A 72,089-nucleotide genomic window follows, 5' to 3' on the forward strand; every position below is an offset into this window, starting at 1 on the left:
CTTATTTTTCAAACTGTGTGTGGTGGTGAACTCTTTTAATACAGAACTCCAGACTCCAGACACAGAGGCAGGAAGATAACTGGAGTTTTAAAGCATGTGCTACATAGACAACATCAACACACACATACACCATCCACACAATGTTAAAAAAATTGAATAATAAAGAGCACAGGAGGTTTGGGACAACATCTCTTAAAGTCATTTCAGCTGCCAGCCCTTGTTCCCTGGGAAATCATTCTCAGAAATTAACATATCGGAGCATAGTAGCAGAGCCAGGCAATCTCCATGAATTCATGCCTGCTTAGCCTACAGAGTGAGTATGAAAGTAAGACATGTCTAAATAACACACAGTAACACACACACACACAAACAGACACATATATTAGTATAATTTGCTTTGTTGTTTGAGACAGGATCTTTTTATAAAGCATTAACACAAGAAGTCCAAACAACACAATTTACAAACAAACGAGTTAAAATGTTTCTAAAACAGAAAGAGTTCAAGAAAAGATTGTTATTGATTTCATACAATGATCAGATGAAGGAAAATAACCTATAGGCATGTAAACAGTGTAAAATTTTCCCCATTTCCAGTTCTCTTCAAATATAAGTAAATATGAAGTAAAAATTGCTTGGAAACTCCCTCTTGTATAGAAAACTGTCATGCTTTGAGTAATGAGCAAACACTACAGAATGAAATATTTACCAGAATTTGTTTTATAAGATTCAATGTATATACTGTTCATTAAACTATACATAAGGAGTTCCAGGTCAGCTGGAGCTTTCTAATGAGATCCTCTCTGAAACAACAAAGCAAAATTATATTCAAATATATATATGTGTGAGTGTGTGTGTGTGTGTGTGTGTGTGTGTTATTGTATGTTATTTAGACATGTGTTAATTTCATACTCACTATGTAGGCTAAGCAGCTTGAATTCATGGAGATTGCCTGGAAATTAAGAGATATCCCAAACCTCCTGTGCTCTTTATTATTCAATTTTTTTTAACATTGTGTGGATGGTGTATGTGTGTGTTGATGTTGTCTATGTAGCACATGCTTTAAAACTCCAGTTATCTTCCTGCCTCTGTGTCTGGAGTCTGGAGTTCTGTATTAAAAGAGTTCACCACCACACACAGTTTGAAAAATAAGTTTTATGGTGCAAGTCATCTCTTCTTATGGTTTTTGTTGGTGTGGCTTTTTTAAAAAACAAATCTAATTTCAGTCATTATTTTATGTGTATGGCTTTTTTCCCTGTGTGCATGTCTTTGTACCCCATTCATTCCTGATGACTAGGGAGGCCAGAAGATGATGTCAGGACCCCTGGAACTGGAGTTACAGATAGTAGTGAGCTTCCATATGTACTGAGAATGGAAGCTGAGTGCTCTGGAAGATTCTTCGGTACTCTTAACTACTCAAGTATTTTCCAATCCAAATTTTCTGTTCTTGATTATGTTTCCTGTACAAGGCAGCCTAGTCAGGGTCAGACACCTGATGCTGATTAAAAAGTGAATTCTCCTTCAGGTGAGAGAATTACCCTCAGGCAGGGATGAGCTCCTTAAGTCCAATTATGATCAGACTTAAACCAAAAACATACAAATAACAAAAATGGACTCAGCAGGTGTACTCATATATTTCAGTGTACTTACTCATACATACTTAACAAGGAGGAAGTTGGAAGGGAAGTATGTGGAAAGAAATGGAGGGAAAAGAAAAAGGGGAAATTGATGTAATATGTTTTAAGAAAAAATTTAATAAAAAAAAGAGGGGCTAGAGAGATGGCTCAGCAGTTAAGAGCACTGGGTGTTGTTACAGAGGATCCAGGTTCCGTTCCCAGAACCTACATGGTAGTTAACTGTGAAGGCCTAGACTTAACTTTACAGGCTCAGGAATGTTGCCATGACAACTTGAATGGATACACAGCAGTATTCTTCTGCAGACATCCTGTCTGCAGTTTATGGCCCTTGGAGATATTTAGATAACCCTGCTGAGCAATCCAGTAATCCTGTTCAGTGGGTTGTAGTTCCCCACCAAAAGTCTAACCCACTGATTTCAAATGTGGTTTGGCACCCAAAATCTAGACCAATAGTTTCAAAAAATCACCTTGCCCCATATCCCTCCTACCCAGTCCTAGATTGCCAATGCCCAGCTTGTGGTTTTTCCCTGTAAAAACTCTCTACCTGGGCCACCACCACATTTCCTTCCCTCTGCTGTACAGTGGCCAGGGTAAACATGAATAAAAGGACCCTTATGTGCTTGTATCAGAAACCGGCTCCTTGGTGGTCTTTGGGGGTTTTGGGAAACGGGTACAACAGCAGAAGTAGTCAACTTTTCTAAGTTTGAGGCCAGGCTGGTCCACAGAATGAGTTTCAAGGCTACCCAGATAAACCCTCTTTCAAAAACTGCAAAAAGCTTTCAAACCAAGAATAAGATCCACCTTTAATCTGGATCACACCTTCTGGTTGCAGACTACATATAAAAGGATATTGAAGAAGGAAGCTCTCTCTTTGTCTGCTTGCCCTATCCCTGGCTACCAAGTTCATTCCTTTATCGGCATTAGAGCCTACACTATGGAATTTTGGTGTATACTGAAGACCAGCCGAGACATCCAGCCTCATGGGCTGAACAACTACTGGAGTCTTCAACGTTCCATTGGTAGACAGCCATTGTTGGACTGGCTGGACCACGGCTTGGGAGACATCCTAATAAATCCACTTTCTACACACATGGAGAGATTGAGTTTTACCGGTTCTGCTCATGAAGACAACCTGAAATAATGCAACCTTTTTTTTTTCCACTTGACCACTGAAGAAGAAGTGCTGGCTAACAATAGTTCTCATAAAGACATTCTTCCTAGCTCCATTATTCTCTAACTATTCAACTTACCCTGAAGACTACTCTTTTTATTATTATTCATTTGTCAAGACTTTGCCCTGAATTCTGGAAGAAAACTTGGACAGCGATGGAGCCACCATTCAGCCTTCTGGTGGGAGACAAATCTATCATCATGTGTTTTTATCTGGTCCCTGCATATCTCTCCTTGTTCTCTGAAGTGCCTGTGACTAACAGGTAAAGGACCTTCAGTTCACCTCACCTCAGCGTGAAGCCACCGAACAAACATCTCCTTTTGTGTCCTTAAATCTCTCTTTAAAATTGTGAATATTCTGGGCACCCTTCACCTGTGGGATGGGGAATCACTCCACTCCACATTGAGCAAATGGCTGTGCAAATTAGTCACGTTGTGTCCGGGAGGAAGAAAGGGAAGTGCCTATGGAGTGCTGGAAGATAGCAGGTCAGCTGTAGGAGCCAGAGCAAGTGCTATTGAAATGCTTATCTCTGCAGATCTGCAAAAGGTCTGGGTCTGGGGTGGAAGGCCAGGTCAGAAACCATTGTGCTGTGTCTTTAAGCACACTGTAACCCAAAGGGAGGTGATCTTGTCACTCAGGTGTCCCTAGCCAATCAGAGCCCCCAGGCCAAACGACCAGTCAGAGTGGTGCGGGGCCTTTCCTGGAGCCAGGGTTGTGGGCTTGGCTTAGCAGAGGAGCTGGCGCCAGTGTCTTCAGGTGCTGTGCTGTGAGTGCTGCTGCTGGGAGCTGTGAGGGGCCATGGACAAGCGAGGAACCTATGCCATGGTAAGCAAGGGGTTGCTGTCCCCAGATGGGGAAGAGCAGATAGGAAGGTTCAAGAGCCAGTGTGGTGGGTCCTCCCCAGGGCTGAGTTGAAATCTGCAGCCAGATTGCCTGTTCTGTAAGTTTCCATGGGGTCCCTGCAATTCCCTGAACCCTGGCACAGGCCTTGGAATAACTTTGCTCTGTGGGCTGCATCTTTTCAGAACATTGGGAACAGGGAGCTGTGTGTAGAAACATAGTTGTAGTCAACAACACCATGCTTTTGGTGCCTCCATGGCAGGCAGGTTTCCAAACTTAGAGAGGCCTACTTTCTCCAGTATCTTCTAGACCTTCAGGACTTTGCACTTTAACCTTTACCGGTTAGATCATTTACAGTTAGTTTTGTGGAGGTAGTAAAAGGCATCTCTTGTGTTGGGTAGCACTCCTCTACTTAGCTGTGATGTAGAAGAGTAGAATTGGTGATATTAAGCAAATCCTTTTCCTGTAACTGCAATAGACACATCACTACATGACTCTACATGACTCAAATGGAGAACTTTAAAACTCTGAGGTGGTAGACATTTAATTTAAGAATTTTGGAGGTGTAATATAGGACAACAAGATCATTGCCCTGGAGTGCAACAGTCTGAAATCAAGTGGAGACTTACTTGGCATGAGACATAGCTTGTGCAAGACCTCCCCACCCCAGCTTTTATCTTTTCAATTGGTGATTGCTTAGTAGGTGGTAAGTCTGAAAAAGTAGAATTTAGCTAAGGGAGGATTGCCTCTAAAACTTAGATAAGTCTATACTAACAAGGCCTGGTAGAGATAGAATGCTATGATACATATTTTTTCACCAGGATTGTCCAGACATTTGGCTCCCAACAGTCACAAAGGAGAGTCCCCTGACTGACAACCAGCCACTAGATCCAACCAGCCACTGTATCAAAGAACAGGCCTCTAACAAGCTGCTCAAGGCGGCATTACAGGGTCACAACCTCCCTTAAGGCCTGGTGGGCCTTCAAGTTCCACTTTTCTCGAGAAAAGCATAGCTCTGAGAGATGAGCAGTATGACACCAGGTGACAACTATTGGAAAAGTAAAACCCTGGTGTGTTAAGGACTGGCCTGGTCAAGCAAGGCTTTCATTTAGGCCCTCAGACAGGGAGGAAGAACATTCTTGGGAGAGGGATTAACAGCCTGGGGCCTAGTCCATGGGAGCTTGGCCTAAGGCCTTGATATATTGAGAACAAAACAGAGCTTCTTCTCTAAAACCAGGAATACAGAGCTGGTAGTGGTCTGGGGCCAGGGCCTTTGAGGAGGGGTTCCTTCAGATCCTGAGAACCCAACTCTTCCCACCACATGGAGCTGTGGTTGTCAGTCCCAGGGCCACTGTAGGCTGAGTCAGTAATGTCTTTAAGATACTGTGTCCCCTTGTGCAGTATTATTTGATTAGACTCCTCCTGAATTTGTCCCCTTGTATGACAGTTTCTGCTGACTTCATAGAAGTTCCCCATTTCCTTCCATTTCCCCCTGGAAGTGTATACATGATGCTGTTGTTCTCATGAAGCTTACTTGGCATGAGACATAGCTTGTGCAAGACCTCCCCACCCCAGCTCTTATCTTTTCTACCTTCTACTTTTCCTGTTTTTCTCATTCCCTGGCACTTTCACCTCAGGACCCTGTCACTGAAGAATGACCTGCTGTATCAGGTTACTGGTGTACTTCAGAAGTAATTCTGATAATATCTTTGCTGTGTAAGTCTCCCATCTGCGTAAGTGTTCAGACTTGCAGTCTCCTGTCCCTATACAAGTTGTTCAAAGTGTAGCCTGATCCTAAAAGATCAGGGGCATGATCCTAAAAGAGCCTTAAGGATGACAGCATAAGTGGAATGCAGAGTCTGTCCAGGCTGGCTCCTCTGTGAGCATTAGACAGAGATAGAAGCATGCTATCATTAAAGAAACTTTTCTTTATTAATTTACTAAATGTGTGGAGTGATTTCTCCCTGGGAAGACATAGTATTTTCAGAGCAGCTTCATTTCCTGCCTTTAACAAAATGTTTCTGAGACAAGCTCCCTTCTATTGACTCAGGTAGACTTGATTTCAGACTGTTGCACTCCAGGGCAATGATCTTGTTGTCCTATATTACACCTCCAAAATTCTTAAATTAAATGTCTACCACCTCAGAGTTTTAAAGTTATCCATTTGAGTCATGTAGAGTCATGTAGTGATGTGTCTATTGCAGTTACAGGAAAAGGATTTGCATGTGGTTCATGGCTTCTGCCTTCAGACCAGATTAGGAGGAATAGTTTATTGTGTACACTGCAGGGGGAAACAGGGTAGGCAGTCAGCTGTTGGAGTCACCATTATGAAAAAAGTCCTGATTGTGGCAGGAGGAATTAATTCATAATTTCCCAGCAGCATGTATTAATTCATGTGAAGTGAATGAAGACAGACCAGATTGGTGGGTGTACAATTTGAGAAAGTTACCTTGAGGTAGTGAATATTGAATCTGCATTAGGAGACTCTCCTGTGCAGATATGTTCAGTCCTGATTCACACAAATAAGTCAGCTTAGAGACTTGAGAAATAGACCATTGTCTGTAACTCTGTGTGTCAGGTTACAGATCTCAGCAGCCAACATGTACTTACAGGGAAGATCAATCAGTCTCTTATTAATGGTCTTCCCTCTATTAAGAAAGAGCCTATTCTTTTTCAAAGTCAATACAGGTAAAATTTTTAATCTTGAAAATATATTATTTTTATCATTTTAAAATGCCATTTATTGGTATTTTTTTTTAACATTTTCTTAATTATGTGAATTATTGCTCTTATCTCTATTTGTTTCTGTTCTCCAATGTTTGTTGATCATTAAGAATGTCATTCCTTTTTTCTCAAGTGCTATTGATTTATTTACTTCTGTTTAGAGCAATATGTCCTGTAGCCCAGGCTTGCCTGGAGCTGAGTTGAGAATTACTCTGAATACCTAATCCTGCCTCTGCTGCCCCATGCTGGGATGGCAGTCCTGCAACTTCTTCCAGGCTGGGCCTTGACTGGTCAGTGAGAAGGATAAGAGACCAGGGAATGAGTGTCCTCCAATGTCTCTGACTTACTGGGGAGTTACAAATGAAGAAGGACCTGTGCAAGAGTTGAGTTCCCTGACCAACTCTGAGGCTGATGTAGTCACAGCACAGAGAAGGAATTCAGGAAGGAGGGTGAGAGCTTTCCTGCTTTGGCAGTAGTTGATTTAGCGAGATGGAGTCAGGTAATCAAACAGGCCATTTCTTGAGGTTCACAGAGTCCAGTCAAGAATCTGGGCAAAGGACTGACCTTATCAGGTAATCAAATTCCTGCAGTTACACTAGTTGAACCAAAATAGAGGATCTTTGTAAAACGTTGTGGCCCTGCCTAACAGGACAATTATTTTCCAGGTTTAAGATGTACAGCTGAGAAAAAAGGTGTGAGTGATCCCTGGAGTGCTCTCATACAAATCCCTAGTCTCTGCAGCATATGGCCCTAGAGCCTGTTTCAATTTTTCAAATAATTATTTGAGATAAAAACTACATCACATCCAGAGTCTCTTTGTTGCCTCCACGCCCTACCATGACCCATCATTGTTTTCTAATTTATGACCCCTTTTTTGTTTTAACAACAGTCACTGTTTGAATGTGACCTATGTTTGGATGCAAGACATCCTAGCTAAGAAGCAAGAGTTGGTCTCCAGGAGAGTGGAGGAATGTCTACTAAAACACAAACTTTCCAGACTAGGGTTCTGTTTACTGGGCTGGAAGTGTAGAGCTCGGAACACTTGTGCTGCCTGAGTATTTGATCTCTGCTCACCTACTAGGGGAGCTGCTAATATTCTGAGGCCCAGCTGGGTGGCCATAGCTAATGAGGGACTCTGATAAGGCTTCGCAATAGCAGTACTAGCTTGCAGGTCCTTTCCAGGATTCTTCTCTGCTTCTGCTGTAGGGAGTTGTAAGGAAGATCACAAGCAATGTCATGGTGAGTATGGGGTGTTCAGAGCAGGTCTGCTGTGCTGTCATTTCTGCTGGGACTTGAATGGACCATGAGTCAGTCTGTGGTTCTGTTGGTCCATGTGATGACCTGGGCAGTAGCCCTTGTCTTCTGAGCCTCCCTGTGTGGGATTTCCTGGGGATGGAGTGGCTGTTTAACTTTGGCATTGGAGGATGTGATGCTTGTGATATCACTATCCAGTGTGCACACACAAGCATTGCTTGTGTTGTTTGGTAGGAAAAGAAATTGGAAAAAGTGAAGGTCTGGTTCCTAGAAGTTCTGAATATTGCATTCCACATTCAGATTTGTCTTCTAAATGTTACAAATAGTTTAGAAAGTGGTTGAAAGAGGTGATGTGGATCATCCTTCAGCAATACATGATTAGAATGCTTTTAATGTTCTGCTACCACCAGCCACCATGGTGTGATTCAGTGAAGTTCAGTTCCAGGGGACAAAGGGAGTTTCTGATCTGCAGAGATTTCTCAGGTGTCCATGGTGTTGGGCAGGTGGATAGGGCAGATTCCACATCTTGTGCCATGATCCATGTGTCAGGAAGCAGATTTTAAATTATTTTTCTGTGTTGTTTTGGGATTGGTCATCAGTGGGGCTGTGTTTACTTGAAACCACAAGGAGCCATAAGGGGCTGCAGAGATCACATCCATTTACAGAAAGCATTAGAGCATGGGGCTTCTGTCTTTGGAAGAAATACCAGTAGCTTGAGGGTCAGAAACATAACAGTTTAAGGGTCACATTGAGTTAATTTTTTGGAAGTTGTGAAATCTGTGTTTATTTAATTTCTATACAGATAGAATCATAGGTAGCTGGGTAACATTAGTCAAGATCACACTTTTCCTGGCACAGTTTGTCTCCCATCCAGTAGTCTCCCCATTCTCTCTACCTCCATTTCTCCTTGCAGCCTGCTCTCTCCTGTCCCCATCCCCACCCACTCCTAGTCTATCCAGAAAATCTATTCTGTTTCCTCTTTCCAGGAAGATCCATGTGTCTCCTCATGGAGGCCTCCTTGTTAATTAGCCTTTCTGGGTCTGTGGATTGTAGCATGAATATCCTTTACTTTACAGCTAATATTCACTTAGAAGTGAGTTAATAGTATGTTTGTCTTTTTGGGTCTCGGTTAACTCACTGAGAATCAATTTTTTTTCTAGTTCCATCCATTTGTCTCCAAGTTTTATGATGTCCTTGTTTTAATAACTGAGTAACACTCCATTGTATCAATATACCACATTTTCTTTATCCATTCTTTGGATGAGGGACATCTATGCTGTTTCCAGTTTCTGGGTATTAGGAATAAAGCTGCAATGAACATAGTTGAGCTTGTGTCCCTGGGGTAGGATGAAGCATCCTTTAGCTATATGCCCAAGAGTGGTATATTGTCATCTTGAGGTAGATCTGCTCCCAATTTTATGAGGAACTGCCATTTTGATTTCCATAGTTGCAGTACAGGTTTGTAAATATTATTTCCCATACAGGAACCAGAGTGCTGGAGTTAAAATGTTGTTCAACTCATGCCATTCTGAGGTTGAAGAGTTTTTCAGTGACTTGAAATTCTTAGGCCTTGTCTTACTATCCTGAATAGAATTTTAATTTTGTTGTTTTGTTATCTAGCCCAGGCTGGTCACCAATTCATGGCAGTTTTCCTCCCAACTTCTGAGTGCTGTGGATATATGCCATATAGTCCTCTGGGTAGTTGAATGTTAGTGACATATCTGAAGGACTATGTTCACCTCTTCTTGTAGAATTAGAAAGCAAAGTGTTTCAGCCAATGAGAGCTTTATAACCAAGGCTGCAGAGACTGAGAGCATTTGTTCACATCCATTGTGCCAACACACATTTGTGGGTGTTGATGTGGAGGATTTAAAAACATCTCAACAAGTGTGGAGTAATGGTATCCAAATTTGGCTGCTTATCAGGATTGTAGTAAGAAGAGCTCACTACAGCTACTCAACACCATCTGAGTTACTCTGAGGCATTGCAGTTAGGAGAGGGAGCTGAGAAAATGGGATTTTAAGTAAAACTAGTTAAATGCAGCTCTAGAGAGTTTCACTGAAGGAGGAACTCTCAACTTGATATGTGGAATATTCACACTAGAGGGATTATTTGCTCCTATATGTATTCTGTATTTTTTAAAGTTTAAGGACTTCTCTGTCATCAGCCTATACCAATGGATGGTATTATAATTTGTATGCGTCTTAAATTGACAACTTTGTCCTGTGGCAAAGACATCTACCTAATGTTTTGCACTTAAGACGTTTCAAACTTGATGGACGGTGGTGGTGCATGCCTTTAATCCCAGCACTCGGGTGACAGGCAGAGGCAGGTGGATCTCTGTGAGTACGGAGACCAGCCTGGTCTATAAAGTGAGTTCCAGGACAGACTCCAAAGCTACACAGGTAAACCCTGTCTTAAAAAAATGAAAAAAAAAATAAAAAAAGAAGTTTCAAACTGGTGTTAGTAACTACATAGTCAAGCGATATAGTGAATATGATACTTGTAGCCACTGTTGCTTTTGATAAAACTATTTTAAGCACTAAAATCTCCCAACTCATGAGGTTAACCTAGGATGGTTCAGTAGTAAACTTGATTTTATTCTTGTATGTTTGAAAAACAATTACTGAAGACAGTTTATTTTCACTGATTTTAGGTGTCAGCAATTATTTTATAAAGTTTATTTATATGTATTTGTGAGATCTTGAGATGACTCATCAGATCCAAGCATGTTGCTGTACAAGCACAATAAGCTTGTTCCTGGGAACCCATGGTAGGAAGAACCAAGTCCTGAAAGTTTTCCATTGGTCAGTATACATGAGTTATAGCATGTACCTGCACTTACACATCAAACAGATACACTCACCTCTCTCTCACAACCAACACACACATTCACAAATAGACACATAACATACACACAAATGCACGCACACATCACACACATAAACACATATACCACACACACAAATGTGCACACACACACTCAAACACAAACATACACAAACACAAATACAAACAAATATAAAGACACACACACAAACATAAATATACACACTGCACACATACCCAGACACACACACACCACACACACAAATTTACACACAAACATACACCCACATACACCTACAAAGAAACTTTTAAAAACAATACTAGTAGTTAACAAACATTTAGGATGTGTGGTGAATAAATTTATACAGGATTGAATTTTTTGTTCAATTTGTTATTCTTTATTTGTATGCCATAGCAGCATGTTCTGAAAAGCTCTGACCTCATAGAACTAGTCTGTTCTGGTAGTCATAATAGTTACATCTGCACAGTATGTTATCTGGAATACTTTGGCTACTATGAAGAGAGAATGCATGAAATACTTTTGCATTTAATATTAGTGGTTTAGAAAAATCATTTTGTGTCTTCATCAATAACATAAAAGGCTGTGCCTGTTGGAGACACTCAAATTATAAAGACTCTTGTGGGTTAACTACTCAACAACTTTAATATTTAGATGTAATGATATAAGACATTGGTTTGACTTTGACATATTCTTTTTATGTAGCCCTGGCTGTCCTGGAACTTGCTATGTAGACCAGGCTCTCCTTGACCTCACAGGCAGATCCTCCTGTCTCTGATTCCCAAGTGCTAGAACGAAGGCTTACACCAGCATGCCTGACCTTGGTTCTAGGTTCTTTGAAACAGTCTCAATATGTATCCTTGGTGGGCCTGGAGTTGCTGAGTAGAGCAGGCTGGCTACAAGCTCAGAGATCTGCTTGCCTTTGACTCTGGAGCCCTGGGAATAAAGTATGTGCCACCACATATGGCTAAGATCTTTCTTATATGACCATTAAATGCCAGTGTTGGTTTTGCTTTGCAGAAGTTGAATAACATATGTGGCCAAAAATTTCAGGCCAGACTTAACTTGTTTTGCAAAGTGGTCTTTAGTAGTCCAGGGTGGCCTTGAATTCTATAGTCACCTGAGGATGGCCTTGTCTTGATGCTCTTACCCCCACACAATCCACTGTCCAGCCTATGATTAAACAAGTAAAATGTGAAAATGTTGCTTCTTTGTTCATCCTGCAGGGTTTGATTCAGAGTGGAGGAATAATCTTGTTTGTCATGCAGACCTATGTGATTTCTGTTTACTTTTTGCCAGTTTTTGGCCCAAGTCTATACAAATTAGTTCTAAATCATGATTATCACTCAGCTTTCCTTCTGAAAAGTTTATTTGCTTTTACAATTATGAATTTTTTTTTGCATAGTTTTCATGTTTTGTGTGAAACTCAGGCAGGCATCATGCCAGGCAGAAATTCTACCCACTGAGCTGCTTCCTTCCTTAGAAATACTTGTCTGAGATTTGAAAATATTTTTTCTTTGGTGTGATTTCAGTAAATAGATCAATCCCATTGCTTAACTTTTTTTTTTATATTAATTTTTACTTCTGTGGGTTTTCTTGAAGTAGGATAATTGTGCTGTTAGATGACTTTATTTCTTCATTTTTAAGGCTTTTTTGTTTTATGTATCCTATCTTTGAATAAAGACTTAGGCTTTTCTTGTGGACAGTATTGAGACTGAGTGTAAGGAAGTGTCTTTTTTTTTTGTCACAAAGTCTAAAAAATATTTGAGCTAAATTACCTTTACCCTGTTTTTAAAATTTTAATTATTGAATTAATTGATATATTTGAGCTAATTTGCTGGACAGCTTTTCTGGAATTCATCTATGTAAACCAGGCTGGTCTGACGCTTGGGATAATCCTGCTACATTCCAAGAGCTGGGATTACAGGTGTGTGCCCAGTAAAATATAATTTGTCTTGCAGTTATTTTCTCTCCTAATATATGTCTACATTAATGATTGTGTATTGCAGCAAATGTGAAATCTGCTAACAGATGTAGCTCTTGCTTGCAAGTAGACAATTATTGTGATGGACATTTACCCTTCTTCAGTTGAAAGTATGGATTTTTTGTGTTTTTGAATATGGATTACTTAAACGCAGGATACATCTTCAGTCCTATGGAAGTATGGAGACATGTGGGTTTATGTTAAGGGAAGCTATTATTACTTTTCTGTAGCAGTAACAACGTACCAGGAAGATCCAGACAAATCCAAAAAAGTAATAAAGTTTCCTGCAGTCCCAATCTGTGTTCTTTTAGGCCCCTGAGAACAGGTTGTGCTCCTTGTAAGGAAAGCTGTTTAAGAAGCATTCATTTACTTTATGGGTGCTATGGGTGTTGCAGTTGCTTTTCTTCTACCTAGGCTCATCACTGACCACAATCATGTTGAGAAATTCAGTGTTATTGACTCAGAATATTTGTGTTTTGGTTTGTTAGCCCTACATTGGCCATCCTTCATTATTTGAGGATTTGGTACATGAATAGAATGTAGCTTGATGAAATCCACCCCTTCTTTCCTCCACTTCTGTCCCCCTGCCTCCTTTTGTTTCCTCTTCTCTACTTCCTGGGTTCATTTTAGACTCACTGAGTTCACTCAGTGCTTGGGGAGGAGAGGGTTTATTTGGCATCCAGGTCCAGTTCACATCCATCATGCAGGCAACCAGGCAGGAACTGAAGGTAGAGGCCGAGAGGAGGGACCTGAAATAGAGACCTGGCCGAACGCTGCTTACTGGCTTGTTCTTCCTGGCTTCTTCAGTTTTCTTTCTTTCCTTTTTCCTTTCCTTTCCTTTCCTTTTGTAATTGAAAATAGAGTTCCATGCAATATATTTTAATTATGATTACCCTTCCCCAACCCCTGCCTGATCTTCCTCTCTCATCCAAATCCACACCCCTTCTTTCTCCCTCTCATTAGAAAACAAACAGGCATCCAAATATTCTGTTTGCTTTCTCAAGTATTTCATTACCACCTGCCCAGGAATAGTACAGCTCCACAGTGTGCTGGCCCCTCCCTCACAAATCTTAATAAGAAACCTCCCTAGTGTTGAAGTTCCTCTTCCCAAATATCCCTAGCTTATGTCATGTTGAGGAAAATCCAACCAGGACAAGGACCATGAGTTTAGAGCCAGCATGGCCTGTGTAGTGAGACCTTGCCTGAAAATAAAATCAAACACCTTAATAAAATACACACACAAAAAAAGAAATAAATACTGAATTCTAATAATTAGTCTATCTTTTAGCATTACTCTTTTCAAATAATTTGATTCTCTTCCAAGTCTTTGGAAGATTTGGTTACAAAAGCACCTTGTATTTTTGTCTTTTCTTAAGTTTGGCTTTTAAGCAATTTGATAATTTTGTTCAAATATATAAAACAGGGAAATTTTGGGTGTGGGTAGGACCTGCTCTAGGGACAAGCTTCCCAAGTGCTGGGAGCAAAGCCATTAGACTCCTATTGCTATTAAAGGTATTAAAGTTGGGAGCCTCCCAAGTGCTGGGATTAAAGGTGTGAGCCTCCCAAGTGCTGGGATTAAAAGTCTAAGGCACCACTGCCTGGCCTCTATGGTTAACTCGTGGCTAGCTCCATCCTCTGATCTTCCGGCAAGTTTTATTTGACAGAACACACACAAAAAAATATCACACAACAGGTGTGACCTGCTCCAGGTATCAAACGCTATGATCTTTATTCTCCAGCAAATCTCAGGATGACACTTGAGGAAGGACACCCAAAGCTGTCCTCTGGTCCCCTCATGAACATAGTACCCCATACACACATGTGCACCTTCATATGAATACACATGCAAAATAAAAAGAAAAATTAAAGATCAGGAACAGTGAGAGGGGAAAATGTCTAGGAGTGTAGATGTAACCAACCTTCTAATTAAATAAGAAACACAGAACCAATGCAAAGAAGAAAGCCAAGAGGTCAGAGCTAAGAGCTAAAACCTTACCCTTCCTCCTGCAGTGGTCCTACCTCTCCGAACTCACTACCCCTGCGTTAATGTCTTTATATAGTATTCCTGTTCTGCCTTCTCATTGGTTGTAAACCCAACCACATGACCGCCTCGTCACGGCCTGTCTGTATAGGCCTCCAGGTTTTCCTTGCTTGGTATTGAGATTAAAGGCATGTGTGTCCAATAATGGCTGTATCCCTGAACACACAGAGACTTACCCAGCTCTGCATACCAAGTGCTGGGATTACAAGTGTACGCCACCACTGCCCTGCTTTTCTATGGCTTGCTAATAGCTCTGACCCCCGGGCAACTTTATTTATTAACATACAAATAACATTTTAATACAAATGAAATATCACCATATAGGAGTTTATTTAGTATGAGAGAATTTTGTTGCTACAAGGCCAAGTTGAATTTTGGAACTTAAGTGGGAACTGATTGAAGTCTTAGAGAGGCATAGTATTCAGAAGAGCCATTTAAGTTAAGAGCATTAATAGGAATGATTAAGTGTAAATTAGTGGAGCAGAAGTCAGTTAGCAGCAATGTCTTTAGGGTACCCCAAAGTGTCCTATCATTAGGGGAATGAAAGAACAAAATCACACCACTTGTGCCATTGATGCAAACACATATGTTGAATGTTCTACTGTTCACATACACACAGATTCCACAGTGCTTTTGTGGAGGCCAGAGGACAAGTATAGAGAATTTGTTTCCTTCTGACATTTGAGTCTTGTGGATCAGACTAGTCTTTAGCCTTGGTTGCAATTGCCTTTATTGTCTGAGGCAGCTCCTTAGCTCTCCTATGGTTTTATTACTTTTATTTATTTGTGAGGATAATTTGCATATGTGCTAAGGATCTGACTCAGATGGTCTTGCCTGTCTATTTTTAATGCATTAAGCATACATAGGTTTGCACTGCCATCCTAGGACTTAATGCAGCCCAGCATAACTTTTATTCAGTTCCACAGTATATAACCATGTAGATTGCCTCTAGGTTTTATTATTTGTGTACTCATATACAGGTGATCATGTGTCCATACAGATATCCTAAATGTTTTCAGATTCAAGCTGTTTTAAAATCATTATTGATGACATAATTTTTCTGTTTTTGTCCTCTCTAATCACATTGTGCTGTGGGTCATTGTGTAAATACTTAAACATTTTTCAAGAGAATGATTTCAATTTCTGCATGTTAATTGAAGCAGCAATGTTTGTTTCTGGTATGGAGTAACATTAAGTAACATTTGCTTCTCACTTTGCTCATCAAATCTAAGATCTCATTTTACATGCATTTTAATGATTGGTCATTAAATACTTAGACAATTTTGCTGTACATGTACATAAAATATATAATATGTAATTTATAAAATATATAAATAGCAATTTTTTATTTTTACCTTATAAGACTCTTGAGCTACTATTTTTAGATATGTTTTGTTGCTGCTTTCAAATTTTATGATGAAATGCAAGAAAATTATAAAACAGTAATAATGCAGTGATATTAATATCAAAGTATATACCTTTATACTTATATTTATATATTTTAGCAGAGTATATACCTAGATCATCAGGGTGAAAACTGACTATCATAACTAAGAATAAAATACAATTCTGGATTTTAGTCTGCCTTTGAGGCTATTTAGAGGAACGGTGGTAGAATATTTTGATAGATAATAAAATGTCTACACCAGCATGCTTCATAGGTCCATTTGCTTGGAATATTTTTTCCCTCAGGTAAAGTCTGTCCTTTTTGTTGTGGTGTGTTTCTTGTATGTGGTAGAAGCATCAACCCTGTTTTCACATCCCTTTTTATTCTGTGTCTTCTCATTGGGTAATTGAGACCATTGTAGTGGTCTTTGCTCTGCCCAAGACCTTGGGCTGTATGGCTCAAAGGAGACAGTGCTCCCTGCACTTATACGTGACCTCTTATAAGGAGTTGGAGAAGGGTCACATGCTCCTTCTTCCTGCTCCTGCCTGTGAGGTGGGTTTGCTCCCAGTCAGATCATAGGATGACTTCTTCTGTCTATTCTGTTTCTGTAATTGTGAGAGCATTTTCTCAATTTATTACTCAGTAAATTCTGTTACCCATTTAATAGACTTGTGGATTGATTGTAATAGACCATTTATATTGAAAGGTACCAATTACCAATGATTGTTGATTCCTGTTATGTTGTTGTTTGTTTGTGTGTGTGTGTGTGTGTGTGTGTGAGAGAGAGAGAGAGAGAGAGAGAGAAAGTTTCCCTTTGACTTTGCTGGTGTGAGATTCTTTCTTTCCTTTGTTTCCCTGGGTGTAGTTACCCTCTGTGGGTTGGAGTTTTCCTTCTGAGAAGCACCTTCTGTAGGGCTGAATTTGTAGTTAGATATTGTTTAAATTTGATTTATTGTGGAATGTCTTAGCTTCTCCATCTTCTATGTCTTGGCTGGCATCTGTGGTCTCTTAGAGACTGCAGCACATGTGTCCAGGCCCTTCTGGCTTTTAGAATCTCCACTGAGAAATCAAGTGTAATTCTAGTGGGTCTGCCTTTATGAGTCTCTTGGTGTTTTTCTCTAAAAGCTTTTATTTTCTTTCTTTGTTCTGTATGTTTAGTATTTATTTTATCATGCGGTGAGGGGACTTTTTGTCTGGTTTAATCTCTTTGGTATTCTGTATGCTTCTTTTACTTTGATAGGCCTCTCCTTCTTTAGGTTAGGGGCATTTTCTTCTATAATTTTTTTGAGAATATTCTCTGTGCCTTTGACCTGAGTTTCTTCTTTTTCCTCTGTTCTTTCTTATTCTTATTTTTGTTCTTTTGTAACATTCTAGATTTCCTGGGTGTTTTGTGTCAGGAGTTTCTTCAGATTTAACCTTTTCTTTGACCGATGTTCCCATTTCTTCTGTCTTGTCTTCAGAGCCTGAGATCCTCTCTTCCATCTCTTGCATTCTGTTGGTGAAGCTTGCCTCTGTAGTTTCTGTTTGAGTCCTAAACTTTTAATTGCCAGAGTTCCTCAGTTTGTGTTTTCTTTCATGCTTCTCTTTCCATTTTCAGGTCTTGAACTGTTTTATTCATTTCCTTCAAGTGTTTGTTTCCTTTCTCTTGGCTTTATTTGAAGGATTTATTTATTTCCCCTATGGTTGGTTTGTGTTTTCCTGGCTTTCTTTAGGGGATTTATTCATTTCCTCTTTAAGGACCTCTATCATCTTCATATAGCTGGGCTCTAATGGATGCATAAAGCCTTGGCTGTTATTGATTATGTTCCTGTGTTGGGTTCTAGGCATCTGGGTTCAGGATGATTATAGGTCTGGGTTTGTCCTTATTGGGTATGTGTATGTTCCTTGGTTTCTGTTTCATCTCTGGATCTTGAGATAGTGTGATGACTGTGTGTCACCTGATTTATTGGCCTGCTCTGCTGGTTTGCTCACAGGGAATGCCTGCTGGTGTTGGTGGCTGGGATGCAGCAATGAGTGTGGGGAGAGAGATTTAAAGAGGATGGTCTGTGGGATCCACAGGATATGTGGACAGGGAGTGGGAAGGGAGACTTCAGCTGGTGATCTGTTCCAGCACTAGAGACAAGTCTCTGGGGATTGGGTCTGGGAGAAGAGAGCACACCTCTGCCTTTTATGTTCTTCCTACCACATCTTCCACAATGACCCCTGAGACTTAGGAGGGGGTTGAGCTATATCTGTTGCTTTAAGACTGAGCATTCCCCAGTTGTTTATTCTCTGCACCTTGACCAGATATGTATCACCATGTCAACCATAGTCTACTTTAATTAGAAGCACTTAAGTTGAGGGATGTGAGGGCCATTCAGCTGTGAATATAACGGCAAGTTATTTTAAGTGAGTTTAATTCTATGTCCACTTAGTAGCATAATAGTAATACATTCTTCCCTAAGGCTTGTGACTTGTCTATTTTTAGGTTCTTAGTCTGATAATGGTGCCAGGTATGTGTTTCATGCTGTGGAGAGGGACTCAGATACAGTCAGGAGGTCATTGCTTTCTCCCATGATATTCGTGTTACTGTTGCACCAGTGGGCAGGTCTTGCCAGGTCAGTCATTACTGTAGCTTGAAGTGTTTGTAGTTTGGCATGGTGATTATTACTTGTCTCTTCCAGTAACTTGTATAACACCTTCCAGCACTATGAAAGCAAATCAGTAGGGATAAAGCTTCTGTTTCTTTACCCCTTTGATTTTGCGTTCTCTATGACTCAAACATATGGTGTCTTTAGTAATAAAAGTCTTACCATCAAGTTCTGTAGGATAATCAAGAGCAATTTGATGTAATGTTGGAGGAGTCTTTGGGACCTAATTGCCAAGAACTCCAAAAGAAGTAACTCATACTTGGCACAGAGTTTTTATTTGTCACCCTCTGGGGTCTAGTAGGGGCATGGTTGCTGTGTTTCAGAGCAACTCCATTTTAATTCTCCCTCTCTTTCCTCGCTCTTAACGTCCCTTTCTGTGTGTTTGTTTGTGTGTCTCTGCATGTTTTTCCTTTATAAGAGTTGCCACAGTCATGGTGTCTCTTCACAGCAATAGAAACCCAAACTAAGGCATGCTACAGGCTGCAGAAATATATTATAAGAACTCAGTTGGTTATGGCAAAGCTACTACCTGAAGGGATCAAGGAATTCCTTAAGAGGAAGACAAATTCCAGTGAGTATTTGGTGTTATTTGGTTGTTATATATCAGCTGTCTTCTGTTATGAAAATCATGTGTGCCATCATAGCTTTCGCAACTGATTTTTTTTCCTAAGAATTGCTTACAGTGTGAACTGATCACTATTTGGACATATACGTTCGAGGTATTTGGAGAAGAACCTCAGGAAAGACTTCCTTCCCTCAGGCCCATTTGTTCCTTTCCTTTTAGTGCTGGAATCAGATATTTCCCTTTGCCACATTCAAGGACTAACAGGAATAACAGTCCAAACCACCACATAATAAGTCTCCTGAATTAAGGTAAATTCCACATGGAGACACAGCCTAGTTCAGGTGAATCTTAAGTAATAGCTCTACACAATTTAGCGTGGACCCTCCTTTTCTTACAGCCTTATTAACTTTATAGACCTCTAACTCCTTACCTCACCACTTCTAGGAATATTTAGATAATCTTCTGAGCTGACAGCTATGCACAGCCAGAAGCCCAGTTCAAGCCTCCCTGAAATTATTGTCATTAGCAGCATCCAGCCAGGTCCATCCCCAGACGGAGGAAAGTACCCTATCAGAGATACTTCTGTACTCTATAAGAACAGACTTAAGTGTCCAGACTGTTTGAGAAGGCCTGGCAGATGTGCTAATTAAGCTTAACTTTCTCCTTTCTAAAGTCTTATCTCTAGTTTTAGATCCACCCTTAACAATTAACTCAGAACTAAAGGGTTCCAACTTACAGGTACATCTAGCTGTGATGGAAGTTGCCTAGCCAAGTCGCCTAGAGACCTATCACACTTGCCAGAAATGGCAGGAGCAGAGATAGCTTGGAGAGATAAGGATTGAAGGGATAAAAGGGCAATTTTATTTTCAGAGAAGGGCTAGACAGAGAAGAGAAAACAGAATGGAAGAACTAGATGGGTAAGAACTGGAGAGGAACGTACTGAGATGGGAAAGAACTAGATTGAAGGGTTAGAAGAGAGTACTAGAGGAACGAGATGGAAGATGAGGAAGAGCCAGATGGGGAAGAACAAGATGAGAAAGAAGGAGATGAGAAAGGAGCTAAGATGGGAAAGAACTAGATGGATGAGAACCTAGATGGGGCGGAACTAAGATGAAGGAATTAAGATAGAACTTAGAGGGGACAGCAGAGAGAAATCAGGCAAGAAAGAAGCTAGGCATGAGAGCAGAATAGAAGCTGTGTAGAGAGAGAACTGACTCAGAAAAATAAAGTGTATGGAATAACGAGTTTCGTGTCTATAGACTCATTTCTTTAAATCAAAGATTAAATTATCAGTTGGTTGTAGATTCTTCCCAGACCCTGGGAGGGGATTATTGAGGGGCTGAACCCTAATAGTCCACACTAAAGGCAGTACATGATTCATTACCCATTAGAATGAGAAACACTGCTAGCTTTACTTTTGATACAATCATATTATGCTTAGGCTTGCGGAACTGCCCACCATGTGGTATTCATAGAAAACCTAGTAATCCAGTATAGTCATCCTTTATTTCATGTAACATACAATGACAGCTATTTAACGCAGTGTGTTGATAGCACAATAAATAATACTATACTTGTGAACCAACAGCCTCATTTTGTTTATTGATCTCATTATCATAAAAAAAAGTGTAGCCTTCCAAAAATTCCATTACAATAATTGGAAATTTTCCAACTATTGAGTTACTGGTAGCTGGAATATTTACTTTAATAAGCACTGTTTCAGCTTGGAGTCTTAGCATTAAAACAAAGTGTGCAAACATCTCAATTTACAAAAAAACAAGTTAAAATGTTTTTAAATTTAGCAAAAGTCCAAGAAAAAAATTGATATTGATTTCATAGAATGATGGGATGGAGAAAAACAACCTAGGAACATAAAGATTATGAAATTTCTCCCACTTCCAGTTCTCTTGAATTATAAGTAAATATAAAGAAAATTGCTTGGAAGCTCCCTCTTGTATAGAAAACTGCCATGCTTTGAATAATGTGCCAATGGTATAGAATGAAATGTTTAATGAAATTTGATTTAAAATATTCAATATATAATTATCCATTAATATATACATTATGAGTTGTAGATCACCTGGAGATGTCTAATGAGATCTTTCTTCAAACAACAACGCAAAATTATATTCAACTATATTTATGAGTGTGTGTGTGTGTGTGTCTTTATAGCACAAGCTTTCCTCAAACTGATAGTAGACTTCCTGCCTGTCTTAGTGTCTCTATTATAGACTTGACACCCATTTCTGAGTCCAGTGGGCTCTTCTGAATTATTTAGTGAGACTTAAGATGGTCAGACAAAAATAGCAGTTCTGTGGAAAGGTGAAAGAGTCAGAGACACAGCTTCATGCTGTGTTGTAGGTAACTTGTTGTTTATAGTGTTGTTAAGCTGGGATTCTTCAATGCACTTTGGAAAAGGATTTCAGGAAGAGTCAATATGTCAAAATCAGAATTTTATTTTGAGACAGGGTCTCTCTGTGTATATCTGGCTGTCCTTTGACTCAGAATGTAGATGAGGTTGGCCCTAAATACCCAGAATTCTGCCTGTCTCTACCTCCCAATTATTGGAATAAAAGGTGTGTGCCACATTATCCAACTTGCAATTTTATTACTTACTTACTTGAGGCTGTTTGTATATATGTGTTCATTTATGTGTGGAAAGGTGTGCATGCGTATCATGGTGTGGGTGTAGAAGTCAGAGTGCAGCTTTAGGTGTTGGTCCTTTCCCTTCATCGTGTTTAAGACAGGGTCTTCAGTTTGCTATTACATGTCCATAGGCTTTCAGGATTTCTCCTGTCTGCCTTTTATCTTGCCTTAAAAGCATTGGATTATAGGCATTCACTGTCGCAACTGGCTTTATAATGAAGAAGTAAAGGGATAGTTGCAAGGTGAGTATATTATCTGTTAAACCATTTTCTAAGTCCTAAAGTTTATTAAGTAGAGATTTTTGGAGTGAGTTTGTTTTGAGACAGACTCTCTTTATAACTCTGTTTGGCCTTGAACTCATTATGTAGTAGATAGGCTAGACCTGGAACTTGCAGAGATCCATCTGCCTTTGGCTTACTTCGCCACACCTGACTAAAAAGAGATGTTTATCATAGACTTAGCACAGATATTAGTAGAAAAAAAGGACTTTGGGGATATGTGGTCTTGTGAGGGAGAGCCACAATTAAGAATTGATGCAAAGCCATGTTATAGTTTTGGTGACTTTGTAAGTTCCATTTCAATGGATTCTTAGGAAGTCTCTCTCTCTCTCTCTCTCTCTCTCTCTCTCTCTCTCTCTCTCTCTCTCTCTCTTTCTCTCTCTGTTTCTCTTTCTCCTCTTTGGTGTCAGTTAGCCACAGAGGCCAGGCAGTGGTGGCACACATGTTTAATCCCAGCACTTGGGATCTCATGCCTTTGCTCTGAGTACTTGGGAGGCACACACACCTCTAACCCCGTTACTAGGGAGGTTGTGATAGGAAGTGATATGACTTAGTGGAGTAAGGAATGTAAGGCAGGAGTAGTCCTTTCAGCTGAGGAGTTGGAGAGGTTAGAGGTGGCTGTGGTTTGTTCCTTTGTCTGTCTAATCTTTCGGCATTTACCCCAATTTGTGACTCTGGGTTTTTCTTAAGACCAACTAGGATTTGTGTAACATTTGGCGTCCAACTTTTGGGGCACAAATTTATGTAAAAGCCACTTGCCTGTGGCTTTTCAGCTACCAGCTCAGGCTGGAACTACTGGCTGCTGTAGTCACTACCATGCCAGCTAGATTTTCCTTTTCTTCCCCAAGCCCTCTGAGGGAGTCTGGAATTTTCTCTGTTTTAGCTTTTCTGTAGCAGACTCCACAGCGTTTTGGCCTCCAAAAATCACAGGATTTAGCCGCTTTCTTTCATGCCCATGTGCAGATGGCTGGCTCTGGGTTTTTCTGTCCCAGTACATGGTGGGCTTTACCTAGACCCTATCCTTGGACTGCTACCACACCATCATCTGAATCATCATTGTCAGCAGATTTAGTGAGACAATTGGAAATCCTTAAATGGAGGAATTAGTTAAGAGAGAATTTTTTCCCATTAAAAAATGGGAAACATTATTACAATGGAAAGAGTTAGGTATCTGTTTGATAATATTCTGGATGGTTTGAAAATGTGGCCATTAAATGACAGGATATTTAATTTAGATGGGATTTATGTAATGTCAATTATTAATATTATTTGCTGGATCACTTTTGTTTTACCATTAAAAAAGTTGGTTAATACGAGTGCCAAGATAAAAGTTTTAGGTAACCTTGATAAAACAGATCATAGAGATATTCATACCCAGACACAGGAATTTAAAGGAGAACCAATCTCAGCACTGCATTATAAAGTTAGAGAGAAACAGCCTAAAGTTTTCGAACAGTCAACCTTAATTTATGCAGGAACTGCCAAATGATGCATATTCTCCAGACTGTGTAAGAGCTGAATGAACTTCTATACAAATGTTAGATTTGAGGAGATTCAAGGAAGTGATAGTCTCATATGACATGCCTTCACCTTTCTGCAGAAGATATTAAACTCGTGGTCAACTTGTAATAGAATTATCCCTCAAGACTAGAGACATTTGGTTATATTATTTTTGAAGCTGGTCCTCCATTATAATCGAGGACCTGGTGGAACAACAAAGTAGGAATAGAATTATGAAAATCTCCCAAGATCAACCTTTTGGAGAGGAAGATTATGCTAATGTAGAAAGGCAATCTCTATATGATAACCAAACCTGGCTTTATGCTGTGCAGCATCCGTGGATGCTTGGGACAGAATTGAAGAAGTAGGAAAGAAAACTGATTCATTTACTAAAGTCATACAGGGCCCAAAAGAAACCTTTATTGATTTCTTACAAAGATTGACTTTAGCAGTAAATAGAATGATACCAAATTCAGAAAAGCTAGACAAATGATAATCGAATCTCTGGCTTTTGAAAATGCTAATTCACAATGAAAAAGGGCAATTGTAACATTAAAGGCAAGGTCAGCACCCTTAGAGGAATGGATCCGAGATACAATCAATATTGAATCTCATAGTCATGCTTGGATAGGAGAGGTGATTTCCAGAAGCCTGAATAAAAGTCAAAATGTCAAATGTTTCAATTGTGGTAAATAAGGTCACCTAAAAATGCCTTGTAAACAGAGTGTTCCTAGAAACAATGTTTTTTTCTGAGAATAATCCCAAAAGAATGTCCCTCCCTTTTGGAGTATGCAGACCATGAGGCAAAGGCATGCATTGGACTAATGAATGTAGATCAACAAATTGTAGCCAGAAGTTTCTCTGGTCCCACTCAGCCCCACAGTCCTGCATCCACTTATAAAATAGTCACTTAGAGGCTTATATTAAACTGATAAGAACAGATACTACACTTGATCTTAGCCAAAAGGCCGAGAAGCGATAGAGGCTTATATTAATTGTAAACTTTATGGCTTAAGTTTCTTGCTAGCTAGCTCTATCATCTTAAATTAACCCATTATTATTAATCTATGTTTTGCCACATGGGTGCAGTGTTACCAGTCTGCTGGCATGTTGCCCTTGAGCAGCGGGTTGGCATTTCTCCAGCCTCTGCCTTCCTTCTTCCAGTCTCTTTCTTGGATTACCTGCTTAGCTATAACCTGACTCCCCATAGGCCAGAGCAGCTTCTTTATTAATCAGTCATAGCAACACATATTCACAGCAAACAGAAAGACCATCCCAAGGCATTTTTCCTTTTCTGTCTAATCAAAAAGGAAAGTATTTACTTTAACATTGTAAAATTACATATAATAGAGCAGTTACCAAGCAAAAATTACAGTTACAATATCTAGTACATTTGTATTTGGCAAAATTAAAGAAAATACTCTATCATCTATCTTATTTATGAGTCTAACATTTCATATCTAATTTATCTTTTATCATAACAAAGGAAAATTATAATTATATGTGGTGGTATTTTACTTGTACTGAAATGTGATTTTAATTGTATGTTAATAAATAAAGTTGCCTGGGGGTCAGAGCTATTAGAGCCATAGCAAGTGCATGGCGGTGGTGGCGCACGCCTTTAAGGACCTGGAGGGCGGTACATACAGGCAGTGACAAGGCAGTCACGTGTTTAGGTTTACAACCAATGAGAAGGCAGAACAGCTAGACTATAAAAGGACATACACACAGGAAGTAGGCCCCTTTTCGGAGAGCTCTCTTGGCTGAAGCAGGATAGCTGAAGCAGGAAGGGTAAGGCTCTTAGTTCTGACCTCTAGGCTTTCTTCTCTGAATCGGCTCTGTGTTTCTTATTTAATAAGACGGTTGGTTACATCTACAATTATATTTAGTCTTCAATTACATCAAGGACTCCAGAAGGATATAATATTACTTAAGTAAACAGGAAATATGTTGCAAGCAACCTCCAAAATTCTGGAAATGACAGAGACAGCTGGCTGCCTAAACAGTCTCCCAAAGTTCCTCTGCAATTCTGGGGCATCCATCATCAGCCTATAGGTCTAGAATCTCTCAGTCACTTCTCCCACTGTGTCGTGTAGAATGCCTGTCAGTCTCTGTGAAGCAGGAACCTGAAGGACCATCTCATCTTGTTTTGTCGAAATGTACTGGTCATTTTTACATGGATCTTGCATGTCCAGTCAATACAACATTTTGTCACGCCATCCAGGCAAGAACAGTTTCTTGCCCAAATGGCTAACTTTTGCCATAAGGAAAGCAAACTCCATATGGAGTTTCTTCAATGCCCATCATCATCTTTAAAGTAAATCAGTGCTGACAGGGCTAGACGTGTCTCACTATCCAGGAAAGCCTAAATTTTTAAAACACTTTGAATGCTATATTCTGTAGGTCTTTAAAGTATTTGAAGATTACCTACCTAATTGAAATTTATATATGTATTCCTAGGAAACTTAAATAACATTATTTTAAGTGTGATTATCATAGATGACTAATTGTTAAACTGTATTCCTTAATTATACATTACAATTTTAAATGAGTTGCATAAACATAATACCTTAAACAAGAGTAGAAATATATATACTATAACAAAATTAACTTTAAATTTGTATCAATAAACTAAAATCCATAGCAATCTAAAACATTTTAAACAAGTTGTTGCTCTTTAAAAGTAGATTCAATAATCTACTCTTTTATTCTATCATATCTCTGTCATATTCCCTTTTTTTTCTTTTAGAAAGAGATTGACTGTGACCAATAACAATTTGTAACCAACCCATAAATAATGACAAACATCCATAATCCATTTTTTTTGGAGTGTGGGGGTAGTTATCTAGGCTACTTCCTGCTTATTTAGGGCACTGGTAGTCTTATGGAGACACAAGGAAAATTTTAGGATTATGGTCAAGTCCTGACTAGAGTAGTCTGTGAGGCAGTATTCTCTGAGTCAGTTGCCTTGAAACTGTTCAGGATATTAGATCATCTGCAGACCTCTCAGGGGGTCTTCCTTGATGGAACCATATTAATCTGGAAGGAATCCACAAGTTCTCATCTTCTGTGGAAGCAAAAGCAGAACCTCTTTTCCAAAGCAACATATCCTGAGTCATGATTTTTGAAGTCAAGCTACCTTTAAAATATACGTATTGGTTGAACTGTGTAGCCTTTATGATCAAATGTTTTTCTGAAGTTTAAAAATCCTAAAGACAACATAATCCAGAGTCTCTGTGTGATTTCCATCTTTATGGCTTATTTTTATATTACTTTTACTGTCTCTTTAAAGACTTTATTCTTTAAAATTATCTATTTCTTTATATAAATGTCTATCCTCCTTTTCCTCTCTCTTCCAAGCCTATGTACATTTTTACATATAATATAAACCATTTAGAGGTTTTATTTCATCCTAATCTGTCTTTGGTGTATCTATAATCCTTTTCTGATCATTGCAGACTGCTGCATGGCTAAGATTAAAGTAGAAGCCCTGGCTGCTGACTCAGCCCACTTCAGTTTTTCAACATGGCGGAGTTACTCAGGCGACTCATACTTACCTTGCTAACTCTGGGGTCTATGCTGCCTTTAGGTAGCATGCACATGACCCATGAACCCCTTTTGTCTATATGGGTTAAAGGCTAAATCCATCATGTATTGTGCTACGCCATTTGAAGACACCTCTGTGTACCAAATGGGGAAATCTGCCATGCTGCACTCAAGCCCAAGTGCTGTGGCATCTTGCGGCCTGCATGAGACATAAAGTAGGAAGCTGGTTTTGGCTCCGTTTTAGAATCTCTTATTATGTTCTCTTAGGTTTTAGGTGGAAACTTGAGCCGACACGTTGGGTAGCAAAATGTATCTGGAAGTTTCTCTAGTCCCACCAGGCCTGTGCACCCACAGCTGTATACAAAATAATCACTCAGAGGCTTATATTAATTATAAACTGTATGGCCAATGGCTTAAGTTTCTTGCTAGCTAGATCTAGCATCTTAAATTAACCCATTTCTAGTAATCTGTTTTGCCTCATGGCTATGGTGTTACCAGTCTGCTGGCATGGTGCTCCTTGGAGACGAGCTGGTGTCTCTCCTGTCTCTGCCTTTCTTCTTCCTCTCTCTGTCTTGGAGTTCCTTTCTAGTAATAATGTGACTTGCCATTGGCCAGAGCAGCTTCTTTATTAACCAATCATAGCAAAACATTTTCACAGCATATGGGAAGATCATCTCAAGAAACAGACAAGGTAGCCCTTTGCCATTGGAAAATGCCTTGGGGGGGCCTCTCACAGGCCCCTATATCAAATTTGGTTTAGTCATTTCCTGTTATTATGGAGGAAACTCCTTCCCAGAGCAATTAAAGAACCTAATGTGATCTCTGAGGTCTCCAAAAAGGTGATGGGACCCAACAATGATAAATTCAGTTGGAATATGATAATGGACAACCACCATCCAAAGATTGTCTTTGAAATACAAACTGCTCAGGACAGTTTTGAGATGGCTAGCTGAGATGATCCAGCCTCTCATACTACTCTAGCCAGGACTTGACACAAGCCCTGCACTTTCCCATTATGCAGAAACTGGACAACAAATGATACAGCTACCTCTCGCGGGACTTAACAATTAACCTAATATTTTCTTTTCATGATCCCCTAAAGATGTCATCACCCCTAGACAGCAGGAAGTTAATATAAAAACATTATGTCCACATTCCCAAGAGGTGGGGTAGATGGTTTTTGGTCATTGAATGGGTTATGGATATTTGTCATCGTTTAGAGTTGTTGGTTAAAAGTTGTATTGGTAATGGTCAGGAAAAAAGCTGAACAAAGGAGATTAGATTCAGGGTTCTAGTTTGAAGAAAAAGAAAGAAAGAAAGAAAGAAAGAAAGAAAGAAAGAAAGAAAGAAAGAAAGAAAGAAAGAAAGAAATGCCCTCCAATTTCTCTGCTTTTCTGTGGTGATCATGTTCAGAAGTGGATTTCCTAACTGAACATGCTTAGGAAGAAGAACTCTCCACGAACATGTCCAGACTTCCTAAATAAAATCCCCATGCTTCCTTTGTTTAGGAACAACATTGCTTTGGAAATAACTCCCATGCTTTCCTTGACTCCTGCAGGCAAGAAATCTTTCTCATTTCTTCTGTCTTGGTTATTGTGATGGCTGTTCTTGGTACCCATACTGACTACCTCTGGAATTAACTAACACACAAAGAATAGGATATGCCTTTGAGGGATTTTACTTAATTAAATGTTTTGAAATGGGAAGACCCTTCATTAATCTGGAACTTTTGAGGTAATAAGATCCACCTTTTAATCTAGGTCAAACCTTCAGGTAGCAACCTGCATACATAAAGGATATTGAAGAAGGAAGTTCTTTCTCTTTGCCTGCTTACCATTGCTTTGGCTACTCCACACTGTGTAATGGGCTTTGCTAACTAGACACATTGTGTACAGGAGGAAGATAGCATGGTCAGCCTCTAGAGCCAGGGGCTAGTGCTATTGAAATGATTATCTCTGTAGATCTGGGGTGGAAAGCCCAGACAGGAACCATTGTGCAGTGCATTTAAGCACATTGTAACCTTAGTGGAGTAACTTTTGACACTCAGTCCTCACTGGCTAGTCAGTGCCTCCATTCTGACCTGCCAGTGAGATGTGTTACAGGGCTCTTCCTGGGGCTAGGATGATAGCTTGGCTATGTATGATAGTGTGCTCCTGTGATTTTGTGTGCTGTTCTGTGAGTGCTGCTGCAGGGAGCTGAGTGGGGAGCATAGACAATTTGAGATCCCTTGACATGGTGAGCAAGAGGTTGTCCCCAGATGGGGAGGAGTGGATCGTGAGCCTAGGGAGCCAGTGTGGTGGTCCTCCCTGGTATTTGTTGGGAACCTGCTGCCAGATTCAGTATCCTGTGAAGTCCCATGTGGTCCTTGAAACTCCTTGGACCCAGATGTCTGCCTCTGAAAAACTTCACTTCTTGAGCTGTCTCTGTGCAGAGCTTTTGGAGCAAGGATCTGTGTGTAGAAATGTCTTTATAGTCAAGGTCAACAAGCTTTGGTATATCCATGGAAGCAAGTCACTAAATTCAGAGATGTCTAGTTTCTCTAGTATCTTCTAGAAGTTCTGCACTTCATATTTAACATTTGGGTGAGAGGTGCATTTGTATTTGATTTTGTGGATATTTTAAATGGCATCTCTTATGTTGAGTAGCACTCTACTACTTAGCTCTAATTAGAAGAGTAGAATTGTTGATATAAGGGGTTTACCAATGCTTAGGAGATAGTAAGTCAGATAATGTAGAATTTAACTAAGGGAGGGTTGCTTCTATAATGTTCCAAGTATAAGTATATGCCATCCAGGCCTGTTAATTACTAGGATGCTAGGATACACATTTGTTCACCAGGACTGGCCAGACATTCCTCCAAACCTTGACACAGGAGACCACCCTGATTCACAACCAACCATTAGGCCCATCCCCCTATCAAAGAACAGGCCTGAACAACCTGCTCAAGGGAGGATGACAGGGTCACAACCAACATTCAGGCCAGGTGTGCCACTAAGGTCCAGTTTTCTTCTTAAGAATAGCATAGTTCTGACATATGGGAAAGGTGACAACTATTTGAAAAAGAAAGCGGTGTTATATTGAGTGTTGGCTTGATCATCCAGACTTTCCCTTTAGGTCCTCACACAATGGGAAGGAACATGCTTGGCAGAGCCAAAAAACGGCCTGAGACCTAGGCCTTGGGAGCTATCCCTAAGGGCCTGGTGTTTTAGGAGTGAAAAAGAGCTCTTTGTCTAAACACAGGAATATATTTGAAAGAGCTGGTTGTAGCCAAATTTCTATGTGGTCTTGTTAAATAAAAAACACAGAGCCAAATATAGGGGTAAAAGCTTTAGAGATCAGGGAAATAGTGATAGCCACCAACCTTACCTCTCCATCTCTGCATCTACCAAAATACAAGCTACTTTCTATCTAACCTGCACCTTTATTGCCTTGCTTTTCTGCTCTCTCATTGGGTCCTAGCCCAGCTACCTCACTTCCTTGCCACTGCCTGTCTGTACAGAACTCCAGGTCTCTAAGGTTGGTACTGGGATTAAATGTGTATGTCCCCACACTTGGCTGTTTCCTAGTGTTTCCTTGAACTCACAGAGACCCTCCCTGCCACTTGATCAGATTAAAGGCATGTGCTACCACTGCCTGACTTCTATGTTCACTTAAAAATGGCTGGCCTTTCCCCCTTTGATCTCCAGTCATACTTTATGTATTAACATACAAATAAAATATCACCACATTTCAGCACAAATAAAATATCACCATAGCTGGTAATGGTGTGGGCCCAGGGCTTTATGGTGGGGCTTGCTTCAAATCCTGAGAACCCAATTCTTCTACCACATGGGGCTCTGGCTTGACTCATGCTAAGTAATTAAGAATTGTATTGAAGACCTAATCCTGCTTCTACAGCCTAGTGTTGGGAAGACATTCCAGCAACTCCTTCTAGGCTGTGCCTTGACTGGTCAGTGAGAAGGAATAGTGGACCAATTAATGAGTGTCCACAAGTCTCTCTGGCCTTTAGGGGGGACTTAAAACTGAAGAGGGGCGTTCAGTTTGCAAGAATTCAGTTCACTGACCGACTGTGAAGCTGGTGTACTGACAGTACAGAAAGGGAGGGGCAGGAAGGAAGGTGAGAGCTTTCCTGCTTCAACAGTAATTGAGATTAGCAATGTGGAGTCTGGTAATCAAGTTTAGATGATCCATAAATGTCCTGACTGGCCACTTCTTAGTGCCCATAGACCAGAACAATCAAGAATCTGAATAAAGGACTGAATTTATCATTAAATCAAATTACTGTAGTTATACTAGTACAACCAAAATAGGTCTGCATAAAATGATGTGGTTCTGCCTAACACAACTGTTATTTTTCTGGTTTAAGATGTGTAGCCTCTGATAAAAAAAAAAGATATGAGTAATCCTTGGTTTGCTTTCATATAAATCCCTAGTCTCTGGAACACATGGCCAAAAATTCTGTTTTAACTTTTCAAAATAATTCTTTGAGATTATAACTACACCATGTCCATAGTCTCTTTCCTTCCTTCAAGTCCTGTTATTGACCACTTACAGTTTTCTATTTCATGGCCTGTTTTTCTTTAACAACAGTTGCACAGTAACAACAGTTACTGTTTGAATGTGACCTGTTTTTGGCTGCAGGACTTCCCAGCTATGAAGCAAAAGGTCGGCTGCACTGGAAATCAGTGTGTAATGGAATTTGTACACAAACAACTGTGTGCCTTGGAAAAGGGACAGGAAGCGCTCTAGGAGACTGGAAGCATTTCTACTAAAATACAAATTTCAAAGATTAGGGCCCTGTCTGCCCCTAGGGTGGAAGGGCAAAGGTGGGCAAACCACAGCTGTCTGTGTCATTTGATCTCTGATCACCCAGTAGGGGTGCTGCTACAGTCCTTGAGGGAGACCAGTTCCCTCCTATTACCCCAGGATACTCCTGAGCAGGGAGAAATGAGGAATCTGTAGATAGAGTGATAGAGAGAGAAACAGATAGAAAATATAGGATAGCTTAGGGAGAGCCTGGGTCTCAACCCACCAGCCCCTTCTCTCTCTAGTAAAGGGCTTTTTAAAGGAATTCGAAGAGGTGTGGCAAAAGATCTCCCCCAGCCCAGCCAAATGTAGACCAACCCATTCACCTGGTGACTTTGCACATGGTCCAGCCATCTCCTAATGCCCTTCTGTGTAAAGCAAGCTCAACTATAACTAGAAAAGCTTTGTGGGCTTTCACAAATCCTGAGTCCCAGCTGGGTGACCTTAGCTAATGTGGGACCCTGAGAAGGCATAGCAACTAGGAGTACCAGTGGGAGATAGCTTGCAGATTCTTTCCAGGATTCTCCTCTGGCTCTGTTGTAGGGAGCTGTGAGATAGACCACAAACCATGCTATGGTGAGTGTGGGGACAACTGGACCCTAGAAGAAGAGAAGCAGTTCTGCTGAGGTATCAGAGCTGCTGTCACTTAGATGTATCATGTGGTTTTGTTGGTCCATGTTGTGACCGGGGCTGTGGCCCTTCTCCTCTGAATCTTCCTGAGTAGATTCCCTGAAAAGTTGGAGAATCTGCTGCCCTGGCTATGCGAGGATGTGATGCTTTTAATATGTGTGTCCAATGTGCACACTCAGGCATTGCTTTTAGTGGGAAGTGGGAAGACAGATTAGAAAAATGAAGTTATGGTTTCTAGAAGTTCTGAACTTTCAGGTTTGTCTTATGAATGTTACAAATAACTTAGAAACTGGTAAAAGCAAATGATGGGGATTATCCTTCAGCAATAAATGATTAGAATATTTTTAAATTCTGATACCAGGCTTGACCTGATTCAGGGAAGTTCCATTTCAGGGGAGAAAGAAATTTCTGAGCTGTAGGGATATTTCAGGTTTGCATGTTGTTGAGCAGGTGTATAGGGCAGATTTCACATCATGTGCCATAACCCATGTGGCAGTATATAGGCATTAAATTATTCTTCCACACTGTTTTATGATTGAGCATCATGGGGCTGGGTTTGCCTGAACTGCAGGGGACCATGAGAGTTTGCAGAACCATGGTAGGATACCTCCATTTGCCAAGAAAGCTCTAGAGAATGGGGCCTGATGTTGGTTGTTTTTAATTTTCTCTTTTGGCTCTTTTGGAGACTTACCATTCAGCTCTCAAATAAATAACACTTGGGGCTTATTTTTACTTATAAATCTCTGGCCTTAGCTTGTTTTTAGTCAGTTTTTCTTAAATTATCTCATCTTACTTTTTTGCCTCTGAGCTTTTTCTCTTTCTTACTTCTATAATCTTACTTTTACTCTTATTCTGTGGCTGCCTGTGTGGCTGAGTGGCTGGCCCCTGTTTTCTTGCTCCTTGATCTTGCACCTTTTTTCTCCTGCTATTTATTCTCTCTGCCTGCCAGCCCTTTGATGGTTTTTAGCGGTGCTCTTACCCTACGAGGAAAAGTCATGAAACACGACAGAAGCCACTAACAAGAAATTTATTAAGACAAGAAGAAAGGGATAGATGTGATCAGGCCTGCTGAAAGGACATGTGTGGGAGAAGGGGTTGGGGGGCATGGGACTTGCCTTTTTAAGGGCCACCCCGCACATGTGCACACAGGCCCACGTGGCTACACCACACATGCACATAGATCATGTGGTCATGCCATATGCAATTACGTGACCATGCAGCACATGAGTTACGTAGGACATATGACCTGGAAATGACTAAGTGTCCCACTGGGGCATGCATGACCATGGGGGCATGGCTGGAATTCCTATTATCCCGGACTCTTTGTTTTTATAAAAGATGGCGAATGAGTGGGTATGGGGCGTCATTTCTCCTGAAAACTGCTTCCAGCTGACTTGGTGGGCATCGCTTGGCTCTTAGGGGGGATAGGGAAGGGGGCTTCTGAAGTAAACAGGTCTCCTGGGATGATGGGCTGTCGTCTGCTGCCCTGGAGTTGTCCATCTTCTCTGGCTTGGAACTCTTGCTGACAGGATACTAGTGAGACAGACAAAGCTTAGAAAAAAAAGAATCATTATTATTTTTATTTTCTTTGGAGTGTTCCCAGACCAGGGAAGTTTGGGTTTGGCACTTAACTGAAGTAGATATGACCAGTCCAGATGGATTTAAGCTAGTTTCTGGAGCCTGGGAAAAATTTTGACCATATTAAGAAGCTGCCATGAGAAAATGAGTGACCATTGTAGTGTTTAGTACTCTGCTTAATTTTTACCTGAGATAAGCTTTATTAGAGGTGGAATATTTAAGGCACCCGTTCCCTTTATTAGTTTAGCATTCAGGAAACACAGGTGACCAATTGCTGAGAGCATTCAACAGTGATAGACTGTTACATTAGAGTCTGTTTTTGCAGAGCCCAGACACTTTTGGGTCTGGGGGTGTAGATACCTTTTGATTATTACTGTTTTTTTCCTTACCACCTGGATATGTCTGATGGTCCTTTTACCCCTGGCTCTGTGGTGGCCCTATGACAACTAGCTGAGTGGTTAATTAGGAAAGGAAGAGCTTATGGGGTGATACCTCATTCCTCTGGAATTGGTGACAAGGCAGTGGATCCTGATGTCCTCTGGAGCTTGAGAGAGCAGGGCCCTGTCTGTGTCACTGTATATGAAGAGAAATTTTTCTGGGATGGAGGTGAGATAAAAGGTTTCATATGAGACAGGTGGACCCAGTGAGGAAAGCTCTCAAGTTTAGCAGCTGTGGGGTTTACAAGAATTACCTTGAAGGGTCCCTGCCATTTAGGGGAAAGGGGTGAAGTGTGCTGGCCTGGAGGGGAAAGAAGAACCTGATCCCCAATGTGGATTTGGGGTGTGCAAGGACTGCTTGAGGTAAGGAATGGTCTGTGAAGCTCCATAGGATAGACCTTAGGTGACATGGCAGGGGAGTTAACAGGCTATCTGGAATGGCTGAAGGGTTGGATAGAAGACCTGGTGTTAGAACTGGCCTTCCATACATTAGTTCAAATGGAGAAATTGAAAGAGGCTTTTTAGGAAGAGCCCTGAGCCTGAAAAGACCTAGAGGCAATAATCTTATCCAGTCAAGGTGAAGTCCCTGTGACATCTTAGTCAGAATAGATTTTAAAGGTCAATTGGTGTGCTCCACCTTTCCTGAGGACTGAGGATGCTATGGGATAAGAAAATGTCAAGGAATGTTAAGAGCCTTAGCTAGTGTCTCGGAAATCTGAGAGGTGAACTTTGGACCATTGTCAGACTGAAGGGAGGCAGGAATCCCAAAATGAGGAATAATTTCTCATAGAAGGAGATCTGCAACTGTCTGAGCCCACTTATTAGAAACAGGGTATGCCTCCAGCCTATTTGAAAATGAGTCCACCATCACGAGGAGTTATTTAATTTTCTTGACAGTGGGCATATGGGTAAAATCAAGCTGTTAGTCAGTCCCTAGAAGGGAACCTCTAGCTTGGTGGGTGGGAAAAGTCTGAATTCTGTACTTGGTATTGGGATCTGTTTTTTGGCAAATCTCACAAGAGGCAGTAGTAGTTCTTAAGAACTGTAGGTCCTCAGAGGTGGGCTGCAGGTGGGCTTTTACGAATTGAGACAGAGCAAGACTTTTAGGGTGAAAGAGCTGGTGTAGATAGGATAGAATTTGCCTAGTGTCAGGGGTTCCCTCTGTGGGTGTGTCTTGCACTGTTTGGATTCCCTGCAGTGGGTGGGGTGAGACTTGGCTCTGGAGGGCCACTGTCCTGGCTGCCTGGTCAGCCCAGTTATTTCCCTTAAAGATGATAGAGCTATTGTTCTGATGAGACTGGCAGTGGATAATTCCTATAGCCTTGGGGATGTGGGAAGCCTTTAGCATGGCCATTATTTGGCCTGAGTTAGATATGGATCCCCCTTTTGCTGTGAGGAGGCCACACTCCCTCCGAATAGCATCATGGGACAGGAGGATGTGAAAAGCATATTTGGAGCCTGTGTAAACATTTAGGGATTGTCCCTGTGCCAATTGGAAAGCATGGGTGAGAGCTATCAGCTCAGCCTGTTGGTTAGTGGTGTATGTGGGTAATGCCTGTGCTTCTATTACCTCAGTATCTGACACTATGGCGTAGCCAGCTTTGTGGGTCCCCTCATGTAAAAAGGAGCTGCCATCTGTGTACCAGGTCTAAGTAGCCTGAGGCAGTGTGCCCTCCTGTATGTGTGAAGGGTGAGGTAACAGTTCCTCCAAGGTTTCAGTGCAGGAATGAGGAGAATAGTTAGCATTAGGTTGAGGGAGGAGGCTTGAAATATTAAGGGTATTAAGGGGTGGACAGGTCTGGAAATTAAGTGTGGCATCTTCTAGTAATGCCACCTGGAGAGAAAGAACCCAGCAGGGAGGTAAAGTTTGTAAGTCTTTATAAGTTTAAGAGATGGGGCAGGTTATGGTGAGAGCAGACAGTAATAGGTGACCCAAAGGTTTAGTTTCTTTGATTCTCGAATAAGGAGCTCAGCGGCTGCTAAAGCACAAATACAGGGTGCCCATCCCTGACTGGTAAGGTCTAGCTTCTTTGACAGATATGCTACAGGTGCAAAGGAGGGTCCCAGCTGATGCCCTAGAGTTCCGAGGGCAAATCCCTCCTTCTCTGCTACATAGAAGGAGAAGAGACAGGTTAGATCTGGGAGGTGAAGTGCTGGGGCCTGGAAAAGAGCCTGTTGGGGCTTTTGGAAAGGTTTAGTAATGGAGTGAAGGAGGAGCTCATGTGGGGAGCCCTGAGCTGCCTCATATAAGGGGTGAACAAGGAGAGAAAAAGGTTGAACCCAAGACTGTAGGAAACCAGCTATCCCTAGGAAAGTCAGGATCTCCTGTTTAGTAGAAGGGACTGCAAGAGACTGGATTAGATGCTTTCTATCTCCAGTAACAGCCTTGTGGGTTGGAGTAGTGGTTAGACCCAAATAGGTGACCTGGGGTGTAGAAAGCTGAACTTTAGAAGGGGATACCCTATAACCTTGGCTGGATAAGAAATTTAGGAGGGCAGAGTGGTTAGTTTGGCTAACTTGTAAGAAAGGGCTGCAGAGCAGAATATCATCTACATACTGTATAAGTTAAGAACCAGACAGAGACAGAGAGAGCAGGTCAGAGGCCAGAGTCTGACCAAATAGGTGTGGACTGTCCCTGAATCCCTGTGGCAGAACAGTCTATGTCAACTGTGTGGATAGATAAGTGTCAGGGTCAGTCCAGGTGAAAGGTATTTTGAGATTGAGGACTGAGAGGATTAGAAAAGAAGGCATCCTTGATGTTTAGAATTGAGAAGTGAGAGATTCCTGAAGGGACTGTGGACAGGAGAGTACAAGGGTTAGGCACTCCTGGATGGAGAGGGATCACTGCAGAATTAATGAGCCAGAGGTCTTGAACCAGGCGGTAGGTTCCATTAGACTTTTTAACTGCAAGTATGGGGGTGTTAAAAGGTAAAGAGGTTGGGCAGAACAGCTTTTTCCTGAGAAGGTCAGAAATGATAGGCTTAAGTCCTCTTAGGCTCTGGAGTGAAAGGGTACTGAGCTTGGGTAATTTATCTGGTAGGGTCCTATAACTGGACAGTAATAGGCGGAAGGTGCCTAGTGATAGAAGGGTTCTGGATGTCCCAGACTTTTGGGCCTACCTGAGAGGCTGGCAAGGGAAAAGAACTGTTAGAGTCAGTAGAGTGAGTGGCTAGGAGAAGAAGAAGAGGTGCTGCTGGCGAGTTTGGAGTGAGGCGAATGTGGGGAGTGAAAGAAATGGATGCTCCTACCTTAGCTAGAAGATCCCTTCCCATTAGAGATACAGGGCAGGTTTGCACCACTAAGAATGTGTGCATAAGAGGGATGCCTCCGAAAATACAATTCAGTGGTGGGGTCTGATGAGGTAGGTAAGGCTCTCCCCCCACCCTGACAATAGGGAGACAAGAAGGAGAAGTAGAGCCCCAGTACTCCCTCAGGACAGAGTAGGTAGCTCCGGTGTCCAGAAGAAAGGAGATGGGTTGCCCAGATATTATTGCTACCCTGGGTTCCCTGTATGAAATGGGAGTGGCCGGGGTGGAACCTGGGCAGTGTCAGTTTTGCTGAAAGCTGAGCCTAGGAAGTCAGCCGGAGGGTGGTCCTGATCTGGCATTCTCATGCTGCTAGGTGCATTAGGACAGGCAGCTGACCAGTAGCCCTTTTGTCAGCATTTTGGGCACAGCCCTACTGGTGCCCCCAGTGGGGTGGTGGTGCAAGCCCAGGCCCAATGGCTGTCTTTGCTGCACTTGAAACAGGGACCTTGCGGCTTTGGGGAGCCGGTCGGACAGCATGTGCCAGCATCTGACAGAGGTGGACAAGCTTAGGAATCTTTAAGCAAGGCATTAAGCTGAGAGGTTTTAAAGCTTCCAAAAGGCATCCTAGGGGAGAGGTGGGACTGATGGGATTACAAGCCTTATTCCCCATGTCTGCAGCAGAGAGGGAAAACAAACAAACAAACAAAAGCGTAATCCCAAGCCAAGGCCCCAGGTGTCCCTAAGGCCAAGGATGGATCTGTACCAGGCACAGGCCACCAGACATCTCATCAGATGTAAGGTCAGGGCCTAAGGCATGTGAAGGCAAGGACTCCATCCGACAGCATTTAGTGCTTTGTCAAGCCAGAACAATGTGTTGGCCTTATACAGCCTGAAGACGCACCCGAAGAAAGGGTTCTGACCGAGAGAATTATATCTCAAAACTGCAGATGTGGGAGATGGCTAGAAATTTTAGCCTGCAATAGGAACCGACCATAGCCAGTGATGACCATGGTCAGGGTTAACCCCAGTCTCAGGGACACCAGTGGGGCACTGGACACTCAACAGTCATCACCACAGATCCAGGAGACTGTTTATGCTGGCTGAAAAGTGGGGGACTCACCAATCAAAGTAGCTGGTGGTGTGTACAGGATCCGGCGGCCAGGCAAATGGACAGTGGGCTGTCGTAGATGGAGCAGACTCCCCAGTACAGGTTCCCGGGCACAAAGCGCTGGGAGTGCCTGTTGTGCATGGCACAAATGATGGTTTTTAGTGGCATTCTTACCCTAAAAGGAAAAGCCACAAAACACAACAGAATCCACTAACAAGAGTTTTATTAAGACAAGGAGAAAGGGATAGATGTGATCAGGCTTGCTGAAAGGACACATGTGGAAGAAGGGGATAGGGGGGCATGGGACCTGCCTTTTTAAGGGCCACCCCACACATGTGCACACAGGCTCATGTGGCTACTCCATGCATGCCCATACATCATGTGGTCACACAGTGCATGATTATGTGACCATGCAGCACATCTTTTTAGTTGGAAGTTTTCCATTGTTGTGGCCGTCTAGTGATTGGGACAAATCTCTCCCACTTGGATTCCCCAAGTAAACACACAGAAGCTTATATTAATTATAACTGATCAGCCATTAGCTCAGGCTTATTACTGACTAGCTCTTACACTTAAGTTAACCCATAATTCTTATCTGTGTTTAACCATGTTGCTTAGTACCTTTTCTCATTTCTGCCTTGTCATCTTGCTTCCTCTGTATCTGCTGGCAACTCCTGACTCAGCCCTTCCTCTTCCCAGAATTCTCCTTATCTGCTCACCCTGCCTATATTTTCTGCCTGGCTACTGGCCAATCAGTGTTTTATTTATCAACCAATCAGAGCAACACATATTCTCAGCATACAGAATGACATCCCTCAGCACTTCTCCTTTTCTGTCTAATCAAAAAGGAAGGTTTTAACTTTAACATAGTAAAATTATATATAACAAACTGTTATCAAGCAAACATTAGTTATAATATCTAGTCTATTTGTATTTGGCAAAATTAAAGAAAATATTTTATCTATCCTATATTTGTGAATCTAAAGTTTAATATCTAATTTATCTTTTATCATGACTAAGGAAAAGTATAATTATAACTATCTAGTGTTCAACTACATCAAAGACCCCAGAAGGCTATAATATTACCTAAGTAAACAGTAAATGCATTGTAAGGAACTTTCAAAATTCTGGAAATGATAGAGACAGCTGCCTGCCTGGACAGTCATCTAAAGTTCCTCAGTAACATTGGGCCATCCATCTTCAGTTAATAGGCCTAGAGTTTTTTAGTCACTTCTCCCTGTATCCTGTAAAATATTTAGCAGTTCCCTTTGCAAAGCAGGAACCTAAAAAACCATTTTGCCTTGCAAAGTTCAGTGGTCACTTTCCTATGGGTCCTGCATGTCCAGATGATACAACATATGCAATTTATCCTCTTCTTGGCAAAAATCACCATTTGGGCAAGAAACTGTTCTTGCCTGGACTGCTTTACAAAATTGCATATGGAGTATCTTCAACATTCATCTTCCTTTATGAAGTAAATTGGTGCTATTAGGAGCAGATGTGTCTCACTGTCCAGAAAGTCTTAAGGTTTTAAAGCATCTTAAGTGCCATATTCTGCAGGTCTTGAAGTGTTTGAAGATTACCTACCTAATTGAAATATATCTATGTATACCTAGAAAACTTAACTAACATGACTATAAATTTGACTATTATGCATGACTAATTATTAATCTGTGTTTATTAATTATATGTTACAATTTCAGATGAGGTGCCCAAACATAATACCTTAAACAAGAGTAGAAATATATATAGAATAATAAAATTAACTTTAAATTTGTATCAATAAACTAAAATCCATAGCAATGTAAAACATTTTAAACAAGTTTTTGCTCCTTAAAAGTAGATTAAATAATCTACCCTTTCATGCTATCCTATCTATATCCTATCTCCATTTTTTTCTTTAGAAAGATATTGACTATGAACAATAACAATTTGTAACCAACAACCTAAACAAAGATAAACATCCATAATCCAGTTTTTGGGAATGTGGACCTAGGTTTTTAGGTTACTCTCTGCTGATAGGGGGCACTGGTAGTCTTATAGGGATCCTGAGAAAATTTGAGATAATGGTCAAGTCCTGGTAACACTGGCTATAACCTTTGTTGATAGATACCATCTGTTAAGGTTCAAGAGGTCTGGCTTGATCAAATCTGATCCATCTTAATCTGGAACAAATCCATAGCCTCTTGCTTCCAGTGGAAACAGCAGCAGAGCCTCCTTTCCATAGAAAAATATCCTTAGATCCAAATTTTGAAGTCAAGATACCTTTAAAATATACATATTGGTTTAACTCATCAGCCTTTATAATCAAATGTCTTTCTCTGGTTAAAAATCCCAAAGACAATATCCAGATTCTTGGTACAATTTTCATCCTTATGTGGCTTAACTTCTATATTTTTCTTATTGTGTCTTTAAAGACTTTATTTTTAAAAAGTTTTAAATGTATGAATATATTCCTTTTTCTCTCTTTCAAGCCTACGCATATTTTTACATATAATGCAAACCATTTGAAGGCTTAGTGCATCTGAGTCTGCCTTATTGCGAATCTATTGATTTAAACTACAGTGGCTAGTACTGAAGCAGAAGCCTTGGCTGATGACTCCACCCACTTCAGCTTCCCAATATGGTGGTGGTATATTTACCACCAGCTCTGGAAGCCATGCACACCACCAACTCTTGGAAGCAATGGGTCTATCAAAGAAGTGTGTAGCCCAGAAACCATTTTTTATTTGTCTGTACTAGCCAAAGCTAAATCCACCAGGCAGCATACTGTGTGGCTTGGAGATGCCTCTGTGTACTCCAGCAGGAATCTGCCATGATGCAGGTCAAGCCCATATGCAGCTGCAAACCTGCCATACTATAGCTCATGGCTTGCCTGAGAAACACAACTAGGAAGCTGGTTTTAGCTCCATTTTAGAATCTATTTCTTTTAAAGCTTTCTCAGGTTTTAGGTGGAAACTCTTGCCCCATGTTGGGCAGCCAAATGTAATTGGAAGTTTTTCTGTGTCCCAGTTGGTTGGCAGTCAGGACAAATCTCTCCCACTCCCATCCCCCAAGTAAATACACAGAGGCTTATATTAATTATTAGTGCTCAGCCATTAGCTCAGGCTTATTACTGACTAACTCTTACAATTATTCACAGCATAAAGAATGACATCCCACAGCACATGTCTGTATCATTAAACAAATGTTCCACAGCAGAAACAAATATGTCAAATCTTAAAATAATATTATATGACTGGAGCCTCCTGCCTTTTTTTTGTTTTTATATTATTGTGTGGTGTGCCTGGACTGTAGGTTTTTGTCCATGTCAAGCACATGCTGTTGTACTGAGCTTCAGTCATATCTGTAATTTTAGAATTTGGCAGCAGCTACCATTCTGTTTTTCAGGATGGCATGTAATCATGATATTAATACTGCCCAAGACTTATGAGTCATTGGGTTGCAATGAAAATGTATATTTCAGCTGAATACATGGATATGTACCACATGGGTATCTGGTCCTCACAGTGATCAAAAGATGGTCTCAGAAACCCTGCACTTGGAATAACGGAGAGTTGAGATCCCCCAAGTAAGTACTGGCAATTGAGCCCACCTCAATCAAGACCAGCAAGAGCTCTTTACTACTGAGCCATCTCTTCTGCCCTGTGTTGAATATTTATGATTAATATTTATGTTGTTAATGTGTTCATCTCTCTATTTAACTGTTTAAACATTCAGTGCCTTTTACTACATCTTATTGATGCTATAGTTTAAATTGGGGTACTTCAGGTTTCTGGAAGATGAATACAGAACTCTTTGTAGAAATATCAGTAAAAACCTCTGAGTTCATTCTATCTTTTTTTTTTTTTTGTTTTGTGTGACTCTTTTTTTGCATAGGATACAGGGTCTTAATATATACTTCAGGCTGTCCTGGAACTGACTGCATAGACTAATCTGGCATTCAACTCCAAGGCAGATTTATCTATGTCTGTCTTCTGAGTGCAGGGGTTATATGTGTGAGCCAACAGACCCAGCTTGTTCAACTTATTTTTCTATTTTTGTAGTTAGCAATTGTTCCTACAATTGTTCTCATATGTACTCTGTACTGTAGATCTGTTTATTATTCTTTTTGATATAGGATATCAAGATGATATCCTATTCACAGGATATAGAAATGACAGAGGTGAACCTCCTATTCAGTTTCCTTCTAAAGTAACTTGATGATTACATTATAATGTCTATATCATGAGATCAGTGTGGGGAGCACCAGAATTATATGACTATACTGTCAAAGAAGTATACATTTACAATGTTGTCAGTATCATCCTTTCTGTTATACACATGTATCGGATATTTTAGAATGCAGTGACCTATAATGATGTACATGTCAACTTCACTTGGGAAGAGTGGGCTTTGCTGGATCGTTCTCAGAAGAATCTCTACAAAGATGTGATGCTGGAGACCTATAGGAACCTCACTACCATAGGTAAGAGGGCATTTTCTTCAAGTTTTCAAATAAGGAGACAACTGTTCCTTGGTTTTTGATGCTCTTCTGTAATTTGATTGAGAAAGAAGAATGAGTTGAATAATTCAGGCATGGTTCTGAGGTTCACTGAAGATAATAACTTCAATTTTGCACAATTTTCAACAATATAACATACATTTTCTGGTACTATGTTTTAGGATACAGTTGGGAAGACCATAATATTGAAGAACATTTTCAGAGTTCTAGAAGACATGAAAGGTAATTATCATGTACCAGCTGATACAAATGTGCACCTGAAGAAATTTTAATGTGTCCTGGAAGTTTTAAACAAAAACAACAGTATAAATAAGCTTCATGTGTATTGATGTGTATTAAATTCTCTCTAAACAATATACCTCAATTTCAGGTAGGTGAATTGCATTTGCAAGGCATTCTTTTAAGAAAGAAGGCAAGGAAGCAATGCCTTAACAGATATCACTATTTGAATCATAGCTCCATGAGAGCTATGCTGCAGAACTGTCAATCTATTTATTTCATAACACTCATATTACAAGAGGTATACACATTGAAGAGGTGATAAGTATATGTCTAAAACATTTTAATAAGCAAATAGTCCACAGTAAAGTTAGTGTTACTCATATATTTGTTGTGACTGGGCTAAGTTCAGTGAGATTAGCAGTTAGAGTGAAGAGTCCAAGGGAATTTTTTTTTTTGTGGAGAAACCTTAATCAGTACACTACAAGTCTATGAGGAACAGAAAGTCAAACTGTTCATTCGATGGGGAAATTTTTTATTTGTTATTCTTCCTTTACTAATATATCATATGTCCCTCTGAATACAAGCTATATAAGTATAGGGATATGGAGAAATATAACATACCTCTGTCTCAGAATAATTAGAAGATATGTAGCAGTACCCATGTTGAGTATACTTGTTGAATTTGATTCAAGTATACAAGTAATTCATTTTACAGCTTCATTGTTAATATATCAACAAACTCAAAATTCAGAAAAGCCCTGTGAGTACTATGACTCTGTAAATCCTTCTGTTTGTCCAGTTCACTTTGCAAATGTAGTATGACTTAAAGTATAATAAAATTCATAAATGCAATAAGGGTGGTAAAGCTCTGAGTTTTTCTGTTTTCTTCAAATTGTTGAGAACTTTCATATAGAAAAAAAATTCTGTGAATGTGCAACATATAATAAAGAATCTTACCATCACAGACATCTTCAAAGATGAAAAACAATCCTTAATGAAGGGGAACAACATAAGTGTAAACATGGTGATAAATCCTTAGTCTTTACAACTGGACCAAATTGAAATATGAATTCATATATATAAAGAGATTCAACCATGTATTGAGTTTTGTAAAGCTTTAACATATGCCAATTCTCTTTGCAGGCACAAAAGAAGTGATACTGGAGAGAATTCTTCTGTATATACTCAGTGTGTTAAAGCTTTTGTATATGACAGTCATATTCAAAGGCATGAAAGAACACATACTAGAGAGAGACACTATGAAAGTAATAAGTGTGGTAAAGCCTTTGCACATAACAGTAAGCTTCAAAGGCATACAAGAACACATACTGGAGAGAAACCCTATGAATGCAATCTTTGTGGTAAAGCCTTTCCATGTCATAATGCTCTTCGAAGGCATGGAAGAACACATACTAGAGAGAAACCCTATGAATGTAATCAGTGTGGTAAAGCCTTTGCTTGTAACAGTAATCTTCAAATACATACAAGAACACATACTGGAGAGAAACCCTATGAATGCAATCAGTGTGGTAAAGCCTTTGCTTGTAACAGTAACCTTCAGCTACATAAAAGAACACATACTGGAGAGAAACCATATGAATGTAATCAATGTGGTAAAGCCTTTGCCCGACGCACTCATCTTCAAGTGCACAAAAGAACACATACTGGAGAGAAACCCTATGAATGTATTGAATGTGGTAAAGCCTTTGCAAAACAAGATGCTCTTCAAATGCATAAAAGAACACATACTGGAGAGAAACCCTATGAATGTAATCAGTGTGGTAAAGCCTTTGCTTGTAACAGTAACCTTCAACTACATAAAAGAACACATACTGGAGAGAAACCTTATAAGTGTAATCAGTGTGATAAAGCTTTTGCTCGTAACAGTGATCTTCAAATGCATAAAAGAACACATTCTGGAGAGAAACCCTATAAATGTAATCAATGCAATAAAGCCTATGCAGAACACAGTCATCTCCAAGATCATAGAAGAACACATACTCAAGAGAAACCCTATGAAAGTATTCAATGTTGTAAAACCTTTGCAAAACAAGGTGTTCTTCAAATACATAAAAAAACACATACTGGAGATAAACCATATGAATGTAATCAATGTAGTAAAGCCTTTGCACGACGCACTCATCTTCAAGTGCACAAAAGAACACATACTGGAGAGAAACCCTATGAATGTATTGAATGTGGTAAAGCCTTTGCAAAACAAGATGCTCTTCAAATGCATAAAAGAACACATACTGGAGAGAAACCCTATGAATGTAATCAGTGTGGTAAAGCCTTTGCTTGTAACAGTAATCTTCAACTACATAAAAGAACACATACTGGAGAGAAACCCTATGAATGTAATCAATGTGGTAAAGCCTTTGCTCGTAACAGTGTTCTTCAACTACATAAAAGAACACATACTGGAGAGAAACCCTATGAATGTAATCAATGTGGTAAAGCCTTTACACGACGCACTCATCTTCAAGTGCACAAAAGAACACATACTGGAGAGAAACCCTATGAATGTATTGAATGTGGTAAAGCCTTTGCAAAACAAGATGCTCTTCAAATGCATAAAAGAATACATACTGGAGAGAAACCCTATGAATGTAATCAGTGTGGTAAAGCCTTTGCTTGTAACAGTAACCTTCAACTACATAAAAGAACACATACTGGAGAGAAACCTTATAAGTGTAATCAGTGTGATAAAGCCTTTGCTCGTAACAGTGTTCTTCAAATACATAAAAGAACACATTCTGGAGAGAAGCCCTATGAATGTAATCAGTGTGGTAAAGCCTTTGAATATATCAGTAATCTTCAAAATCATGAAAAAAAGTCACACTGCAGAGAAACCCTAAAAATATAGACAATGTGGTAATGTTCTACACTTTACGCAGGAGTAAAACTTTGTGTGCAATCAATATTTTAAACCTTTGTGTATTACAATAGTCCTTGAGTATCTTTAAAAATACCGAGGGCTTATTATTACAAAGTATTCAGTAAGATCTTTATCCAACACACTTGTACTCAGTTACACATGAGTCTTTATTCTGTAGGAAAAATTTGACAGTGTTAGCAATCTATTAGAGCCTTATGATGTCCTTTTTTATATTGTTTTCCCCTGCAAACTCCTAGAAAAAAAAGTCAATTTAGGAATTTATGAAGCCCTATGTATTGGGTAAACAGGCCAGCCAAAGATAACCATGTGAGCCTGAAAGCAGAGCCAGTGAAAACATACACTTTGGCCTGAACCCCAAGCCAAAGAAACACACTGTATGTCTGACCAAATGAGCACAAAATCCAGCCAATCTCTGAGCTTGGTTGATCTCAGGGATTGAAATCTGATTAATTCCCACCCTTAGAATCTTCTCTCTGTAAAAATTCACTCCCTAAGAAAGCTCATATTTGCCCTGTGCCCGTTCAGTTGGCAGTTGCCCTTTTCTACTCTGCCAGAGGCAGCCACTCTCCTGGATTCCTCCCTCCTAAATAGTTTTGGCTGAAGACCTTTCACCAGAGCAGAGCAGTATTTCTGCTGGGAATCTCCCTAATGGAACAGAGCAGAGAAGCAATGGACATCTCTGATGATAAACTCCTAGTGTAGTGGAACAGTGAAACAAGGGACACTTCTTCTGGGAAACTAGATTAGGGGAGCAGAGCAGACATGGCAACTTTTCACCAGAGCCAGAGCAGACTGCTATATTTCTGCAAGAGTTCCCCATTAGTTGAGTGAGGCAGAGAAGTTGAGGGCTGACAAGAAATGGACAATTCTGCTGGCAAACTCCCTAGTGGAGCAGAGCAGTGAAGCAGTAGACACCTGTGTTGAGAAACTCCCTTAGGGTAGTGGAGCAGAGCAGCAATTGGCATGTCTCCTGGGCATCTCTCTTAGCAGAGTGAGGCAGAGCACAAGTGTAATGGTTCTTTCTCAAAGAAGAGCAGTATTGCCGCATCATGTAGGGAGATCATCCCCCACCAGAACACACTATAGTTATAGGCTGACTTCCCACCAATCAGTATTTCTTTTTCCTCACAGCTGTAGGTATCCATAACACCTCCCCTTCACAGTTGTAGGTATAGCCTGACTTGTGACAGTCAGAGTATCTTTGTCTTCAGAGCTGTATCCAGGATATTTTCCCTCTACAGCTTCAGGTGTAGCCTGACTTCCCAAAACTCAGGATACCTTTCTCCACACAGTTGTAGATATCCAGGGTTGTTATTATTCACAGTTGTAGGTACAGCCTGACTTCCAACAGTCATGGCACCTTTCTCTCCAGAGTTTCAGCTCTTGTACTATAAATTTAAGTGATAATGTAACCCTTTTAGATTTTATACTTTCACTAATTACATGAAATAATTAATCCAGATATGTGAATTTGGATCAGTTACTTTTTGTGTTGTGATATAATGTCTCTATCAACTTATAAAAGAATTAAATTTGTCTCTTGGTTCCAGAGGGATACAGGATGACTGTGAAAGTGGCATGGCAACAGATGTCAGACATGACAGCTAAAACAGGAGTCTAAGAACTCACATTTTTTAACCTGCAGCATGAAGCCGAGAGTGGGAACTGGAAATGGTCTGTGGACCTAAATTCTCAAAGCCTATGCTCAGTGACATATTTCCCTCAGCAGGGCAGCATATCTGAAATCTTCCCAAATGGTACCACCAACTTAGAAGGGTTGATTTCTCTGACTTCAAGTTTACATGTTTGTTTTCTGTTACATGATCCAATTCATGATGTCAAAAAATTCTATAAGTCATCTATTAAATGCCTCAACACCTGTTTTACAGGAATGAATGCTAGAAGAGAAAAACTTTTATCAGTGAAAAATTGTTTAAAGAGTTATTTTAATTTTAATTATGTGATATGATTGTGTGTTTGTGTTGTTATGTGAATATGCATGCTGGTTCCTGAGAATGTTAGACCCTTGGATCTCTTTTAGGATGAATTACAGGAAGTTGTCAACAATCAGAACTTGGTCCTGTGAATGAACTTTTCTTAACTGTCCAGCCTTGTCTCTAGCTCTGTAAATATTTTAAAGCCTATTTATATAATTTTGAAATCAGGAAATAGGGACAAACTCATACAAAAGAAAAACCCTAGTCATAGCAATAAAATTTACTTTGTAACAAATATTTATAGTGCATGTATAATGTGGTTATGGGTTTGTAGTCCATGACAGATATGTGAAGACCAGAAGAAAGCTTTGTGTTGTCTACTTTTCATCCTTTTAATATGGTGATCAAGGTCAGATTTCTAGCCTTGCACACCACAGACCTTTCCAACTGAGCTATCTCACTGGTGCTCAAATAAGATTAGTAGAAATATTACATGAGTAAACTATTGCCTTCTTTTCAGATTATAAACATAATTTCATACAAGGATAGAAGAACATAGGACAATTTGAATACTAAATTCTCTTTGCATAGGAATATATATATATACATATATATATATAACCATTCATTTTAAATGTGTTTATTCTGAAGACTAAGCATTTGTTCATAATCCTCTTTCAGAACCGTAATTGAATGCCAGATAATTGCCTCATTCAGTAAAGTTCATTGCTGCTAATCCTGATGACCTGAGTTCTATCTCTGGGTGATGCATATTACTTCTACAAATCTCTTATTTCTACACTTGGGCAGTGGCATATGCACATTCCCACATCAGCAAATACATAAATAATTTTAAAAGCCATATAAGTGCCATTGAGGCTACTTGCAGCCAAATGGCTCCCAGGTTTCATTTAGAACTCACATAGGGAAAGTAGATCATAGACACCTGTAAGCTGTCCTCTCAGTGCTGCATACACACCATGGCACAGGTGTGCACACAAACACAATTCAAACATTTTTAAAAGAATGAAATTTAAAAAGAGAAGAGAATAACCCAATTATTGAGAACTTCTAAAGTTATTTGCCCATTTAAATTATAGAATTTGAAGAATTAGGACTGGTCATCTAAACAACGATGGTCCCTTTTTAATCTTCTTTTGTCCTTTCATTCTCAAATTCAAAGATAGGTGATTTAAAAATCCATTTCTCAGCTGCACTTCAAGGAGCAGAACTTTAATCCCAGCACTTGGAGACTATGTTGGGCTAATCTTTCTGAGTTTTATGCCAGCTTGGTCCCCATAGTAAATTCCAGGGCAGCCATGTCTGTGTGGATATATCCTGTCTCATGAATATTCCAAAAATAAAGGCACATCTCAAATTATGGAACTTTTCCTAATATTATCTGGTTGGACTCTGACTGGGTTCCACAAAACTTTTTGTTATCTTTACTCACATCAAGAGAAATGTGTTAACATTGAAAATAAGCACTATAGAGAGTCCATTCACAGAGATATAGAAATCCATGGAATGCTTTGACAACTATCTAGAGGGGACTTTCATCACCTTCCAGTGAAAGGAGCAGTGGGACATCTTCATCTTTTGCTTTATAGTGACATTTTTGGGACACGGAAAATTGGATCACTAGTACTGCTTTTCTTGGGTACCCAAGTTTGATTCCTAGTACCCACATCAGATTGGTCAGGATTCCCTGTATTAGCAGGTCCTGGATATCTGGTGCATTCTTCTGGCCTCCTAGGGCACCAGATATGCAAATGGTGAAAAGACAGATATGATGTGATTTCATACTGTAAAAAGGATTTTCTTCATGAGTCTTAAAGAATGAAATATAATTTAGGTGTATAAGTATTGCCAGTGTACCTGTGGTGCCAAGAAGACAGTGTCTGATCCCTGTGACTGGAGGTACAGACAGTTGTGAGCTGTCTTGGGGAACTGGGAATCAAAGTCAGGCCCTGTGGATGAGCAGCCAGTGTTCTAAGTGCTGAGGCTTCTATTCAGCTCCATGAACATGTCATTAATAACACTAAGTTGTGAATGGCTCATCTAAGTTCATCTTTACCTCAGCCCTGATGATCCAGAAGAAATATAAGATTGATAGCATCAGAAAGTAAGTTAGACTTGGTACTTAAAGAATTTTCCAAGCCCAAATCTCCACAAAATGAGGGGAAAGTACAAAAGATGATCAGGACAGAAACTCACAATAAAAGGTTTTGAATGGTGGTTGACCATTTAACCAAAGCCACAAGAGTGGGTTTATCTCCAATTTGGTAACTTGGCAGCAATGGGATTCCAGAAGCTCACATGTCAGGTGTATGCCTGCCTGAATTAATACCTCCTATAAGAGAGAAAAGGAACTTTCAGACATGAAGTCTGACTTGTCTGGATGGGATCATATTCTACTCTCCTGATGCCTGCAAAACCTTCAGTTAAGAGCTCTGAATGGTGGTGACTCTAGATGACATCCAGGTTGTCAGGAGATCTTGAGACTCTAACTGAAGTCACTCTAAGGCTAAGACAATCAGGCATTTACAATGATCTGTAGAATTGAAAGAATTGTTAATGAGGGAGCCTTGGGTGTAAAAGCCCTAGGAACAAATGTCCCTGAGCAGTGCATGGGGTGTAGCTAAGGACAAGCTGGCATGAACTACACTCTGTTTCCATTGAGCTGTGGTGAATCAGCCCCCCTCCAGGTCTTCCTCTCTTAGCATTTATGGCAACTCATGTAGGTGTTAGGGACAGTACCCTGCAGCCCCCACTTTGCAGTCCCCACTGAGACCTTAACATACCTCTATGTGTATCCCATCAATCCTTTGTATCTGCCTGTCTCACAAAAATAAGGATATTTGAAAAGACATCTATATCTCTCCCTTTGTCTAACAAATAGTGAAACAGTAGACACCATGAAATTCTAATTTCCCTGGGAAAAGTGTGACTCCTCCTGTTGAGAATGTCTCTACTGAAAAAAGATTTACTCCTTATCTGACCATCTTGCAGGAGAGACTTCAGTTGAGGTTGCAGAAGTGTTTTGTAGATGAGAAAAATTTCATTATATGGCTTAGTTATATTACTTAGTTGTCCATATTACTTGCCGTCATATAAACCTGTTGGGACCCCAAGGATAGATTAGTTATCTTATATCTTCATTCCTGTTGCAAATTAGTCACCCTGAAAATATGTCATGTTTACAATTTTTATTAATGATTTTCTCTTCTCTTTTCTATTGTTTCTTTTTATTTTAAATAATAGTCTCAATATGAATCTCTGGCTGGCCTGCAACTCACTATGTGGACTAGGCTCTTCTAGAATGTCAGAGGGATTCTAGTGTACCTGAATTATAGGTGGACACATCACAGACAACTAACTTGCTTGTTTTGGGGGGTGGGCTTTTAATACAGCGATTCTGTCTGTAACCTTGGCTGTCCTGGAACTAGCTCTGTAGAGCAGACTGGCCTTGAATTTACAGAGATCCACTTGTTTCTGCCTCCCAAGTGTCAGGATTAAAGTCCTGTATCCCCATCACCTAGTATAATTTGGTTCTTTTCATTGGCTTAATAAGGGTGAGTGCCTGACCCTGGTTGGTTAGGATAGCCAGGACACAGGCTCTGGTTCTAATTGCAGTAACAGAAGGTAGCTCACATCAAATGCAGCCTTTCTCACTTAAAGTCCACTGTCTTCCAACTATGAGCAATATTCTTTTTCTTTATCCTGAGTCAACTATAATTCATCAAGGGCAGAGTACTGTCCTTATTCTACAGATGGTGAAACCCAGGCACACAGAGATAAGTGGTCTTTGAATATACTTAAGTGTAACTGCTCATCTTACTCATTCCATCATTGTAATGATTCACTAAACGAAGTGGAACCTACCTAATCCTGGTATGGTGACATAGACCTTTAATCATGGTACTTCCAAAGTGGAGGGAGGAATTTCAGGATTTAAAAGTCATCCAAGGTAAGAATGGTCAATGCGCTATGGTCACAGGACCATGTAAACTAGGGGGACTGTGATTGGCTCAGGCCAGTGTCCACAATCTTCCCTGCAGCTCTAGAACATCAGGGCCATGGCAACAGCAAGTGTTATATGAGGTATTTATCATCCCAAGTTTTCTATTGTTGGTAATATTTTCTTGCAAGATAGCCTAGGTCACTTTAGGATCAGACTCATGTTGCTCTATAAAGAGTAAAATTCCCCTGTAATTGGGTGAATTAGCCTCAGGTAGGGATGAGTTTCTGATTTGTGTATCCAAAACAGCCTGTTCAGTCCTGAAAGCATAAACCACAACCAACAGAAATGAACCCAGCATGTTTTATCTATATATTTGCACCTACTTATTTATTCACAAGAAGAAATTGGAAGAAAAGATTTGGAAAGGGTGGCAAGAGGACAAGGAAGGGGGAAATTGATGTAATATACTTTAATTAAAATGTATCAAAATAAATTTTAAATAAAATAAGTGGCTTGAGAGATAGCTTAGCAATCAAGAGTACTGGATGTTCTTGCAGAAGACACAGGTTACATTTCCAGAAACCATGGTTGCTAACCATCTCCTGTAATTCCATTTCCAAGGGATCTGAATCCCTCTTCTGGCCTCTGCAGGTACTGCACACAGACGTATGCTGGCATACACCCACATACATAAAATAAAGCTTAAAAATGACATTCTGTATAGTAATGTCACAGCCTTGAGACAAACAGCAGTCATGGTTAGTTAAAATAAACTCTTTTTGGTCCTTCATAGAAGCAGCTATGTTGTTACTGTGAGCCAGCTTGCTCAGAGGAAAAAGAAGCATTATTTTGAGGTTAGAATAGGTCAGAATATGTGTTTATTTAAGAACATCATTCACAGTGTGGATAGGTTACTTTTCCATTTTTTTGTATTTGTGTTCTATGTCCTTTGTATGTGTGAAGATTGTGGCATTGATACTTGTTTTAATTGTATCTTTTAGATCATACATAATGATCTACTTATCTTTTAAAACATACATTGTGATGTATTTATATTTAGATCATAATGCATACTTAAAAGATAGTTTTGCTCTGTAAATCTCCATCTGCCTAACTGTCTAGTCTTACCTTCTCCTAAACTTACCTTCTCCTATTTAAGTTGTTCAAAGTATAACATTGGGCCTGAGCCTAAAAGAATGTTAGGGATGACAGTGTATGTTTTATGCAAAATCTGTGCCAGGTTGGCTCCTCTTTTAACATTAGCCACTTCTGGAAACATGCTGGTATTAAAGAGATTTTTGTTTATTAAACTTTTAAGGGTGGGGGATGATTTCTCCCTGGGAAGCCATTAATTCTAGAACAGCAGGATCTTCAGCCTTGTAGAAAAATGTTTCTGAGACAAATTTCTTTCAATGTTGAATCAGGTAGTCTTGTTCCCACTTTTTTGCTCCCCTATTGCTTCCCAATAAGTCCCTTGTTGTGTTTGTGATTCAACCAATAAAATTCTTAGATTAAAGAACTCAACTACCACTGAGTTTTAAAATTACAATTTTGAAATTACAAGTTTGACATGTAGTCAACTGTCCAGCTTAGTAACAGGAAAAGGATTTGTGTGTGTGGAGCATGGCTTCTGCCTTCAAACCAGAATAGGAGAAATAGTTTATTGTGTACACTGTGGGGAGAAGCAGGGTAGGTGAACAGCTGCTGGAGTCGCCATCATGAAACAGGACCTGATTGTGGCAGGTCAGAGATTTTGTAATTTCCCAGCATGTACTGATCCATGTCATGTGAAAGAAGGCAGGCCAGATTGGGGGTGTACAATTTGGGAAGGTTAGCTTGAGCCAGTGAATATTGAATTTCCAACAAGGGAATTTCTATGCAGATATGTTCAATCCTGCTTGTAATGAATTATATCCATTAGCTGTAGCTGTGTGTGCCAGGTCATTGGGCTTAGCAGCTAATGTTGCACATAGGGGCATGGTAAAATAATATCTTATTAATGCCATTCCCTCTACCATCAAATGGTTTTCTGTTTTCCAAAGTCAGTATAGCTAAAGTTTTTTCAATTATATTTATCTTTTTACAAAGACAATTACTTGTTTCACTTTTTAAATTTGAATTTCTTTGAATGCATCATTACTCTAGTCTTTTATTCATTTCTATTTCCCATTGTTTCCAGGTTGTTAAGAATCTCTTAGTGTCTGCACAACTTAATTTTGAAAAACAGAAAACCCAAGATAGCTAAAAGAATCCTCTTCAACAAAGCCACCTCTGGAGGCATCATGATCCCTGACATCAAGCTCTACTATTGAGCTATAGTAATAAAAACAGCTTAGTATTGGCATAAAAACCAACCTGTGGACTAACGGGATTGAATTGAAGACCCTGACATTAATCAACACACACCTATGAACACCTACTTTTTGACAAAGAAGCCAAAACTGTACAATGGAAAAAAGAAAGCATCTTCAACAAATGGTGCTGGCATAACTGGATGTCAACATGTAGAAGATTGCAAATAGATCCATATCTATTGTCATGCACAAAATTCAAGTCCAAGTGGATCAAAGACCTCAATATAAAGCCAGTTACACTTGAACGCATTGGCACAGGAGACCATTTCCTAACTATAACACCAGTAGCTCAGACATTGAGAGCAACAATTAATAAATGGGTCCTCCTGAAACTGAGAAGCTTCTGTGAGGCAAAGGACATGGTCAATAAGACAAAGCAACAGCCTACAGAATGGGTAAAGACTTTCACCAACCCCACATCTGACAGAGGGCTGATCTCCAAAATATATAGAGAACTCAAGAAACTAGACATCAAAATAACGAACAATTCAATTAATAAATGGGCTATAGTGCTAAACAGAGAATTCTCAAAGAAAGAATTTCAAGTGGGCAAAGGACATTTAAGGAATTGCTAAGCATCCTTAGTCATCAGGGAGGTGCAAATCAAAATGACTCTGAGATACCATCTTACACCTGTCAGAATAGCTAAGATCAAAAGCACGGCAGACAGCTTATGTTGGAGAGGATGTAGAGTAAGGGAACATTCCTCCACTGTAGGTGAGAATACAAACTTGTACATCCACTTTGGAAATCAGTATGGCAGTTTCTCAGAAAATTGGAAACTAATCTTCCTCAAGACTCAGCTATATCATTCTTGGGCATATACCTAAGGAATGCTCAATCATACCACAGGGACACATGCTCAACTTTGTTCATAGCAGCATTATTCATAATAGCCAGAACCTGGAAACAACCTAGATGCCCCTCAACTGAAGAATGGATAACAAAAATGTGGTACATATACACAAAGGAGTACTACTCAGCAGAGAAAAAAGAATTACATCATGAAATTTTCAGGCAAATGGATGGAACTAGAAAATATCATCCTGAGTGAGGTAACCCAGACTCAGACAAACATGGTATGTACCAATTCATAAGTGGATACTAGATGTAAAGCAAAGAATAACCACGCAACAACCCACAACTCCAGAGAAGCTAGCTAACAAGGAAGACCCAAAGAGGGTTGCATGGATTGCCCTGGGAAAGGGAAACAGATGAGATTTCCATGAGTTAACTGAGTATGAAAGGTGGGCAATGCAGGATAGGGGATGAGAACATAAGGGGATGGGATGGTTGAGCTGCAACAGAGAGAAAGGGGGAAAGCAGTGAAAGGGATACCATGATAGAGGGAGGTATCATGGCGATAGAGAGAAACCCAGTGCTAGAGAAGTTGCCATGAATCCCCAAGGATGACCCCAACTTGGACTACTAGAAATAGTGTAGAGGGTGCCTGAACTGAACTGACTTAACCCAGTCATTAGACTAGCGAATACCCTGTCATCACAGAGCTTTTCTCCAATGACTGATGGAAGCAGATGAAGAGATCCACAGCCAAACATAAGGCAGAGCTTCAGGAGTCCAGTCAAAGAGAGAGAAGAAGGATTTTATGAGCAAGTGCATCAGGATCATGATGGGGAAACCTGCGGAGATGACCAAACCAAACTAGTGGGAACTCATGAAAGTTGGATCAATTGCTGTGGATCTTGCATGGGACTGGACTAGGCCCTCTGCATGGTGAGACAATTGTGTAACTTGATCTGCTTGGTGGGACCCCTGCCTGTAGGATCAGAATCCATCCCTGGTACATGAGCAGGCTTTTCAGAGCCCACTACCTATGATGGGACACCTCATGCAGCTTTGAGGCAGGGGGAAGGGCTTGGACTTGCTGTTGTTGAATGTGCCTCCCCATGGGAGGCCTAGCCGTCTTGTTGGGGAGAGTGGGGGGTGGGTTGGGAGGGGGAGGTTGGGGCATAGGAGGAGGGAAGAGGGGGATCTTTGATTGGTGTATAATATGAATGAAAAAAATTTTCTTAATAAAAAGAATTTCTTTCCATTTTTCTCAAGTGCTTTTGATCATTTCTTAGAGCAAAGTCTCCTGTAGTTTAGGCTTGCCTCACACTGTGGAGTTGAGAATTGCTTTCACACCTAATCCTGCTTCTGGTGCCCTGTGCTGGGAAGAAAGTCCTGCAACTGCTTCAAGGCTAGGCCTTAACTGGTCAGTAGGAAGGAAAAAGAGACCAGTAAATGGTTATCTCTAGATATGATAGGATGAGAGGGTAGATTAATGAACCTACTTTTAAAGAGCAACAACTTGTTTAAAAATGTTTTCACTTTTCACTGCTATGGATTTTAGTTTATTGATACAAATTTAAAGTTAATTTTGTTATAATATATATATATATATACACACACATATTTCTACTCTTGTTTAAAGTATGTTTATGTAACTCATTTAAATTATAATGTATAATTAGGAAATACAGATTAATAGCTAATCATCTATGATAATCAAACTTGTAGTCATGTTAGTTAAGTTTTCTAGGTATACACAGATATATTTCAGATAGATAGGTAATCTTCAAACACTTCAAAGACCTACAGAATACGGCATTTAAAATGTTTTAAAAACTTGGACTTTCTGGACAGTGAGACACATCTGCTCCTGGCAGAACCAATTTACTTTAGAGAAGAGGATGAGCATTGAGGATACTCCATGTGGAGTTTATCTTCTTGGAAAAGACAGCCATTTGAGAGAGAAACTGTTCTTGCCTGGACTGCTTGACAAATAGCTATGTTGACTGGACATGGAGTACCCATGGGAAGGTGACCACTGAACTTTGCAAGGCTAGATGGTCCTTCAGGTTCCTGCTTCGCAGAAGCTGCCAGACATTCTACTGAACACAGAGAAGTGACTGAGAGACTCTAGACCTATAGGCTGAAGATGGATGCCCCAACATTACAGAGGAACTTTGGGTGACTGTCCAGGCAGCCAGCTGTCTCTGTTATTCTAGAATTTTGGAAGTGCTTACAATGCTCTTCCTGTTTTCTTTGGTAATATTATATCCTTCTGAGGTCTTTGATGTAGTTGAAGACTAGATAGTTATAATTATGCTTGGTTATGATAAAAGATAAATTCGATATAAAACTTTAGACTCACAAATATAGGATATATAGAATATTTTCTTTAATTTTGCCAAATACAAATAGACTAGATATTATAACTGTAATTCTTGCTTGATTACTGTTTTGTTATATATAATTTTACTATGTTAAACCCCTTCCTTTTTGATTAGACAGAAAAGGGGAGGTGCTGTGAGATGCTCTGTAAGCTGTGAATGTGTTGCTCTGATTAGTTGATAAATAAAATGTTGATTGGCCAGTAGCCAGACAGAAAGTATAGGTGGGATAAACAAACAAGGAAAATTGTGGCAAGGCTGGAAGGCTGAGTCAGCAGACTCCAGCCCGCCATCCAGGGAACAGCATGTAATGACACACAGATAAAGCCATGGAACATGTGGCAACATATAAATTAACTGAAATGGGCTGAGTTTTGTTGCTAGAGTTTTCCCCAGTCCTGCTTGCCCCACAGTCAGGACAAATCTCTCTCACCCGTCAGGCCCGCAGCTGTTCAAACTCAATCAAGTAAACACACAGAGACTTATATTGCTTACAAACTGTATGGCCGTGGCAGGCTTCTTGCTATCTAATTCTTCTATCTTAAATTAACCCATTTCCATTAATCTATACTTTGCCACATGGCTTGTGGCTTACCGGTACCTTACATCTTCCTTGTCCTGGCGGCGGCTCGCAGTGTCTCCCTCTGCCTTCCTGTTCTCTCAATTCTCCACTCTGCTTGTCCCGCCTACACTTCCTGCCTGGCTACTGGCCAATCAGTGTTTTATTTATTACCCAATCAGAGCAACACATTTGACATACAGAACATCCCACAGCAGAGTTTAAATGTAAGAGCTAGTCAGTGGTAGGCCTGAGCTAATGACTGAGCAGTTTTAATTAATATAAGCTTCTGAGTGATTATTTTATAAGCGGCTGTGAGTTCTGTGGGGCTGGGCAGGACTGGAGAAAACCTTCAGCTACAGGTATCCTCTAACTTCTCTGGATTTTATTACAAACTTAAAAATGAAGACAGACTGGGTAGGAATTGAGTTCACTGACAAACTTTAAAGCAGGTGTAGTCCCAGCATGGAAAGGGAGGAACAAGAAGTAGCATGAAAGCTTTCCTCTAACCATAGCTCATATTAGAAATAAGTAGTGAGGTAATCAATTTTAGATGATTGATAAATGTTCTGACTGGCTTTTCCTTACATCCACAGATCAGGGAATCAGGAATCTGGATAAAGAACTTAACTTATCATGAAACCATATTGCAGTAATCAAACTAGTTTGACCAAAATAGGGCTGGATAAAATGGTGTGGCCCTGCCTAAAAGAACTGTTATATTACAGGATTAAGATGTACAGCCTGAGAGAAAATGTGTGGCTAAAACTTGGTGTGCTCTAATACAAATCCCTAGTCTCTGGAGCACATGGCCATAAAGCCTGTTTCAAATTTTTAAAATAATTTTTTGGGAATTATATTACATCATTTCCATCATCTTTTTCCTGCCTGTAAGCCCTTTCATAGACAGTTTGTTTTCTAATTCATGGCCTCTTTTTGCTTTAACAACTGTTACTGTTTGCATCTGACCTATGTTTGGCTTCAGGTTCCCAGCTACGAAGGAAAAGGTTGGCTGCACTGGTCAGTGACTTTGTAATGGAATACATACACAGGACACTGTATCTTGGAAGAGGAACAGGAAATACTCTGAGAGATTGGAAGAGTTTCTAATAAAATACAAATTTCCCAGACTAGAGCCCTATCTGCCCCTAGGGTGGAAGGGCAGAGCTGGGAAGGCCTGTGCTGCCTTAGTCATTTGATCTCTGCTCTTCAGGTAGGGGAACTGATACTGTCCTGAGACCCAGTCAGGTAATACTAGCTATTAAGGGATTGTGGGCAAGCCTTGCTATCAGGAGCACCAGTGGGAGGTAGATTGTTATTTTTTTCCCTAGTGTTCTTCTCTAATACAGCTACAGGGAGTCATGAGGGAGACCATAAGCCATGCCATAGTGAATGAGGGTGCATTTACTTTCCATGCAGGAGGAGGAGGTTGGCTGAACTGTCAGATCTGCTGGGAGTTGAATGGACCATGAGACAGACTGGTTCTGTTGGTCCATGTGTTGACCTGGGCAGTGGCCCCTGTTCTCTAAGCCTCCCTGAGTGTTCATTCCTTAGGGACAGGGGGGCTTTTCAGACCTGGCTATGGGAGATTTGGTATTTAGAATATTACTGTCCTCTGTGCACACAAAGCCATTGCTTTTGGTGTGCAGTGGGAAGACAGCCTGGAAAACTCAATGTCTGAATTGTAGAAATTCTCAACATTGCATTCCACATCCAGTTTTGTGTGATAAGTTTTACAAGTTGTTTAGAAACTGATAGAAATGAGGTAATCAGGGTCATTATTCAGAAATCCTTAATTAGAATGCTTTTAACTTTCTTCTGCCACCAGTTACAATAGCATGATTTAGGGAAATTCAATTACAGGGAACAAAAGGAATTTCTGAGCTGCAGAGGTTCCTTGGGTGTTCATGGTATTGGGCACGTAGGTAGGGCAGATTCCACATCTTGTGCTATAATCAATGTGGCAGGAAGCAGACATTATTCTTCAACATTGTTTTGTGTGTAGGGGCATCAGTCAGACTGGGTTTGCCTGAAACCGCAAAGGGGAATCAGGGGATGCATAGCCATAACCAACATTTCTGATCATCTCCATTTTCAGAGAGAGAGCTCTAGAGCATGGTGTCTCTATGTTTGGAAGAGAGATCACTAGTAGCTGGAGGGTCAGAAATATAGCTGTTTAGGGGTCACTTTGAGTTATTTTTGTGGGAGTTGTAAAGAAGTCTGTGTTTATTTAGTTTCTATATATGTATAATCATAGGTAACTGCTGTGGGATGGTCTGTATGTTAAATTACTGATTGGTTGATATGATTGGTTGATATATAAAACACTGATTGGCCAGTAGCTAGGCAGGAAGTATAGGCGGGACTAACAGAGAGGAGAAAAGAAAGAACAGGAAGGCAGAAGGAGTCACTGTCAGCCGCCGCCATGACAAGCAACATGTGAAGACACTGGTAAGCCACAAGCCACGTGGCAAGGTATAGATTTATAGAAATGGATTAATTTAAGCTATAAGAACAGTTAGCAAGAAGCCTGCCATGCACGGCCATACAGTTTGTAAGCAATATAAGTCTCTGTGTTTACTTGGTTGGGTCTGAGCAGCTGTGGGACTGGCGGGTGACAGAGATTTGTCCTGACTGTGGGCCAGGCAGGAAAACTCTAGTGACAGGTAACATATTTCAAGTTCACATTTTTCCTGGTTGAGTTTTCTTAGGTCTTTTGATGAAAGATTGATTATATTTTTGTACTTTCTTTTTTTTTCTCACTATCCCCTTATCCTTTCACAAATATTGTCCACATTCTTCATTGTAGAATTGTGTTAAGTACAAAAGTCACATTATATCAATGTGTGTACCATTCTTTCTTAATCCTATAGTGAATTCTGTTTGTTTTTTTTTAACATGGCACATAGCGTTGGAATCAGCTTTCTTATAATTTTTGGGAATTTTCTGTGGATTATATTGAATTTATGCTGTATATTAAACAAACCCAATATCTTCTTGTTGTTGTTGAAAATATTTAATTTTAATAGTGGTGTTTGTCCAAGCATAAAAGGGTAAAAAATGCTATACTATATAATTTTTGTTTTACAAACTATGGTAAATGTGTAAAACTGAAATTGATTTGAAATAATGTACAAAAACATAGAAAGAGGATTGTAGTATAGTTTAATGACACAGAATACATTGTTAAGTTCACATCAACGATCTACTAAGTACTGTTTAATTGAGGAAACAAAAAGAGGGAAAATAAAACATCTTCCAGAATTTAACAATGAATCTGAATGTGATGTAGGATTTTGTGGCAGCATGCAAAATAATTTCTGACAGTGGCAGGTTGGGCCTAAATATGAAAATACCCTAAATTTTTACTTTTTGAGGACAGACCTAGGGCCTCAAGAGGACATAGTGCTAAGTGAATGAGTACAATAGCAGTGATTAAAGGATTATACATTTATAAAGGACTCTTACCATCAGTGTTATATGGGTCTGAAACAGCATGTAATTACAAGCCGAGGTTATGTCCATTCACTTCTTTCTCCCATCTAATTTCCTGATTTTAACCCTTGCTGCACTCTCATTTGTCAGATGGACATGAGAGCTCCAGCATCTTGTCTACACTACAGGTAGCAATAGAAAATGGAGGGAAAAAGAGCACAGAATCTAGTGAAAGCAATCACCTTCAGAGGATTTTTGTTTATTTATTTATTTATTTATTTATTTATTTATTGGTTTTTTTGAGACAGAGTTTCTCTGTGTAGCTTTGCGCCTTTCCTGGAACTCACTTTGTATCCCAGGTGGGCATCAATCAGAGGATTTTTCTAATGTTCATTTTTTAGTATGTGAAGGAGAATAATTAAATACCAAGCCTTCTGTAGTAAGAGTTGTTATAGAGATGAGATGCAAATGTGGTAATTTTCTCTGTATTTCCCTGGAGTCTGTTGTTATGTACCCCTTTTCATTTCTGATTTTGTTGAATTGGCTATTCTCTCTCTGCCTTTTAGTTAGCTTGGATAAGGTTTTTATCTATTTTGTTGATTTTTCTCAAAGAACCAACTCTTTGCTTTATTGCTTCTTTGTATTGTTCTTGTTGTGAAAGAGACTGTGGGAATATGTAGCAGGTGACAGCTAGTGTTTGACAAGCTGACCCACCAGATGTATAGCTCTTTGTTGGAGAGCCCCACTAGCAAAGTCCATGTAGCAGCCCCACTAAACAACATCTAGCCCCACTATGCACAGTCCATGGGGAAGTCTTTGGGGTGGCCCCACTTGGCAAAGTCCATGGGGTGACTGGCTATGAATACCAGTTGTTTTTCGTCTGTAACTCTCTCATGCGCCACTACCTTAACTCCCTAAAAAGAACAGCTGTGGGGTTCCTTCCACTGCCATTGGTAGTGTGTTTTACATCTTTGGTCATATTTATAGTTGTGGACAATCAAGAAGATTGTTTCTGCTCAAGCTGTATGAGTCTGGTGATAGAAATAATACCAGAATATTTTTCTTAACTGACACAGGAAAGTAACAGCATTCTCAGTCACAAAGACAGTCTTTTACACAGACAGCTAACTTTGGACTTCAGGGCAGATTCAAAGCAGGCTGGTTGCTTCTGGAGATGAATATCTGATTGCCCCTAGGACAAACACATGAGGTCATTTTCCCAGGTGTTGTTGATTGATAATTCAAGGTCAAAACTGAAGCAACCTTATTAGACACACTTTCTTAGTAATTCAAGGTTCAGTCAATTACTTACTGTCTGAGAACCCTCACCATCTAGAGCGACATGCACTTGCTCACTGCCTGGTTTATGTGACATTCCTAGCCTAAGAGGATCTATGGGACTTTACTTGTGTTATGAGAATGGATTGAGCCCTCAAAAATGTACCTTATAAATGCCCCAAGTTTGGCTGAGGGAGGAGCGAAGGAGAGGAGCAGCGATGAGCAGGGTGTTGGAGACTGACCCAGGACTGTTTGACCCAGGACTGTTGTGTCTTGAGTTTTCTGCTTCGTGAAGTCTTGCAAAAACAGGGCGTCCTTGGCCTAACCACCAAATTTACGTTTAGATAAACCACTTGGCATAAACTTTAATCGGCCAGCTGCAGAAGCCTGGGACCAAAGAAACACCCTACCCTGACCAACCTGACTTCTTCTCAAGAAAATTTTTCCACTCTCCCTGCTCCCCCTCCCTGCCTGAAATCCTGCTTATAAGCTGCAACACCCTGCCAATAAACGAGACCTTGACGCGACTCAGACTGACTCTGTCTTTCTTTATGCGCCTGGTCTCCTTCTTCTCTCGCCCCCATTGGCTTTCAGCAGGGCAGTGGCAGGAGAGAGAGAGAGAGAGAGAGAGAGAGAGAGAGAGAGAGAGAGAGATAGAGAGAGAGACCCAAGGGAAGGTGTAGGATAGATGTGGAGGGAGTGGAAAGGGAAGTAGTGAAGCTGCTGAGTAGGCAATGAGAAGGGGTGAAGAGCCAATTAGGAAACTGTGACGAGAGATTCTTTAGAGAGAAATTTTTAAGATGAAGTAAAGAGAAATTTACCATCAGAAAGTATGTGTTTCTTTAATTTTCCCCCTCAAATAGAAAAGGTCTAACCTTCAGACAAGAATTTTTCTTAAACCCTTGGTACTCTGAGGCTTTCTTCTTCTTAGCCCTGGAGCAGATCTGGGAGCTGGCCTCCCCTGCTCTGTGAGAGCGTTGTTTCTATTTTATTCTTTTCAGCTCTCAGTTTGGTTGCTTCTCTTAGGTGTGTCTGCTTCTTTTTGTTCTAGAGCTTTCAGGTATGCTTTTAAGTCATTAGCATGGGATTTATCCACATTTTTCATGAAGGCACTTAGTGCTATGAACTTTCCTCTTAGCACAGCTTTCATTAAGTCCTATAAGGTTGGGTATGTTGTGCATAATTTTCATTGACTTCTAGGTAGTCTTTAACTTCTTTCTTTATTTCTTCCTTGACCCAGTGGTAACTCAGTAGAGAGTTGTTCAGAGTTTGGGTGAAATGTTCTGTAGGTGTCAGTCTGACTGACAGATAGGTAGGGTAAAGGCAGGACAGGTCCAGCTGATCTCTCCCTGGGGCTGAACAGGATAATGAGTATCCATGGCCCAGACCTCCCCATTCCATCGGAGAGAAGCACAGTGGGCCGGGAGTCTGGTCAAAGCAGGAACTCACTTTATTGTATCAGGAGTGGATTTGTATAGGTTGGTGTGATGGGGGATTGGGTAAGGATAGCAGGCCAATGAGATGATGCCATCTCAGCAGTTACTAGGCAGAGGTGATTCTAGGTCCAGCAGTGCTGAGTGACTTGTATGTGGAAGTTGTGTCAGAGGACAGCTCGCCAGAGTTGAGCTAGGCTAAGGAAGTTACACTGGGCCTCAAGCCTGGGCCTTATGGGGCCCAACATGTAGATATCTGTTAGGTACATTTAAGTTATAATGTCTGTTATTTCCATTATTTGTCTGTTTAGTTTCTGTCTGGATAATCAGTCCATTGGTGAGGGTGGGGTGTTGAAGTCTCCCACTATTATTCTGTGAGGCTCTATGAGTGATTTAATGCTTTAGTATTGTTTGTATTACAAATGTGGGTGCCTTTACATTTGGGGCATAGTTGTTCAGAATTGAGACATCATCTTGGTGGATTTTTTCTTTGATGATATGTAATGCCATTCTCTATCTCTTTCAATTAATTTTGGTTGAAAGTCTATTTTATTAGATATTGGGATAGCTACACCAGCTTTCTTCTTGGGTCCATTTGATTGGAAAATCTTTTTCCAACCCCAACCCTTTACTCAGAGGTAATATCTATCTTTGATGTTGAAATGTGCTTCTTGTATGCAGCAGAATGTTGGATGCTGTTTTATTGGTGAATTGAGTCCATTGATATTGAGGGATATTAATGACCAATGATTGTTAATTCCTGTTATTTTGTTGGTAGTTGTAGTGTGTGTGTGTGTGTGTGTGTGTGTGTGTGTGTGTGTGTGTGTGTGTGTATCTGTGTATGTCTGTGTGCTTCCCTTCTTTGGGTTTTGCTGGTGTGAGATTATCTATTGTCTGTGTTTTTTTGGGTGTAGTTAACTTCCTGGAGTTGGAGTTTTCCTTCTAGTACCTTCTATAGGGCTTGGTTTGTGGATAGATATTGTTTAAATTTGATTTTGTTATGAAATATATTACTTTTTCCACCTACAGTGTTTGACAGTTTTTGCTGGATATAGTAGTCTTGACTGACATCCATGGTCTCTTGTAGTCTGCAAGTCATCAGTCCAGGTCCCTCTGGAATTAAGGGTGTCCATTGAGAGGTCAGTGTGATTCTAATAGGTTTGCCTTTATATGTCACTTAGCCTTTTCCCTTGCTGCTTTTAATATTCTTTCTTTGTTTTGTATGCTCAGTTTTTGATTATTATGTGGTGAGGGGATTTTCTTTGGGATGCAATCTATTAGATGTTCTGTAAGCTTCTTATACCTTTATAGGCATATCCTTATTTAGGTTGGAAAATTTTTCTTCTATGATTTTATTTAAATATATTCTCTGCAGTTTTTACCTGGGTCTCTTATCCTAATATTCATATTATTCTCATGTTTGGTCTTTTCACAGTGTCCCAGATTTCCTGGATATATTCTGGTAGAAATTTTTTAGATTTACCATTTTCTTTGACTGAAGAATCTATTTCCACTATTGTGTCTTCAATGCCTGAGATTCTCTCTTCCATTTCTTGTATTCTGTTGGTGATGATGAGCCTGTAGTTCCTATTCACTTACCCAGATTTTCCATTTCCAGGATTCCCTCCATTTTTTTTTCTTTATTGCTTTCATTTTCATTTTCATGTCTTGAAATATTTGTTTTTTTCTTGGTTTTCTGTTAGGGATTTATTGATTTCTTCCAATTTTTTGTTTGTCCTTTCCTCAATTTCTTTAAGGAATTTGTTTATATCCTCTTTAAGAACCTCTATCATCTTCATAAAGTAATTTTAAGGTCATTTTCTTATGCTTCAGCTGTGTTGAATTGTTCAGATCTTGCTGCTATAGAATAGGTAGGCTCTGCTGATGCCATATTGAATTTTCTATTATTGATTTTGTTCTTAAAACTGGCACTTAGCCATCTGGATTTGGGGTGATTTTAGGTCTAGGTGTCTATTCCTGCATTTGTCTTTGCTAGGTGGGTGTTTTGTTCCTTTGTTTCTCTTGCCTCTTTGGTCTTCTAGTCTAAATAGCCAAGTGTTCTGGTGACAAGTGTGTCTTTGGGTTCATTAGGGTGACCCCTCTGAGTTTCTTTGGGATAGAGATCCCTAGATCTGGCTTGGCCTTTACTAAGGCCAAAGTCCTCTTCCAAAGTTGTAGACCAGGACATGGAGCCCAAGAGAGGGAGTTGCAGACTGGGGTCCCTAGATCTGGTCTGGCATCTGGGGTCCCTAGGACCAGCCTGGCTTCTAGTACAGCTGCCATTGTTGGGGAACTTAGATCCAGCCTGTGCTCCAGTAAGGCTGAATTCTTTTGAAGTTTTAGACCTGGGATTCCTAGATCTTTCCTGACCTCTGGTAAAACAGAAGTCTTCCAAAATTGTAGAGCAGGAAATGGAGCCAGAGGTGGGGAGTGGGGCATTGTCTGCAGTCTTAAACAGGTTTAGTGGGCAGTGGGCAGTGTCTTACCTGGGGTTCCTAGGAGCATCCTCACTTCCTGTAAGGGCTGTGGGCCCTGGTTTGGAGCCCAGGGGAGGGTGTGCTGTCTGGCACTGTGGAGCAGTCTTTGAGGAGTGTTAGTTGGCTGTGCACTGTCTTACCTGGGCTTCGTTGAACCTTCCTGGTCTCTGGTAAAGCCAAAGACATCTTCCAAAGTAGTAGACTGGGATATGGGGTCCAGGGGTGGGGATAAGGTCTGGAATTGTTGGACAGGCTTAAAGGTTTTTATGGTGTGGTTGGTAGTGTATTCCCTGGGGTCCTGGGGACTGCTCTGGCCTTCGGTACATCTGCTGGTGACTGTGGATCCTAGTTTGAAGCCCAAGGTGGGAGTACAGTCTGGGGCTACTAGTCAGGCTTTAAGGAGTGTTATGGGTAGTGGGCATTGTCTTAACTGGGTTCCCTAGATCAGGCCTGGTCTCTGCACAGTGAGAGACTTTTTTGAAAGATGTTGACCAGGATAAGTAGCCAGAGGTGGGGATGGGGAAGTCTTCTTTAAAAGTTTTAGATCAGGTTATGAAGCCAGGGATGTGGGGTTGGGTAGGGGTGTAGTGTATGCAGTCTGGGATATTTGGGCAGGCTTAAAGTTTTTTATTGGGCAGTGGGCAGTGTCTTGCCTCCATACCCAACATCTTAATACTAATGTATCCATTTCCCAGGGATTGTTCATTTACTCTTCTTTATTAATTTGGTTGTTTTTGTTGTTGTTTTGTTGTTATTATTATTGTTGTTGTTTTCATCATGGTTAATCTGTAAAAGACTTTTAGCTTATTGGATAAAAAGTACTATGAGGGCTGGGCAGGTCACTTAGAAAGTATTCTTGCTGGGGATGACCTGAATTCAGATACCAACGTCCAAATTGGGAGGCTCATAACCACCTGCTACTCCAGATCCAGGGGGTCTGACACCCTCTTTGCTGGTGTGTCACCTATAACTCATGGAAGACATTCTCTCACACACCCAAATAGACACATAAAACTGGGAATAATTGTTTTCAAAAGTTCTTCTGACATATAAAGCAATTAGAGCAAAACTAGTTGCTTTACATGCTATATGATACAAATCATTCAATGATTCTTTAAAAATCTGCTACCTTGCATCTTTTTTTAAAAGTTTTTATTTTCTCATCCTAATACAGGCTTACTTTCAAGTATCAGTCATAGAAAACAAAATGGTTTATAAGTGATCCTCTCAGAATTCATTTTCTTTATCATAAGGGAATGAAATACATTTAGCAGTCAAAACTAGTTTCTACAATGTTGACACATCAGAATGCTTTAAACAAAGGCTTCCCATTTTGGTGACACAGCACTCCACTGCCAACCCACTTTCTCTTATTGGTAAAGGAGAGAACTGGAATACATATGGTGAGTGCTGGCCAATGATTTCTTTGATTTTGATTTTGATTATAATTATAATCTTGTAGTTCTTGTTTAAAGGACAGTGTTATATTTATAGATCTTTTTGTTGTCTCCTTGTATCAGTGGTGCCATCATTGTTGTGTGGTTTTATTAATTATAATCTAATTATATTATAGTTTCTCTGAAAATGATGGACCTTCGCCTATTTTTGTATTTTGAAAATTTACTGTATTGTTATGAGTTCTTTGAGTTTTTGTTGGTTTCCCCAAACCAACTTTCTGTGGAGAAAGAATTTTAGATTTCTCCTCTTAATCTTAGAGCCTTCCCTTTCCTTATTGCTTGGTATACCTATGTTTTCTCTGTCATCATTGTTAAGATTTTGTTACATCTCAGTGTTTTATATGGTTAATACCTTGGTATTGGATTTTAAAATATGTGTCTATGTGTCCTAGTTTTCTTCAACTATCAGGAAGACAATAGGCTAGAGTCATCTGAGGGAGCCTCAATGAATGGCTTGACCAGATCATACTGGTTGGTTGCAATGACTGTGAGAGATTGTGTTGATTGATGATGGATGTGAGAAGGTTCCTCCACTGAGGGTGACAATATCCCTAAGCAAGTTGGACTCTGCTGTATAAGAGACCTAGCTGAGCATGAGACAGTGATAAAGCAAGAGAGAAAGCTGGGAAGCCATGTTTCCATGTGGTTTTGTCTTCAGTTATTAGCTTAAGCTTGTATCCTAAGCCCCCACAATGATGGAGTATGTCCTAGGGGTGTCAACCAAATCAACCTGTTCATTACCTGAGTTGCTTCTGGTTAGAGAATTTAATTACAGCAAGAGAGAAGCAAGTAAGAATAAAAAAATGTACCTCAAAAGTGATTTTTTTTTTTTGCTGCAACGGCCTTGGGAATGTTTTCTTTTGGAAGAATGTGGAAGATATCAGGACTTTAGATGGCAAAATCCATAGAAAGCTATATACAGAGCTTAGTCAGCTATTCCTGTAGGATCTGGAAGATGAGATGGTCAATGGTAATGCATACAGTTAAGGTCAAATTTACAGGATTTCCTTCATAAAAAGTCTCTAAAAATTAATCTAGAGGTCATTTGAGTGGTATTTAGGCCCCAAATCTTTCTTATTGAGTGAGGCAAAATGAAAAAGAAATGGGCTGATTTCTTAGACAAAATATTGATTCTATTGGATGGTTATTACCAATGAATCATTCAGGTCTATAGTGAAAAAAAGCACCAAGTGGGATAAAATGAAATCCAAAGTCTGTGGTTTTTAGAGAAATACAGCACTAGGTAGTTTCAGATGGCAGTCAAGTACTGAAACAGAGTCAGGAACATTCAAGATTATCACCATTAAAGAGAAGTCCTTGCTCTACACTGGAAGCCTGTAAGTACTGTGGTACTCTATAAGTGAAACACACTCCACTCTGTTAAGTCTTCAATTAATGGAAAGTGTAGGCAAAGTGATTCCTATATCTAGAAAGCAACTTCATACAGATTCTGATGCAAGTGTGGTCCAAGCATGGTGTTGTGGTTTTTCCACTACTTTCTGAAGAATTGGGTTTATTTCCATTTTTTCCTGTGTGTTAGATTTCTATGTGGTTTATATATACCAAGGGAATATGATAACATTTTAATTGACAATAGCACAAATGACCACATACTAAAAAGTGAACACTATGTGCTGGTATACCTGTAGTTCACTATATGGAAAAGTCTAGTTTATCCCATGAAGGATAAAAGATCTCCCAGAAACAGGACAGGGGTCACAGATATGCTCATTGTGTTGGTACAGAACAGAGATGTGTGACTGAGTCCATGGGAAATCACTGAGGTCTTCTTAAGATAACAGAGATTTAAGGGACCTCTTAGTAAATCTAGAGACTTGTAAGAAACAGTAAGCCTAGTAGTTTTGCATCACTACATGTTAGGCTAATTATTGAATGGTAATCAGATAACTAATGCCCTGTGTAGTGAAGTCATTGTGTTATTGACTGAAGACCATTCTTCCTTCAGACCTACTGCTTTCAGTGCCTGGTCCCCTACTGGTGCACTGCTTTGGGAAGTTATAAAATTTTATTTAGGAAATGGGACATAACTGGAGGACCTCAATCACTATAATATTCCCCTGTCTGTCACCTCTTACTCTACTTCCCCATATACCATGAAGTGAACAGCTCTCATTTTTCATATACTCTGCCAGCAGGATGTTCTGCTCAAGTGCACTGGGCCAAGTAACCATAGTCTAAGCTCTCTAAAACCATGAGCCCAAATATGTTTTTCTTTCTGTTAAATTGTTCCACTGATTTTTTTATATTCATAAGAAATCTAATACATAGTGTAACATTATCATGAGGGATAAGCAGATGAAAATATGAATAATACTCCAGTTAGATTATTACCAAAGGACAACGAGATCTGACAATTAAGAAAAAACTAAGCTTTCACACCATTCCTAGCAAGTCACTTTTACATATTTAAGCTTTGAATAATGTAGGGTGAGACATGTTGCAGTCTTAAGTAAGCTGTGACATGATTAGCAGCTTTTAAGAATCAGTTTGGAAGGAGAAGGGACAGACTAAGAGATATAGAGAAGCAGTGTAGCCTATCTGTGGTGAAGAAAGGTTTTGGCAGTGATGTAAGAATGGATACACCTCAGTGAACTTTGATAAATATAGGAGCACTTTTGACAATCATCTAGGATCAATTTATTGTCCCTGAAATGCTACAGAATTTAATATTGAAACAATTGTGTCAGCTATTTAAAATAATATTCTAACTTGTTTCAGAATTACAAATAAACTGCCATGTTTGACTTATTTCAACTTAATGTACTTAATATTTAAATCTCCTTTTTATTAGGTCAGAGTACCTTACCACATTGTGTGAAACTGCTTAGCATCCTCCAAAATGTAACAAATGTAGGAAGCCAGCTCAAAAGTAGTATGTCTGAAGCACAATGAATTATGTGCCTTTAGTGGAATATAGGAAGTTAAGTAATATAAAATCAGTCATTATTTTTAGCTTATGGAAAATAACAAGTATCTTCAGCTTTATGACTAATAGTACTCAAAAAAAGAGTAAAGTTATTATACTTAAAAATACAAAATTTTGCCACATGGTTGTGGTGCATGCCTGTAATCCTAGCACTTAGGAGGCAGAGACAGGTGGATCTCTGAGTTGAAGAACATCCTGGTCTACCGAGCTAGTTCCTGGGCTGTACAAATAAACCCTGTCTTGCAAAACTAAAATGAAATATATAAATTGTTATCAATTATATGCATAAGACTATTTGCTTAATAAATTACAGCCAGTGAATATAAATAAGTATATATTAAGGTCTTCTACAGACATATTTCCAGAGAGAACTAATCAAAATTGTAGTAACAATGAAGAGAAAAAGCAATGAAAAATAATACTGTGGCTTATATAGTATATAATTTATTAGGTGTTATAAATATATGCAACTTAAACTTCATGGAAATTGCATAAATGAAATACCTCCTGCACATAATTGAGTAAAGAGCTTAGTGGGTAAACTTAAACTGAACAAAAGGAAATTTTAAAGGAAGGTGATCATCCAAGCTTT

At 40.0% G+C, this 72,089-nt stretch overlaps 2 pseudogenes; one reads left to right on the forward strand and one right to left on the reverse strand.

The window, feature by feature from the left end:
- Positions 1 to 3,603: 3,603 nt before the first annotated feature.
- LOC131901650 (zinc finger protein 120-like) lies at positions 3,604 to 46,012 on the forward strand (annotated as a pseudogene).
- LOC131901656 (U2 spliceosomal RNA) lies at positions 24,269 to 24,482 on the reverse strand (annotated as a pseudogene).
- Positions 46,013 to 72,089: the final 26,077 nt, after the last annotated feature.

Source organism: Peromyscus eremicus, unplaced genomic scaffold, assembly GCF_949786415.1.
Source record: "Peromyscus eremicus unplaced genomic scaffold, PerEre_H2_v1 PerEre#2#unplaced_178, whole genome shotgun sequence".
NCBI lineage: Eukaryota > Metazoa > Chordata > Mammalia > Rodentia > Cricetidae > Peromyscus > Peromyscus eremicus.